Genomic DNA, 72089 nt, shown 5'->3' on the forward strand with positions numbered 1-72089 from the left:
GCCCACTGGGTAGATGTATGGACTCCCGCCGCAAGAACAGCAGCGGCGGCACCAGTAGCAGCATCTCGCAAACGCCAACTCTTTCCTAGGCAGGCTACGCTTTGTATCACCGCTTTCCAGAATACGCACACAGCTGAAAACCTCTTACGGCAACTGAGGAAGATCATCGCGGAATGGCTTACCCCAATTGGACTCTCCTGTGGATTTGTGGCATCGGACAACGCCAGCAATATTGTGTGTGCATTAAATATGGGCAAATTCCAGCACGTCCCATGTTTTGCACATACCTTGAATTTGGTGGTGCAGAATTTTTTAAAAAACGACAGGGGCGTGCAAGAGATGCTGTCGGTGGCCAGAAAAATTGCGGGACACTTTCGGCGTACAGGCACCACGTACAGAAGACTGGAGCACCACCAAAAACTACTGAACCTGCCCCGCCATCATCTGAAGCAAGAAGTGGTAACGAGGTGGAATTCAACCCTCTATATGCTTCAGAGGTTGGAGGAGCAGCAAAAGGCCATTCAAGCCTATACAATTGAGCACGATATAGTAGGTGGAATGCACCTGTCTCAAGTGCAGTGGAGAATGATTTCAACGTTGTGCAAGGTTCTGATGCCCTTTGAACTTGCCACACGTGAAGTCAGTTCAGACACTGCCAGCCTGAGTCAGGTCATTCCCCTCATCAGGCTTTTGCAGAAGAAGCTGGAGGCATTGAAGAAGGAGCTAAAAGGGAGCGATTCCGCTAGGCATGTGGGACTTGTGGATGCAGCCCTTAATTCGCTTAACAAGGATTCACGGGTGGTCAATCTGTTGAAATCAGAGCACTACATTTTGGCCACCGTGCTCGATCCTAGATTTAAAGCCTACCTTGGATCTCTCTTTCCGGCAGACACAGGTCTGCTGGGGTTGAAAGACCTGCTGGTGACAAAATTGTCAAGTCAAGCGGAACGCGACCTGTCAACATCTCCTCCTTCACATTCTCCCGCAACTGGGGGTGCGAGGAAAAGGCTCAGAATTCCGAGCCCACCCGCTGGCGGTGATGCAGGGCAGTCTGGAGCGACTGCTGATGCTGACATCTGGTCCGGACTGAAGGACCTGACAACGATTACGGACATGTCGTCTACTGTCACTGCATATGATTCTCTCAACATTGATAGAATGGTGGAGGATTATATGAGTGACCGCATCCAAGTAGGCACGTCACACAGTCCGTACTTATACTGGCAGGAAAAAGAGGCAATTTGGAGGCCCTTGCACAAACTGGCTTTATTCTACCTAAGTTGCCCTCCCACAAGTGTGTACTCCGAAAGAGTGTTTAGTGCCGCCGCTCACCTTGTCAGCAATCGGCGTACGAGGTTACATCCAGAAAATGTGGAGAAGATGATGTTCATTAAAATGAATTATAATCAATTCCTCCGCGGAGACATTGACCAGCAGCAATTGCCTCCACAAAGTACACAGGGAGCTGAGATGGTGGATTCCAGTGGGGACGAATTGATAATCTGTGAGGAGGGGGATGTACACGGTGATATATCGGAGGGTGAAGATGAGGTGGACATCTTGCCTCTGTAGAGCCAGTTTGTGCAAGGAGAGATTAATTGCTTCTTTTTTGGGGGGGGTCCAAACCAACCCGTCATATCAGTCACAGTCGTGTGGCAGACCCTGTCACTGAAATGATGGGTTGGTTAAAGTGTGCATGTCCTGTTTTGTTTATACAACATAAGGGTGGGTGGGAGGGCCCAAGGACAATTCCATCTTGCACCTCTTTTTTCTTTTCTTTTTCTTTGCATCATGTGCTGATTGGGGAGGGTTTTTTGGAAGGGACATCCTGCGTGACACTGCAGTGCCACTCCTAGATGGGCCCGGTGTTTGTGTCGGACACTAGGGTCGCTAATCTTACTCACACAGTCAGCTACCTCATTGCGCCTCTTTTTTTCTTTGCGTCATGTGCTGTTTGGGGAGGGTTTTTTGGAAGGGACATCCTGCGTGACACTGCAGTGCCACTCCTAGATGGGCCCGGTGTTTGTGTCGGCCACTAGGGTCGCTAATCTTACTCACACAGTCAGCTACCTCATTGCGCCTCTTTTTTTCTTTGCGTCATGTGCTGTTTGGGGAGGGTTTTTTGGAAGGGACATCCTGCGTGACACTGCAGTGCCACTCCTAGATGGGCCCGGTGTTTGTGTCGGCCACTAGGGTCGCTAATCTTACTCACACAGCTACCTCATTGCGCCTCTTTTTTTCTTTGCGTCATGTGCTGTTTGGGGAGGGTTTTTTGGAAGGGACATCCTGCGTGACACTGCAGTGCCACTCCTAGATGGGCCCGGTGTTTGTGTCGGCCACTAGGGTCGCTAATCTTACTCACACAGTCAGCTACCTCATTGCGCCTCTTTTTTTCTTTGCGTCATGTGCTGTTTGGGGAGGGTTTTTTGGAAGGGCCATCCTGCGTGACACTGCAGTGCCACTCCTAGATGGGCCCGGTGTTTGTGTCGGCCACTAGGGTCGCTAATCTTACTCACACAGCTACCTCATTGCGCCTCTTTTTTTCTTTGCGTCATGTGCTGTTTGGGGGAGGGTTTTTTGGAAGGGCCATCCTGCGTGACACTGCAGTGCCACTCCTAGATGGGCCCGGTGTTTGTGTCGGCCACTAGGGTCGCTAATCTTACTCACACAGCTACCTCATTGCGCCTCTTTTTTTCTTTGCGTCATGTGCTGTTTGGGGAGGGTTTTTTGGAAGGGCCATCCTGCGTGACACTGCAGTGCCACTCCTAGATGGGCCCGGTGTTTGTGTCGGCCACTAGGGTCGCTTATCTTACTCACACAGCGACCTCGGTGCAAATTTTAGGACTAAAAATAATATTGTGAGGTGTGAGGTATTCAGAATAGACTGAAAATGAGTGTAAATTATGGTTTTTGAGGTTAATAATACTTTGGGATCAAAATGACCCCCAAATTCTATGATTTAAGCAGTTTTTTAGTGTTTTTGGAAAAAAACACCCGAATCCAAAACACACCCGAATCCGACAAAAAAAATTCGGTGAGGTTTTGCCAAAACGCGTTCGAACCCAAAACACGGCCGCGGAACCGAACCCAAAACCAAAACACAAAACCCGAAAAATTTCAGGCGCTCATCTCTAGTCTGTACAGTCTATGCGTAGCCCAGGACTTACTCCTACAGTGTTAAAAAAAAACAGGCTGATCGGGCCGGGGCTGATGTCACAAACTCTGCCTGAAAACGATTGGGAACGCCTGCATTTTTCCTGACACTCCCAGAAAACGGGCAGTTACCACCCCCAAACGTCCGCTTCCTGATAATCAATCTGCGTACGCCTAGCAAACAAAAAAGATGCAGGATTTTATTTTGCAGCTTGGCCTCGCGCCTGCGCATTATGATCTGTATGCATGCGCAGTCGTTTGATAATCGTCCGCTTTACGCTTTCGCACAACAGCGATCAATTCTGAATTAGGACCTTACTGCAGTAGATACGGGAGATATCTGCTGCCGCTCCTTCATGGTACTGTACATCCAGGGGATACTTAATATTTGCTTTGCTTTCCGGATCTTGGTAAATGTGACAGCTTCACAGCTCCCAAAGAAACTTATGGGAGCTGTGGCTGCTGTTGTAAATGTAAGAAATGCAACAGAAATCAGAGATACTGTATCTGCTGCGGTTATGCCTTTCTACATTCAGTCGTGGCATCCTTATTATATACAGGTATCCCTGAAAAATTGGTGTTTTGGAGGGAATATCCCACAAAAATTATTTGTTAGTAAAAACTACTTTACTTACTTTTTGAGTTCTCTATCCTCTGATTCTCTCTCCCCTCTCTTCCTCTCTCCACTCCTTCTGCTTTCCATGGCTCCTTTGCTACATGTATGATTCTGTGAGGAACACCATTATTATTGCCACATGTAAGTAGCTGTTTTGTATCCTTTTGGAACTAATAAGATTAGTTTTGAAATTAAAAAGAAAAAATAAGATTTTACTCACCGGTAAATCTATTTCTCGTAGTCCGTAGTGGATGCTGGGACTCCGTAAGGACCATGGGGAATAGCGGCTCCGCAGGAGACTGGGCACAACTAAAGAAAGCTTTAGGACTACCTGGTGTGCACTGGCTCCTCCCACTATGACCCTCCTCCAGACCTCAGTTAGGATACTGTGCCCGGAAGAGCTGACACAATAAGGAAGGATTTTGAATCCCGGGTAAGACTCATACCAGCTACACCAATCACACCGTATAACTCGTGATACTATACCCAGTTAACAGCATGAAATATAACTGAGCCTCTCAACAGATGGCTCAACAATAACCCTTTAGTTAAACAATAACTATATACAAGTATTGCAGGCAATCCGCACTTGGGATGGGCGCCCAGCATCCACTACGGACTACGAGAAATAGATTTAACGGTGAGTAAAATCTTATTTTCTCTGACGTCCTAAGTGGATGCTGGGACTCCGTAAGGACCATGGGGATTATACCAAAGCTCCCAAACGGGCGGGAGAGTGCGGATAACTCTGCAGCACCGAATGGGCAAACTCTAGGTCCTCCCCAGCCAGGGTGTCAAACTTGTAGAATTTAGCAAATGTGTTTGACCCCGACCAAGTAGCTGCTCGGCAAAGTTGTAAAGCCGAGACCCCTCGGGCAGCCGCCCAAGAAGAGCCCACCTTCTTCGTGGAATGGGCTTTCACTGATTTAGGATGCGGCAGTCCAGCCGCAGAATGTGCAAGCTGAATCGTACTACAGATCCAGCGAGCAATAGTCTGCTTTGAAGCAGGAGCACCCAGCTTGTTGGGTGCATACAGGATAAATAGCGAGTCAGTTTTCCTGACACTAGCCGTCCTGGAAACATAAATTTTCAGGGCCCTGACTACGTCCAACAACTTGGAAGCCTCCAAGTCTTTAGTAGCCGCAGGCACCACGATTGGTTGGTTCAAATGAAAGGCTGATACCACCTTAGGGAGAAACTGGGGACGAGTCCTCAATTCTGCCCTATCCATATGGAAAATTAGATAAGGGCTTTTACATGACAAAGCCGCCAATTCTGACACACGCCTGGCCGAAGCCAAGGCCAACAGCATGACCACTTTCCACGTGAGATATTTTAATTCCACGGTTTTAAGTGGCTCAAACCAATGTGACTTTAAGAAATCCAACACCACGTTGAGATCCCAAGGTGCCACTGGAGGCACAAAAGGGGGCTGAATATGCAGCACTCCCTTAACAAAAGTCTGAACTTCAGGTAGTGAAGCCAGTTCTCTCTGGAAGAAAATCGATAGAGCCGAAATCTGGACCTTAATGGAACCCAATTTTAGGCCCATAGTCACCCCTGACTGTAGGAAGTGCAGAAAACGGCCCAGCTGAAATTCCTCCGTTGGGGCCTTCCTGGCCTCACACCACGCAACATATTTTCGCCAAATGCGGTGATAATGGTTTGCGGTAACTTCTTTCCTAGCTTTAATCAGCGTAGGAATGACTTCCTCCGGAATGCCCTTTTCCTTCAGGATCCGGTGTTCAACCGCCATGCCGTCAAACGCAGCCGCGGTAAGTCTTGGAACAGACAGGGCCCCTGCTGCAGCAGTTCCTGTCTGAGCGGCAGAGGCCATGGGTCCTCTGAGATCAATTCTTGAAGTTCCGGGTACCAAGCTCTTCTTGGCCAATCCGGAACAATGAGTATAGTTCTTACTCCTCTTCTCCTTATTATCCTCAGTACCTTGGGTATGAGAGGAAGAGGAGGGAACACATAAACCGACCGGTACACCCACGGTGTCACTAGAGCGTCCACAGCTATCGCCTGAGGGTCTCTTGACCTGGAACAATATCTTTCTAGCTTTTTGTTTAGGCGGGACGCCATCATGTCCACATGTGGCCTTTCCCAATGGTTTACAATCAGTTGGAAGACTTCTGGATGAAGTCCCCACTCTCCCGGGTGGAGATCGTGCCTGCTGAGGAAGTCTGCTTCCCAGTTGTCTATTCCCGAAATGAACACCGCTGACAGTGCTAACACGTGATTTTCCGCCCATCGGAGAATCCTTGTGGCTTCTGCCATCGCCGTCCTGCTTCTTGTGCAGCCCTGTCGGTTTACATGGGCAACTGCTGTGATGTTGTCTGACTGGATCAGTACCGGCTGGTTTTGAAGCAGGGGTTTTGCCTGACTTAGGGCATTGAAAATGGCCCTCAGTTCCAGAATATTTATGTGTAGGGAAGTCTCCTGACTTGACCATAGTCCTTGGAAGTTTCTTCCCTGTGTGACTGCCCCCCAGCCTCGAAGGCTGGCATCTGTGGTCACCAGGACCCAGTCCTGTATGCCGAATCTGCGGCCCTCTTGAAGATGAGCACATTGCAGCCACCACAGCAGAGACACCCTGGTCCTTGGAGACAGGGTTACCAGCCGATGCATCTGAAGATGCGATCCGGACCACTTGTCCAACAGGTCCCACTGAAAAGTTCTTGCATGGAACCTGCCGAATGGAATTGCTTCGTAGGAAGCTACCATTTTTCCCAGGACTCGCGTGCAGTGATGCACCGACACCTGTTTTGGTTTTAGGAGGCCTCTGACTAGAGATGACAGCTCCTTGGCCTTCTCCTCCGGGAGAAACACTTTTTTCTGTTCTGTGTCCAGAACCATCCCCAGGAACAGTAGACGTGTCGTAGGGACCAGCTGTGACTTTGGAATATTTAGAATCCAACCGTGCTGTTGAAGCACCTCCCGAGATAGTGCTACCCCGACCAACAACTGCTCCCTGGACCTCGCCTTTATCAGGAGATCGTCCAAGTACGGGATAATTAAAACTCACTTTTTTCGAAGGAGTATCATCATTTCGGCCATTACCTTGGTAAATACCCTCGGTGCCGTGGATAGACCAAACGGCAACGTCTGGAATTGGTAATGACAATCCTGTACCACAAATCTGAGGTACTCCTGGTGAGGATGGTAAATGGGGACATGCAGGTAAGCATCCTTGATGTCCAGTGATACCATGTAATCCCCCTCGTCCAGGCTTGCAATAACCGCCCTGAGCGATTCCATCTTGAACTTGAATTTTTTTATATATGTGTTCAAGGATTTCAAATTTAAAATGGGTCTCACCGAACCGTCCGGTTTCGGTACCACAAACATTGTGGAATAGTAACCCCGTCCTTGTTGAAGGAGGGGTACCTTGACTATCACCTGCTGGGAATACAGCTTGTGAATTGCCTCTAGCACTGCCTCCCTGCCTGAGGGAGTTGTTGGCAAGGCAGATTTGAGGAAACGGCGGGGGGGAGACGTCTCGAATTCCAGCTTGTACCCCTGAGATACTACTTGAAGGATCCAGGGATCCACCCGTGAGCGAGCCCACTGATTGCTGAAGTTTTTGAGATGGGCCCCCACCGTACCTGGCTCCGCCTGTGGAGCCCCAGCGTCATGCGGTGGACTTGGAGGAAGCGGGGGAGGACTTTTGCTCCTGGGAACTGGCTGTACGCTGCAGCTTTTTCCCTCTACCTCTGCCTCTGGGCAGAAAGGACGCGCCTTTAACCCGCTTGCCCTTATGGGGCCGAAAGGACTGTACCTGATAATACGGTGCTTTCTTTGGTTGTGAGGGAACATGGGGTAAAAATGCTGACTTCCCAGCTGTTGCTGTGGAAACGAGGTCCGAGAGACCATCCCTGAACAACTCCTCACCCTTATAAGGCAAAACTTCCATGTGCCTTTTAGAATCTGCATCACCTGTCCACTGCCGAGTCCATAACCCTCTCCTGGCAGAAATGGACATTGCACTTATTTTAGATGCCAGCCGGCAAATATCCCTCTGTGCATCTCTCATGTATAAGACTGCGTCTTTAATATGCTCTACGGTTAGCAATATAGTGTCCCTGTCTACGGTATCAATATTTTCCGACAGGGAATCTGACCACGCAGCTGCAGCACTGCACATCCATGCTGAAGCAATAGCTGGTCTCAGTATAATACCTGTGTGTGTATATACAGACTTCAGGATAGCCTCCTGCTTCCTATTAGCAGGCTCCTTTAGGGCGGCCGTATCCGGAGACGGTAGTGCCACCTTTTTTGACAAGCGTGTGAGCGCTTTATCCACCCTAGGGGATGTTTCCCAACGTGACCTATCCTCTGGCGGGAAAGGGTACGTCATTAGTAACCTTTTAGAAATTACCAGTTTCTTATCGGGGGAAGCCCAAGCTTCTTCACACACTTCATTTAATTCCTCAGATGGAGGAAAAACTACTGGTAGTTTTTCTCTCCAAACATAATACCCTTTTTTGTGGTTCCTGGGGTAACATCAGAAATGTGCAACACATTTTTCATTGCCTCAATCATGTAACGTGTGGCCCTATTGGAAGTTACATTAGTCTCATCGTCGTCGACACTGGAGTCAGTATCCGTGTCGACATCTGTGTCTGCCATCTGAGGTAGCGGGCGTTTTAGAGCCCCTGATGGCTTTTGAGACGCCTGGGCAGGCACAGGCTGAGAAGCCGGCTGTCCCATATTTGGTATGTCGTCAAACCTTTTATGTAAGGAGTCGACACTGTCGCGTAATTCCTTCCACATAACCATCCACTCAGGTATCGACCCCGCAGGGGGTGACATCACATTTATCGGCATCTGCTCCGCCTCCACATAAGCCTCCTCCTCAAACATGTCGACACAGCCGTACCGACACACCGCACACACACAGGGAATGCTCTGACAGAGGACAGGACCCCACAAAGCCCTTTGGGGAGACAGAGAGAGAGTATGCCAGCACACACCAGAGCGCTATATAACACAGGGATGAACACTATAACTGAGTGATTATCCCTTATAGCTGCTTATATATATACTGCTGCGCCTAAATTTAGTGCCCCCCTCTCTTTTTTACTCTTTGTAGACTTGAAACTGCAGGGGAGAGCCTGGGAGCGATCCTTCCAGCGGAGCTGTGAGGGAAAAATGGCGCCAGTGTGCTGAGGGAGATAGCCCCGCCCCTTTTTCGGCTGACTTTCTCCCGCTTTTTTATGGATCCTGGCAGGGGGATTTTTAACATATATAGCCTCTAGGACTATATATTGTGATTATTTTGCCAGCCAAGGTGTTAATATTGCTGCTCAGGGCGCCCCAGCGCCCTGCACCCATCAGTGACCGGAGTGTGAGGTGTGCATGAGGAGCAATGGCGCACAGCTGCAGTGCTGTGCGCTACCTTGTTGAAGACCGAAGTCTTCTGCCGCCGATTTTCAGGACCATCTTCTTGCTTCTGGTTCTGTAAGGGGGACGGCGGCGCGGCTCCGGGACCGGACGATCGAGGTCGGGCCCTGTGTTAGATCCCTCTGGAGCTAATGGTGTCCAGTAGCCTAAGAAGCCCAAGCTAGCTGCAAGCAGGTAGGTTCGCTTCTTCTCCCCTTAGTCCCTCGTAGCAGTGAGTATGTTGCCAGCAGATCTCACTGAAAATAAAAAACCTAAAATATACTTACTTTTCTAGGAGCTCAGGAGAGCCCCTAGTGTGCATCCAGCTCAGCCGGGCACAAGATTCCAACTGAGGTCTGGAGGAGGGTCATAGTGGGAGGAGCCAGTGCACACCAGGTAGTCCTAAAGCTTTCTTTAGTTGTGCCCAGTCTCCTGCGGAGCCGCTATTCCCCATGGTCCTTACGGAGTCCCAGCATCCACTTAGGACGTCAGAGAAAATAGTGCATAATAAGCAAAAGAAAGCAGCAAATTTGATAAAACACTTACAGTATATTTCAAGGACACAGATATGTAGTTGCAGCCACCTACTGTCAAGCATGATTTTTCCAGAGCACTTTCTAGCTTATAATTGGCCTGATACTCAATCAGATGCATCCGCGGTAGCTTTTCTGTGGCCAGGCCAGCAAAATACAGTATTTCGCCTTATGCAGCAAAATGTCCTGATTTTTTGCTAGATTCAAAACAAGAGAAGACAATAAAATATGCAAGAAAGATTAATTGAGAAAACTGGGATGTTAAGAAGACTGCAATACCATGACATAAACATTGCTGTTTACGTGATACCCCACCAATGGACCTTCTATATAGACTTATGGGACACCGTTAGACATATGAGGGGTATCAAACTAGTCGTCCAGTGCATTTCAGGAGGTCTGTCAGTATGTATATTTGAATAACAGCATGATTTAATATTGGTAATATAGCCAAAGTGTGGGTAATAGAACTGCATCTCTGCGTGCCATCTTTTCAGGGTATCATATCGCATGCAAGAGAAATTCAGGATCCCAAAAGAAAGGTTATAAAATGGGAGGACTCAGTCACTAGTGTGTTGCGGTGTTGTCTGAAGGAGCCAGCGCTCGCTAGGGGAGCCATCTGGTAGAGTAACAACATGAGGAAGAGTGACTAGAGTCTGGCGACTGTGTGCAAGCTTCATCAATGTGCAGGTAGTGTGCCAGGAGACTGGCTACCTGGAGAGGTGGACCATCTTCAGGGGCTATGTCCAGGTAGATCGATGGCTGACAATGCATTGAGGAAGAGCCAGAGGAGGAACTGGAGGTGGATGCAGACAGAGTTGTGAGACAAGCTTCAGTCTCTCTGTGGTACCCTGAATTGGAATGAGGCAGGTCCAAAGCATGGTTCACTTCTGTTGGATAGGCCAGAAGGAGGACCAGTAGGTGTAGCTGCTGGGGAAAGTAGACAGTCCTGAGCTTTCTTTTGTTGGCAAAAGACAGCTCATCAAGCACCAGAGGCGGAGAGCAGCTGAGTGACAGTTGGTACTGAGGGCTTGTGTTGGCTGACCAAAACCTAGCCTAAGACCCACCCTAGTGAGAACTACTGTAGAAGTGACTGGCTTATGAAGAGCTGAACTGCCACTGTGGGAGTACAGCTCTGTATTACTGCATAGTACTCACTACTAAAACTTCATAACATCTGAAATTAGCAGGTTCCATTGGTCCATGTTTTCCAGAACATTGCCAAAACTAGTGATTAAGCCTGGGAATTGCTTGCTAACATAAAGATTCAGGAGAGAATTAAAGAGACAGTGTTATGTTCCTGGTGCTCAGAACAAGGGAGATGTTATGAAGTGAGTCCAGAGCACCAGGACGTAATGCTGGGAAAGGGAAACGGAATGGGAATAGCCCCTGGCACCCTACCTCCGTTGTTTTACCCGTGCTGTCAATTCACTCTTGCGAGACTATGGTTTCTTGGGCCCATGGCAACCGCGTTTGAAGGGCGGATTAAGTCTGCCCAACTCCGATGCCCCCTCAGGTCTTAAGGAGAGACAAAGAGTGAACTGAGACAGGGTAATAACAAGGGGCCCTCTAACTGAAACAACCAAAGCCAGGGGCTACTAACTAGGCTAAAACTAAATGTATGTGCGGCCCGCCGCCAAAGGAAAAGAACAACAAAGGAAATGCTGACCACACGCCGACAATACTTTTGTGTACCGGCGGTGACAGCATAAGCAGAACCCTCTGCAAAACACCAGTGACAGATACAACCAAGGAATACAGCGACCTAGGCCGACGGACGCGACAAAGCCGCTACTCACGGAACCGGTACAAATACTGGCAACCGGACAGGAACCCCCAATGCTGCCGACACAGACTCTCAGAACTGGAGGACAGGCAGAATCCCAAACGACAGGCCGGTGGACACCAAGAAGCCAGAAACTCGACCAGGCATAGGCAAATCCACAGGACTTCTGGACAGGAACGCTTCATGGCAGGACACGGGATCAGACACAGGAATCGACACAGGGACTGACACAGGAATCGACACAGGAAGCAACTAGACTGACACTGCTAGACAGGAGCTCAGGAACTGGCAGGAACAAGCTCAGAACTCAAGCACTCTGGAAGACTGGATACCTAGAAATATCACCAGCGTCTGTGAATTGCACTCAGCCAGAGTGCAGAGAGGCCTAATTAATTATGTCATACAGCTGCCCTGTTACATGACTCCAGACTGACAAGATGCAATTAGTAGCCAGGTGAGGCTGAACACATGGGAACAAGCTGCAATTACACAGACTCACCACCGGCAGCAAACAAGAGTATTCTTAAACAGAGCAACGGGAAATCCTGGCCTGCAAAACAACTTATAAACATAAAATAGGAATGAACCACTACCTGTGGTTCATAACAGTATCCTCTCCTTAAGGGTGAGATCCGAGCAGCCCATGACACCCACGGGGAACATAAACAGAAGTATAACATAAAATACATAACCAAAATGCAAAATGGAAATGAGCCACAGCCGTGGCTCATAACAGACAGTGACTGCTGATAGCTCATAGTCAGTGCAGATCGTCTTAAGCAAACTAATTGCTTAATAAATGCACCAGATTGCCTCCCTAAGTAAGCATCTAAGAAGTTGTCAAACTTTTGATAAGGGACATTCACATAGGAGAATTAAACTTGGTTAATTTATTTATATTTAAGACTGAGAACTTAACAACAACCATAATTGCACACAGAGTGAGTCAAACAGTACATTTTAACTGATGCCTAATCTTTTCTACATAAATTCTGCTGGATAGACATTTCTGGATCACATTCCTTTCTTCAATCCAAAACTATAGAGATTAGGAAGTAAGACTCTGCTAGCAAGGCATGTGTTACAACTGGAGGAACTTCTTCTAGAAGAGTCTGTGTTCTCCGAAAGTCTTCTGGGCAATGACCCCTGTACACTCCTGGTTTGAGACTAGTAGAACTCACCAGCAGGTATTTTAGCCTATAATAGCCGCTTTTCCCTTAAGGGGTGATGTGCCTGTCGGTACTGTGATGCCACCAGTACTTACGCCACTGGCAGTAATACGAGTGAACTGAATCAATGTCGGTGAGGAGGGAGACCCCAAAGAAGAGAGAAGTGACACAAAGGAAAAGATTAGAGAACAAACACTACAAGGTAAAGAATACAAGGAAAAGCCAAAGATGTAAAGATAGGTGGGTCCCAGACGGGGACAAGGCAATTGAATTCAAGAGCTTAGAGTGTTTAGGAAGACAAGTAGTAAATAATACACTGAGGACTCTGAACCTACTGATGAAGCTATAGGTTATAGAGGTACGGAAGGATTACTGCAGGATTAAAGTACAGGGGGGACACGTAACTACGTAACAGGCTGATGAGACAAAAACAAACAGACATAACTATTATACTCATGACAGATTATAAAGCTGACATAGAGCTGGATACAGGAATGCTCCAACAGACTTAGCAGAAAATCAGGCAAAGAATCACAGGCTAGGATAGTAACAAGAGACAATGGCTACCGCTGCAGCCAAGAAACTACTGTGTGACCAGCAAAGTGTGAGAGACAGCCTTGTCAGATAAAGGGAGCTTGAGCCATTCAACAAACAAGCTTCCCTTAAATTACAATTACCAACAGCTGCCCTACCACACGACGTCCCGCTGCCCTGTGAGAGCTTGGTGTCTGTGTAGCCAGGCAACTCAGTCCAGACGACGAGCAGAAGCTCCCCCTGGCCACCGTACTGGCTCAGTGCTCTGGTTGCTAAGGAGCTGGCACCCGGGAATGGAAGGAAGAAAAAACACGGGGAAATCACATGAAGCCCCGCATGTGCTCACGCTGCAGCACTCCACTGACGGGAACCAGCGGATAACATAAGCCACGGGTGAGAACAGTGCCTTCATCTAATAAGCTTATTTCTATCTACCTCAAAAACTTTGGCATTGTTTCTATAGTCCACTTCAGCTATATATACTTTGGACGATTTCAGCATTATGTCATTCTAATAATAGACTGCAGTACTGCATATAAAACAAGCTATCTCAGCTGAATCTATTTATATATATATCATCATTGCTACAAAATACTGCATTGTGGTTGTATTATATCTATGATCTATCATTTTAATTGTTTTTATTGTTTTACTCTAAGTAATAAAATACCTTTTTACATATATGATATTAGCGCTCCTTAAATGTTTCTATGGAAACACAATTAATTATGTTTATTGTTGTTTAAGGCATCCAGTTGCCCCATAGGAGCTGCTATCAAATTTAAACTAATATATTAGGTGCTTTCTAAACTTATTTAACATTGTGATAGCGGTTACTATACCTCCTGCACTTTTTCTGTACTAATTGTTTGGATCTGGCCAAACCATTCAGGCAGCTTTTTTAATTCTTTTCTAATTCTTGCTGTGTTATTTAATATTTTGCTGTAGAGTTATGGCATCCCATAGGAGGTTTATTGAGAGGATTGAGAGACAGAATGTGTTATTACAGGAACGTATAGCTGCGGAATCTCTTTCCACTGAGGCAAATCCATTAGACATGAATCACTTATTTAATAGACTAGAAAGCCTTTTAAAAGCGGAAACCAGACACTGGCTCGACAAAATGACCTTATCTAAATATATTAAAGAAAAAATGATTCCTAAAGGTCTAAGGATACATAAGACTTGTTCTTTTAAGGATGATGCTGACCTCACTTAAAAGTGGAACGAGATTCTGGACAGCTGTTCCTTCTCCTTGATGGAGCTTCTGTTACATATCGTGATACTAAAGTTACCAATATTTGTGTAGAAATAGAAAAGGTACAAAATATGTTAAAACCTTTTGACATAAGGGCGGATTTTAACAATTGTCACTATGTTCTGAACCAAAAGGTAGAGGAATTTGAAAAGGAGATTATCTCCAATAAAAATAAAAAACTAGACAGAGATAGATATGATTACTCTAATAACATAGTGCATACCTATAATAGGGGTGGGAGAAGAACCATGGATATGTACAAACAACCTAACTATCAAAAGTCATCTCCAGACTCCTCTAACTATAAAAACAAAAATACTAAATTCAACCATGGTCAAAAAACTAATCCCCCTCCTACAGATGAAGTCCAAAAGTGGATTATAGAAATGAGAGAAGACCACTGCCACTACCCCCCCCCCCCCCCCTGACCTATGCTACAACCCCTGCACATACGAGGGAATACGCTCAAAAGGGAGCTAGACCAAAAAATCCACATCAAATGTCCACGAGATATGAGGAGACAAGAAATACTACCGGTTCTTGACATTTTTTACAATGGGAACTTTACCCTATTTGGAAGAATCGAAACAGATTCAGCCATTTAGAATCAAAGTCACCAAAGAGAGGAAGATAACTAAATTTAGAGGATGCAGAGGAGGAAGAAATGAATCCCGCAAAAAACTCAAAACAAAACTGAGAAATAAAGGGATATTTAACCTATCCTCCAGATTTCTATCTGAGAGCAAAAAAGCTATTTTAGCCAAAGGGTTAAAGTTTGCACCAGCAAAAGATCCCCAATTCTTCGACCTCTACATCGAACTAAATAGATACACACGTGATCTTTGTAGAAAGAGATACTTTCTTAACAAAACTCTAAGATACAAGGGAATCATAGGGACCCCTATAATACTGGACTCAAGTGATCAACTTGCTCTAGATACCTTGACGGATCAACAATCTGAGGGAAATGCATCACAAACTGTTCCCATCTATGATGTAAAAAGCACCAATAATGTTAAATTGTTTCATAACAAAAGTGAGTTTTACCCTACATACTATAAAAGTGGTTATATAGAAACTTTCTATACCACCACCCTACAGGATTTTAAGAATCTCTGTGAAAATGTAGGAAAAAGGAGAAAGGGACAGCATCTCAAAAAAGGCAGAAATAGTAAACCTAGAGATAATTTACACATTAACGAGAGATGTGCTTGAAGAACACTTCAAAGGGGTAATAATATCATAATTAAGGCTTCTGACAAGGGGGAGGGACTGTTATTCAAAATACCTGATTATTTACAGGAGGCATGCCGTCAACTCAACAATACAAAATGTTATTCTATGCTCCACAGAGACCCCACCCTGGGCTTCATGAATGAGCTAAAAGGGTTACTTGTGAGAGCCTTGGCGTGTGGTGCAATATCCAGAACTGAATATCACTTTTTGCTTAATGCCCACCCCATCACACCCACTTATTACCACCTTCCCATAATACATAAGTCCCTCATGTCACCACCTGGTCGCCCTATTATTTCGGGTGTGGGATCACTTACCTCTAACCTTTCAGCTTTTGTAGACTCATTTTTGCAACCCCTTGTTAAAAACCTCAAATCTTATATCAGAGACACTACCCATTTTTTTACACTTGATCAAGAATATTAGATAGCAGGAGAACTATTTATTAGTTACCTGCGACGTTGAGTCACTCTACACAAACATTCCCAATAACAATGGATTGCAAATAATTAAACACTACTTAGATTTTGACACATCCATCTCTGTTAATCTAAACCAATTTATAGAATAGATGCTATTCACTTTATATTAACACGTAATTACTTCACGTTCAATGGTGATTATTATTTACAGACACACGGTACTGCCATGGGCACCGGGTTTGCCCCAAGTTTTGCCATTCTGTACATGGGACGTCTCGAGGATCAGTATATCTGGGACGGTCCCTTTATGGCAGATACATAGATTAACTTTTTATTATTTGGAATGGGGACACGTCTTCAACAACTATGGTCTTACCTTCACTAGCACAATTCACTGCACTGAGATCACTTTTCTGGATATTGCACTACACGCCGAGCTTGCAACTGGAAGAATATCAACAAAAACTTTTAAGAAAATGGTGGACTGTAGTGCCTTTTTAAATTATTCAAGTTGCCACTACCAACCCTGGTTAATTAATATTCCAAAAAGTCAATATCTAAGGCTGAAGAAAAATTACTCGAGCGATACTGACTTTGTAATACAGAGTAACAAATTAACACAGTTATTTAGAGATCAAGGGTACCCCCAAGAGGTTTTGGATAAAGCCCTTGCTGAAACCTTGAAAAAAGACAGAGAAGATCTCCTGTCAATGAAAGCTCTCGATGCTCCCCCTTCGACAGCGCCAATTAATCATGAACCAGTTTTCTTTTCTAAATTCAATAATGCCTCAAATTCAATTAGGAAAATTATTAAGAAGAACTTTTTAACACTAAAAATGGATAGAATCCTCGCAGGCTCTCTAGAAAAAGAAGCCAAATTTTTTTTTAAGAAGACCAAGAATCTTCAAACTATCTATCTCCTAGCCATTTTGCTGTACCTAATGATCTGGGATTCTTAAGTTCTAATACAAGTGTCCCGAGAATAGGTTGCTACAAATGCAATAAGTCAAAATGTATCACCTGTAGATTTATTAATGAAAGCAAACAATTTTCATCATTTAGAGCCAAGGAATCTTTCGACATAGTGGGCAATATAAACTGTCAAGCCACATTTGTAATTTATGTAATTACTTGCAATTGTGGGAGTCAATATGTGGGCAGGACCACCTGCCCACTAAATACCAGGTTCTTAGAACACAGAAGACTAATTCTCAAGAAATCCTCGAACCACAGTGTATTGAGGCATGTTAACTCACTTCATGGAGGTGATTGTGGGGTTCTATCTATACAGGGGATGGAACATATAAAACAGACCTTTTCGAGGTGGGGCTAGATATAACTATATTTTTAGTAGAGAAGCCTATTGGATTTGTATTCTAGATACCTTGTTCCCCTTAGGTCTCAACAAAAACATTGAGTTGAATAATATCTAAACCAGTTCCCCTCTTTTAGTTGTTTCCAACCTGTGGTTCTCTTTCCTTTCTCTACTTTCTGCATTATTTTGTTAATCAAAGATTTGGAGCATATGCAATCTTATGGTTCGTACACAGCAGAGACGAGTCTATACACTAATGGATATGAGACCAGTCTGCTCTGTGCCAACCTTGGTTCAATAATGATTTTTTTGAGCATATGCATATGTATGTATATGTACGCTTAATTAAATATCTTTGTGGCTAAATGTCTTAATGCTCAACTACTTGGGTCTTTTCCTAATATTGGACTATATATATATATATATATATATATATATATGGATACAGGTGCAATCTTTGGAAAGCAGGCACGGCACTCCCGGATTAATAAATAAAGCAGCAGTTTACTTCAACGTTTCGAGGACTATATCCCCGTCTTCAGGAAGCAGTATAAACAGAATAATGAAAAAGACAAACCTTATATTTCGGTGAAAACCCCCACCGCGGGCGTCAGAGACGGGTCGCGTGGTCCGGGATAGCGTGCGGCGCATCAGAATGACGTCCGTCGCACTCATTACCCGGCGTTGTCATGCCAATGCTAGACGCTCTCCCGCTCCGATCGTCAGCGTGGGAGCTGAAAAAAACAACACCACAATAACAGTAGTACAAGGAGACATAAACATAATAGTGACAATTTTAAACAACTCACGTATAATAAAGTTACTGTACATTAGCAGCAATGAAATTACCAAAAAGGAACAGACACTAAAAGCAAAAAGTGCTTTTAAAGTGCGCATAGTAATTATGGACAACGTGCAGATGAAAAAATTCATTCACATTAAAGAAGCATTTTCAGACAGAGGTTATATATAAATTATATGAACGCATTCCAAGTGATGCGCTCATTAAGACCCATGGGTGACACAGTACCAAGTCTGAAAATCCAAGAAGCTTCTTTTTAAAGGAGAATACCCTGACGGTCACCACCACGTATAAGTGGAGGGACATGGTCAATAATCTTATAACGTAGCGAAGCCAGAGTGTGTCCTCTATTTCTGAAATGAGCCGCTACAGGCTGTTCCATAGGTTTTCCCTCCAGAGCAGCCTTAATAGCGGACCGATGGAGGGCCATCCGTTCTTTAAAAGTTCTCGTTGTCATGCCCACGTAATAAAGCCCGCAAGGACAAATAATAACGTACACTACATATCGTGTAGTGCAAGTTACCACATGTCTAATGTCAAATTCTTTACCAGAGTGAGGATGTTTGATACTGGAACCTGTTACCATGTAACTACAAGTGACACATGAGGGACAGCGGTAGCAGCCCAGTTTTTTTGTAGAATAATTAAACAAATCATGGCCCTCATTCCGAGTTGATCGGTCGCAAGGCGAATTTAGCAGAGTTACACACGCTAAGCCTACGCCTACTGGGAGTGTATCTTAGCATCCTAAAATTGCAACCGATGTATTCGCATTATTGCGATCAAAAACTACTTAGCAGTTTTAGAGTAGCTCCACACTTACTCTGCCTGTGCGATCAGTTCAGTGCTTGTCGTTCCTGGATTGACGTCAGAAACACACCCAGCGTTCGCTCAGACACTCCCCCATTTCTCCGGCCACTCCTGCGTTTTTTCCGGAAACGGTAGCGTTTTTATCCACACGCCCCAAAAACGCTGTGTTTCCGCCCAGTAACACCCATTTCCTGTCAATCACACTACGATCGCCGGAGCGAAGAAAAAGCCGTGAGTAAAAAAACTATCTTCATAGCAAAGTTACTTGGCGCAGTCGCAGTGCGACTATTGCGCATGCGCACTAAGCGAAATTTCACTGCGATGCAATGAAAAATAACGAGCGATCAACTCGGAATGAGGGCCCATGATCAGTGATATCCGTGTGGACTAGGTAATCTCGGAGATTACGACCTCATTGATAGCCAGTCATAGGACGAAGTTTATGAAAAGCAGGTAAGTCCTTATCACTGGAGATAATTGGCCATAAGGCACGGCTTGCTACAGGCAAAACAGCACTCGATGTATCAAAGGTGGTAACCCATGTAAACGTGTCACTGTTAGATGGTTTAGTTCTAGATTTTAATAAGTCACTTCTGGGTAACTTCAGTACTTTTATTTGGTTTGTAACAGACTTGATAGACTGTAACCTCTGCTACGGAATTTATTGACAATAATGTCAAGTTGTGATGGCAAATCAGCCAAACTACTGGTAATCCGGGCAGCTCTGAGCATTTGTGAATATGGTAAACCACGTTTAAGTGGTGGTGGATGATGACTTTCTGATTGTAGCAACGTGTTTCTGTCTGTTGGTTTGTAAAAAATGGACGTCTGGATTGTACCATTGATCAAAGATACTGACACGTCTAGAAAGTCAATATTAGTATAGCTCCATTTATATGTGAATTTCACTGGTGAAGTGGATTGGTTAATTGTAATCATAAGCTCTTCAAAAGCGGATGGACCCCCATGCCAAATCATAAATAAATCGTCTATATATCTAGTAAATAGACCAACATTATTAGCAAAGTCTGCCAGACTTTGCTAATAATAATAGTCTGAAGAGCTTATGATTACAATTAACCAATCCACTTCACCAGTGAAATTCACATATAAATGGAGCTATACTAATATTGACTTTCTACCATATTCACAAATGCTCAGAGCTGCCCGGATTACCAGTAGTTTGGCTGATTTGCCATCACAACTTGACATTATTGTCAATAAATTCCGTAGCAGAGGTTACAGTCTATCAAGTCTGTTACAAACCAAAGAAAAAGTACTGAAGTTACCCAGAAGTGACTTATTAAAATCTAGAACTAAACCATCTAACAGTGACACGTTTACATGGGTTACCACCTTTGATACATCGAGTGCTGTTTTGCCTGTAGCAAGCCGTGCATTATGGCCAATTATCTCCAGTGATAAGGACTTACCTGCTTTTCATAAACTTCGTCCTATGACTGGCTATCGACGAGGTCGTAATCTCCGAGATTACCTCGTCCACACGGATATCACTGATCATGATTTGTTTAATTATTCTACAAAAAAAAACGGGCTGCTACCGCTGTCCCTCATGTGTCACTTGTAGTTACATGGTAACAGGTTCCAGTATCAAACATCCTCACTCTGGTAAAGAATTTGACATTAGACATGTGGTAACTTGCACTACACGATATGTAGTGTACGTTATTATTTGTCCTTGCGGGCTTTATTACGTGGGCATGACAACGAGAACTTTTAAAGAACGGATGGCCCTCCATCGGTCCGCTATTAAGGCTGCTCTGGAGGGAAAACCTATGGAACAGCCTGTAGCGGCTCATTTCAGAAATAGAGGACACACTCTGGCTTCGCTACGTTATAAGATTATTGACCATGTCCCTCCACTTATACGTGGTGGTGACCATCAGGGTATTCTCCTTAAAAAAGAAGCTTCTTGGATTTTCAGACTTGGTACTGTGTCACCCATGGGTCTTAATGAGCGCATCACTTGGAATGCGTTCATATAATTTATATATAACCTCTGTCTGAAAATGCTTCTTTAATGTGAATGATTTTTTTCATCTGCACGTTGTCCATAATTACTATGCGCACTTTAAAAGCACTTTTAGTGTCTGTTCCTTGTTGGTAATTTCATTGCTGCTAATGTACAGTAACTTTATTATACGTGAGTTGTTTGAAATTGTCACTATTATGTTTATGTCTCCTTGTACTACTGTTATTGTGTTGTTTTTTTCAGCTCCCACGCTGGCGATCGGAGCGGGAGAGCGTCTAGCGTTTGTCAGGTCCGGGTGTTTTTGTGAATCCGTTAACCCGGAACCAACCACAGGTGTAGGTGCTGGGGTATGAAGAAAGCAAGGAGGACGAAGAAAGTTCCATTTCATATATTTATTGAAAATAACAATTCAGTAAAGTGGTAAATGGCAAGTTATTAATCACCATAATATACTGACGTATTGCATGAATAATATAAATAATATGCAGGATATATCTTAAAGAAAAAATAAAAGAAATGTTCATGGAATTGCGTTTAAGACAGGCTGGAGAATAAATGTTGAATTGTCCAAATATAAACAAGCTTTGATGCTGAACTGTAGAATGTGTTTAACTGGGTAATGCAGACATGAAGAAATAACTGTGAGGATTTGCAATGAAGTTTTGAGAGGTAACTGAGAGACTGTGAAGAATTATCCTTGTAATGGCAACATAGAAAGTAAAAGTACTAAATTGGGTTACTTGCGAGTTCCGGAGATCACTGTGAGACTGTAGCAGATGATATAAGTGATGAACGGGTTAAATGCAGAGCAGAACAAACGAACAGCTGAAGTTAGTGGAATCCTCCAAACTCTGTATGGTTGAAAGCAGGCAGACAGGGTTTCCTCATGCAAGACTCTGGGAATCCAATTGTTACCAGTAGGTGCGTGATTAACTGACAGCACAGCGGGGAGCCGGTGGATCTTTTAGCAGTGAAGGCTGCAGACGGGCCTCTGGGAATGGAGGCGATATCTGGACCACGGGAATCACACAGGAATGCACGGAGAGAGCTCAGAGCTAGAGCACAGCATTGATACAACAAAGCACTGGCCCAGAGTAACATAATCCCAGCCTACTCAAAGGCAGCACAAGCACGGAATTGGCTTACACCTGCCCACAGGTGCTTTCACAAGTGCTCTGTATTACCTATTTGGTCTCCAACATGGCCACCTCCTATACAGCAGACACACCGCAGTGCCTTAGGCCATTTGGTCCCCGCACTCACAGTTCCCAGACTCTGCATTACCTGTGCCACTGATCACGCCGCGTCCCCACACGGGCGCACAGCACCGCGAGCAACCGCACTGGCAACGGATGAACCCCAGAACCCGCAAAGGTAAGAGACCGGTTCGTGACAGTACCCCCTCTTCTACGGGTGGTCTCCGAACACCTTTGAACCTTGTCAGGATTTTTGGAGAAGTATTTCTGTACCAGTCTTGGAGCATGAACATCTTCAGAGAAAACCCAGGATCTCTCCTCTGGACCGTAACCCTTCCAGTCGACCAGAAACTGTAAACGTCCATATCGGGAACGTGAGTCCACAATCTCTTTAACTTCAAATTCCTCATTCTGCAAAGAGTGAACTTTAGGAGATTTGGACTGGGTAGTACGGAATTTATTGAGAATCAAAGGCTTCAGTAAAGATGTATGAAAGGCGTTAGGAATTCTCAAAGACGGTGGCAACTTGACTTTGTATGACACAGGGTTGAGTACCTTTACAATGGGAAATGGACCAATAAACTTGGGAGCAAATTTCTTAGAAGGAACTTTGAACCTGAGATTGCGTGTAGAAATCCAAACTTGGTCTCCCACTTTGTAATTCGGTACAGCTTTACGTTTTCTATCTGCAAAAGATTTATAACGAGCGGAAGTTTTGACCAAGGACTTACGTACACAACTCCAGATTCTAGATAGACGTTGAAGCTCTTGATCTGCCGCTGGAACCTCTAGGGCTGGCAATGGATGGAACTCTGGCACACGAGGATGAAAGCCGAAGTTAATATAAAAGGGCGTAGATTCTGAAGATGAATGGAAGAGATTATTATGAGCAAATTCTGCCAATGGAAGGTAGTCAACCCAGTCATCCTGTGAGGACGATATATATAGCCGGGGAAATGTTTCAAGGTCTTGGTTGACTCTCTCAGTTTGTCCATCTGTCTGAGGATGATATGCAGAAGAAAAATTCAACTTGACATTTAAAGATGAACAAAGCGACCTCCAAAACTTGGCCACAAACTGTGTTCCCCGATCAGAGATAATCTCTCGAGGAAGGCCATGCAACTTGAAGATTTCAGAAATGAACAATCTGGCTAGTAAAGGGGCTGATGGTAACCCAGTTAATGGAATGAAATGTGCCATCTTTGAAAATCGATCCACTATCACCCAAATGGTATTTCGCCCTTTTGATGGAGGCAGATCGGTCACGAAATCCATTGAGATATGAGTCCATGGTTGTTTGGGTATGGATAATGGATTTAATAAACCTGGTGGAGAACTTCTTGGACTCTTATGTTGGGCACATTTAGGACATGCTGCTATAAACTCTTGGACATCGGCTTTGAGACGTGGCCACCAATAAGACTGTTGAATAAATTTGAGAGTCTTTAGAACCCCAGGATGACCCATGAAGGAAGAGGAGTGAGCCCAGGTAAGCAGCCGTTTTTGAAGACTTGTGGCGACAAAGGTCTTGCCAGGCGGAGGAACTGGAGAGGTTCGAGTCATTAAAAAGGACGTAGGATTCACAATGGCTTGATTCGTGGTAGCATCATTTAATTCAGAAGAAGCAAAGGACCGGGAAAGGGCATCTGCCTTTTTGTTCTGAGACCCTGGACGATAGGTGAGCTTGAAATTAATTTGTGTGAAGAAAAGCGCCCATCTAGCTTGTCGTGGATTCAAGCACTGAGCTGACTGCAGATATAGAAGATTCTTATGATCAGTATAAACTGTAATGCGATGCTGTGCTCCTTCTAAAAGGTATCTCCACTCCTCAAATGCCAACTTGATGGCAAGTAATTCTTGCTCACCGATTGCATAATTACGTTCTGCCGGGAGGAATTTACGGGAGAAATATCCGCAGGGATGGACCTTTTTATCTTCAAAGACTTGTGACAACACAGCTCCTACTGCTTCTGTAGATGCATCCACCTCTAGTAGAAAGGGACGATTCAAATCAGGCTGTCGAAGAATGGGTGCTGACCCAAAGGCTTGCTTTAAATCAGAGAAGGCTTTGATTGCTTCAGAAGACCAGTTCGTAGGATTTGCTCCCTTGCGAGTTAGGGCTGTGATGGGAGCAGCTAACGAAGAATAATTCTTAATGAATCTCCTATAGAAATTAGCAAAGCCAAGAAATCGCTGAATCCCCTTGAGAGTTGTAGGAGTGGACCAATCTCGGATAGCTTGTACCTTACCGGGATCCATACATAGCTCTGATCCAGAAATGATGTAACCAAGGAACGGTATGGAAGATACTTCAAAGGTGCACTTCTCTAACTTACAATAAAGTTGATTTTTCCTCAAACGTGTCAGTACCTCTTTAACTTGGTGACGATGAGACTTTAGATCTTTAGAGAATATTAGGATATCATCCAGGTACACTACTAGACACTTGTAGAGAAGATCACGAAAAAGTTCATTCACATAGCTTTGAAAAACTACAGGTGCATTACAAAGACCAAAAGGCATTACAAGGTATTCGTAATGCCCATCCCGGGTATTAAAAGCAGTCTTCCACTCGTCCCCTGCCCGGATGCGGATTAAATTGTAGGCCCCTCGGGGGGGCGTGGCCTAGCTGCTGTGGAGGGTAGATGTGTATCTCCCCAGCTCCTGAAAGCATCGCTAATATTTTATCTATTATACCCTCACAACTGCTGCCTGACTGTTCCCAACACCCCACAGTGGCTTCCACTACCCTGCTGCTGCTGTCTGGGGGGACCAGCGGAGTCGGGGAGCACTTTTAAGTGCTCCTGCGGATTGCGGCCTTCCCCCTGAAGTGAAGCCGGGGCCTAGAGTTGGGAGGCGGCCCGGACCGGACGCTGAGAAGTGGACTGGCCCCCAGAGGTTCCCCTGATCGCGCTGCCGCCCTGCTTGGAGATCCTGTGCCCTCTCCGGTGGCCGGAGAATCGGGGCCCGACGCGCGGGTGAGTCTGCTCCGTGCTCGGAGCTTCCCTGCAGCCGTCGCGTCCGCTGTCCTCGGGACCCGCTGAGGCCGCCGGGCAGTCGGACGCGCCTCTACTCCCCTGCCTCTTACGTCCCCTCTATACTCTGGGTCTAGGGGGGCTTTACAGCTGGACGCTTGGGCTCCACGGGCTGCCGCACTGTGGCCCGTTCTTCACCTGCTCCCCTGGGCTGCAGCTCCGAGAGGCCTACTGACGGCCGCCGGACAGGGGACTAGATTATACCCCCAGGCCGGTGCACACTTCCGGGGCCGCGGGGGGGACCTTGCGCACCTCTCCCCTGCCCGACGCATAAAGGAACCAGCTGGGGGAGTGTCTCCTGTGGCTGACGACTCCTGCGGGTGCCCGAGATCGCTGGGGCCGCCGGAGATTGGTGGGGCTGCGGAGGGCCCGGTGACTATCTTGGAGGGGGCCCTCAGCCGACGCTGAGACCCGAGGACGAACGGTGGGGGCTGTGGGAACACCCCGGAGCAACATCCCCAACAGGGGGTAAGTGAGCTACTGCCATAAGACCGCAGTGGCACCCCCCCACCTTATACTGCGGATCAGCCTCTACACCCCCCACCCTTGTCGGGACATCACTGCTGGTCCCCTGCCTCTGCATGCACCGGCTTCATAAGTCAGGCTGATCGCTTACAGGGGGTTTGCGGAGCCCCCATTGGCTCAAGATATCACACGCCGGTCGCTGGGTACTCCGTCCGGCTCCGCCCTGACCCCAGTGACAACGGCTATCGATCCCGGCGGGACTCCACAGGCACCTGAGTTGCCCTGACGACCCCATTGCCCGGCCTGCTTTATTACCCGGGACTCTTACTCCTCAATCCGCAACGGCGGAGGTGCCCGTGACCAGGTGACTCCCTCCTACCCCTGACGTGGTGTCCTCACTCCCGGCATCTCCGCAATACCAGCCCCCGGCACTATGACCACCTAGCAGTGAGGAGCGTGGTCCCTCCCTGGGTGTCCCCCTCCCCCTTTTTTTTTTTTTTGGCTCTCCATCTCCCCTGACGGATCATATTTCATAGTATAACACCCTACACTGGTCCGGTCCACATGCAGAAATCTTCGTCCAAGACTCCTAAACAAGGGGGTGCTGATATCTCTCAACATTTCACCAGAGGCACCAAGAATACCCAACATAGGGGTCTCCCCTCCCCTTCTCACGATTCTATGGATAACCCCGTTACACCGCCTTCTGCTCCGTCCACTAAAGATGATATCTTAGCTCTCCGTTCCCTCATTACGGACTTTAAGGACTCCCTGGAGTCCAAACTGGACAAGGCGGTGGCCTCCATTAAGACGGACATCTCATCCCTCGCTTCCAGAGCCTCTAAAATGGAATCTCGCCAGGACCATTTCCAGAAAGCTCTAAACGACACGGGTCGTGACTTGGACCACATTGTCTCAGAACTGTCTGAACTTCGCACTAAAAACGAGGATCTTGAGAACCGCGAACGCAGATCCAATCTGCGCATTCGCAACATCCCCGAATCCGTCAGTGTGGATAACCTCGAATCCTACCTTCACAATCTCTTCTCCTTTCTGATACCGGACCTGGGGGCTGTACAGTTTCCTCTGGAGAGGGCTCATCGGGCCCTCCGCCCTAAGCCTAGGGATGGTGAGCCTCCTCGCGATGTGGTCCTCCGCTTTCTCAAGTTTAAAGATAAAGAAAGGGTCCTCAATTCTACCCGTGGAAAGCCTCATGTACTCTTCAACTCTTCTAAACTACAGTTCTTCCAAGACCTGGCCCCTTTAACCATAGCCAAACGGAGAGAACTCCGGGATCTAACAAAGGCACATCCGATACCGATGGGGTTTCCCCTTCAAGCTAATTGTTGACCTTCAGGGAAAGACAGTCATCATCAGAGACCCCCGTGAGGGCAAGGACTTGCTTTCGCATATAGAAGAAGCCGGACCACCCGTTGGGGCAGACCACTTGACTTAAAATTTGATTATGCATTGGGATGGATGTTTTCCTACGAGCCCTTTTCCCTTTCCGCTGATAAGTACTTTAGCCCCTGAATAATCTGCGCCATTATGCTTACTTCCTCCCTCAGACGTTTGTATAACTAATCATTGACTGTTTGTTGTTGAGGGATCACCCCCTGTTATACGACCGTAAGGATTTCAATGTTATGTTTACGTATCGCATATGTCCACCCCTCCCCTTACCCTACCCCCTTTTATTTTATTTTTATTTATTTATTTTTTATTTTTATTTTTTTTATTATTTTTTTTCTTTCTCTCTCTCTCTCTCTCCAACCCCCCCCCCCCCTCCCTCTCCCATGATGCCTTTTATTTATTTATTTTTTTTTTTTTTTTCTGGAATTGTTTTGAGGTAATTCTTTGTAGCAGCTCAAATTCACTAAACACAATATGTTTACTGTAGCCTAGGTGGCCAAGTTTCGGATTCTAGTATTCACACCTAACCCTGCGTGCTACCTCTAACCACGGTTTGATTTCATCGCCCCCCCAATGCCACATTTTACCTCCCGATGTTAGTTTCCGTCCCAGTTCAGGGAATTAATGTTTCTCTTAGATGCTCACAGTAATATTGACAGCTTCAAGCATTGGGTGGTCTTTTTCCTCCCGCTGTTCTAACGTTTTCAGGTTGTTTTGGGACGTGGCGTGGGCCACGGGCGCGGGGGTCTCACATATCCAGCCAGCTTCATCGTTGGCTTTCTCTTAGACTCCAGATGCCGCACTGTGGGCCCCCGGTACCCATCGCCCCTCGCCCCTACTGGTACTAATAAGTGTATATCCTTGTATTCCATAAAGTTTCTGGTATTTACAGATGATAATTACCCAATGTATTTTTCAGCGATGATTGTTCCCCATCCCCACTTGGTTTTTTTTTTTTTCTTTCCCCTTTCTTTCTCTCTCCCTCCCCCTTGTCTCTCTCCCTTTATCCCCCTCACCCAGGGGACACCGATCCACCTCTTGCCTCCTACACACTAGTGCCCGTTTTGTTTAACGCATTATCCCTTCTCTTCTTGGGTTGGGCGTACACTTCCTGTTCTCCTCCCTGCATGTGATATCTCTATACTCACTTAAATTTCCACCCCCCCAAATTTTATTTCTTTTTTAATCCCTTTTGACGACTTGGAACTTTGGTTCCCTCGCCTTTTTGGACCGCTAAGTCCTACTTACAGGAGTACCAATCTCTGAAATTGGTACTCTACTCCTTTAACACCCACCCTACCTCCTTTTTTTTTTCCCTCCCCTCTCTTCTTTCTCTTTCTATTCCTCTTTTCTAAATTCTCCCTCCTGAGCGAGTCGGCCCTTTTCAAGACTTCATCCACACTCTCCCCGCTCTCAGCACCATGCCTTTCACCATTGCCTCTATGAATGTCCGGGGCCTTAACACGCCCCATAAGCGCTCTCACTTGTTCCGTACAATCCGCACCCTTCGCGCAGACATAGTTCTACTTCAAGAAACACATTTTAAGCGAAACAGCCACCCCACTTTGTCTTCCAGACGATTCTCCACTGTGTTGTACTCCTCAATGGAATCTAAGCATAACGGAGTCGCTATCCTGATAAGCAACAAACTCCCCTTCACTCAAAGCTCGGTTCATGTTGACACAGAGGGGAGGTATATAATTTTGGTTGGCAGGCTGGGGCACCTGGAAGTGACTATAGCCAATCTCTATGCACCCAACACGGGCCAACAACGGTTTTTGGGATCCTTTTTCAAGGCTCTCCAGAAACACAGAGCGGGTTATGTTTTCTTGGGAGGGGATTTCAACGCAGTTCTAGACCCTCTATTAGATAAGTCCACTCCCCGGAAACACTCCCGCACCTGTCATATATCCGATACTTTCTCTAAACTTGTTAAGGAAGCATCTCTCTTTGATACTTGGCGTGCTCTTAACCCTTCCTCCAAGGACTACACTTTTTTTTCCAACCCCCATCAGTCTTATTCCAGACTTGACTATCTTTTTTGCAGCCCCCCGGCCTCTAACCACATTTTGTCCTCTTCGATTATCCCCAATGTCTGGTCGGATCACTCCGCCGTCGCATCCGCATTTGATCTGTTGGATGCCCCAGTTTCCCGCCCATCTTGGCGTCTGAATGAGACACTTCTTAAAATTCCCTCCTTCAAATCCAAGATAGCTGGCCTGCTCACGGAATACTTTTCTTTTAATAATCCTGATTCAGGATGTTCTCCATTAGTCTAGGAAGCTCACAAAGCTGTCCTTAGAGGCCATGTCATTAGCTATGCATCTCATCACAATAGGGAACACAAAGCAATACTTAGAAATCTCACTGACCAGGTCCAAAACCTAGACTCTCTTCATAAACGCAGCCCCACGGACTCGAACTACAAACAGCTTATGGCAGCTAGGGCATCTCTCAATGCACTAATCACGGAAAAGATAGATAAATCCCTACGTTGGCTGAACCAGCGATACTATGAGAAAAGCAACAAGGCAGATGCCCTCTTGGCAAATAGATTAAAAGCACGAAAAGCCCTCTCTTCTATAGTCTCGCTCAAGGACTCTAAAGGTAATATACACTATAATCCCTCAAACATCAACTCTATCTTTAAGGAATACTACACCCGTTTGTATAACTCCCCAGACAGTACATCTTCCCAACCTGACTCAAACACGCGCATCTCTGACTTCCTGACCTCATGCTCCCTCCCGCAGTTGGATACACCCTCAGCCACTGCATTCTGTAAGCCTATTTCTGACGAGGAAGTATCGGCTGCTCTTAAACTACAGAAACCCTCAAAGGCTCCAGGACCGGACGGCCTACCTTTTGCGTACTATAAAACATTCGAGTGTTCTCTTGTCCCTCACTTGACGTCTACTTTTAATAAAATCCTTAACGGGGAACTCTTTCACAGCGAAACAACTAAAGCACTAATTACTGTTATTCCCAAACCTGGCAAGGATCACCAACAGGTCTCTAATTACCGCCCTATTTCCCTTCTCAACACCGACTTGAAACTTTTGCAAAAATTCTTGCCCTACGCCTGAACCCCCTTCTTCCGTCTCTTATACATCCCGACCAAGTCGGTTTTGTCCCTACACGCCAAGCTCTAGATAATACCAGATGCACCATCAACCTGATACACCACGCTAACTCAGTTAAACTCCCCTCTCTCCTATTGGCATTAGACGTGGAGAAAGCCTTCGATAGGGTTTCGTGGGCTTTTCTCGATCAAACACTCCGTAGCTTTGGTGTTTGCGGGGAATTTCTCCAAGCCATTTCGGCACTCTATCACAATCCCTCCACTTCTGTTCTAGCGAACAGAATTCTCTCAGACTCCTTCGCCGTCACCAATGGTACGCGTCAGTGATGCCCCCTGTCGCCTCTCATCTTCGCTTTGATAATTGAACCTCTCGCTTGCCGCATCCGTCTTAATCCGGACATTACGGGCTTCTCTATCAAAGACTCACAATACAAACTGTCCCTTTTTGCGGATGACGTCCTCCTCACCCTCACTAGCCCATTAATTTCCCTACCCAACCTTTTCAAAGAGTTAACTCTCTATGGGGAACTCTCTGGTTATAAGGTGAATAATGACAAGTCTGAGGCCCTCCCATTACACATCCCACTTAACACGTTAAATCTTCTGAAAGCCAACTTCCCTTTTGCATGGCGTCATACCTCCATTAAATATCTGGGGGTGCATATCACCAAATCTTACCATTCTCTCTATGAAGCAAACTTCCCCCCCCCTATTTAAGGAAATATCTCAAAACATCTTGGGATGGAAAAAACACTTCATTTCTTGGATTGGCAGGATCAATGCCATTAAGATGAACGCCATCCCCAAGATTTTATATCTCTTCCAGACTCTTCCTGTCCCAATCCCTCCCCGGATTATATCCTCCCTCCAGGCCCAATATGGCAAATTCATTTGGAATGATAAGAAGTCGAGATTGCGTAGGGAGACTCTCCAGCAGAGCCCTCCTTGTGGTGGTCTAGGCCTTCCTTCACTATCAAGATACTATTACGCCACGGCACTCAGTCAGCTAGTTGCCTGGCATTCTCCACGGCACACAAGGAGATGGGTGGACTTGGGGAGTGACCTGGCTCAGGTTGATTCAGTTTCTCATCTCCCATGGCTCCCCCGTCCGCACAGACCTAAAACCATTCTGCCAGTGCCAACAATATCCCTAACTTTATCGGTGTGGGACTCACTAAAATCTAAACTCTCACTCCACACACTCCCCTCTCCACTAACCCCCATCTGGAATAACCCCTCCTTCTCCCCGGGCCGATCCCATCATTTTGCTTCCAACTGGGCCAGAGCAGGCGTCTCTTGCTTCCATCACCTACTTCACAACAATGTACCGTACTCATTCGCAGATCTGCAAACAAAGCACTCTCTCCCATCTTCATATTTTTATCAATACCTTCAAATTCGAAATTTTGTGATGTCCTCAAATAGGACAACGCCTCTTCCTAATATCCCGACACCGATGGAGCGCCTTTGCATGTACCGACCCACGGACCGAGGCACTATTTCTAATCTATATCATTCTATTTTGTCTCCAGCTGCGCCCCCCCGCACACCACATGAACTTGCCTGGGAAAGTGACTTGGGGACTCCCCTGGAAGATGAAGTATGGGAATCTGTCCGATTGAATATTTCCAAATGCTCTATTAGCGTCTCCATCAAGGAGAACTCCTACAAAGTCTACACGCGCTGGTATTTGGTTCCCGAACGCCTACACCAAATATACCCGAACACTTCTAACCTCTGTTGGCGTCAATGTGGTCAAGTAGGCTCATATTTTCATATCTGGTGGATCTGCCCGAAGATAGCCTCTTTCTGGTCATTGGTCCGTATCCTTATTCAGTCGCTTATCCCAGACTGCCCCCCCCCCCTCCCCCTGAGACGCTGCTCATGTGTGCCCCAGCCTGTCAGCTATCCAAGCCGGAAAACAAACTGGCTATGCATATAGCCTGTGCAGCTTAACTCCAGATTGCTAAATCATGGAAACTCCCTTCCCCTCCAACCCGCCCTCAACTTATGAACCGCGTTTGGTTTGTAGCAAAGATGGAATATCTTTCCTCCTTGATGAACAACACAGTGGATAAATTCCACGGCGTCTGGACACCTTGGTACACTAAATTTCAAGTAGCTCTCCCAGGTCTCTCCTAGTTCTCCTTACCCTTTTTCCCCACACCACTTTTTTCCTGACTCGCTTTTCCACCATCTGTGATCTCTCCTTGTTTTTGTTTTTTTTTTTGTTTTTTTACGCTCTCTAGTTCTATCCACTCTCTTCTCTCCTCAAGTTTTTATTACCACTCTTGCTTCTTTTCCCCTCTGAATCTCTCGGTAACCTCCTACAAGCCCTCCCAAGGGATCCACTGGTTGGCCCTTCGGAATATTCTACATTATTCTCTACTTTTGTTCCTAACTCCTGACTGTTTTTGGGTTTGTTTAAATGAAGAGAAAAAAAAATAAAAAAAAAAGAGAAGAGGGATGACGGGTAGCGTAGAAACAGACTCTGCACTTACTTTTCTAGCCTATGTATTATTCTACTCTCCTTGTGCTATGAGTGTGTCAACTGCTTACATTTGTCATTGTTTTTCTCTTGTCAATAAACTTATGTGATTTAAAAAAAAAAAAAATTTGTAGGCCCCTCGGAGATCCAATTTTGTAAACACAGTAGCTCCCTTTACCCGATCAAATAATTCTGGAATTAAGGGTAATGGGTACTTGTTTTTCACAGTGATCTCATTGAGTCCGCGGTAATCTATGCATGGTCGTAACCCACCATCCTTCTTCTTAACGAAGAAGAATCCGGCTCCTGCAGGTGAAGAAGATGGTCTGATAAATCCTTTGGTTAGATTTTCCTGTTTATAATCAGACATAGCTTGCGTCTCTGGGATGGATAGCGGATAAATTCGTCCCCTAGGAGGTGTTTTACCCGGAACCAGGACGATTGGGCAGTCCCATTCGCGATGAGGAGGTAGAGAGTCTGCTGCTTGTTTACTGAAAACATCCGCAAAAGATTGATACACCGGAGGTAGGTCGGGAAGGCTAATTGACCGGAGAGGTACAATTGAGGCTAAACAGTCCTTGGTACAAGATTTACCCCACGAAAGGACTTCCATGGTTTGCCAATTAAGTTGAGGATTATGCTTCTGCAGCCAAGGTAAACCAAGTATCACATCTTGAGAGGCTTTGGGAATCACGTAGAAGGAGACGTATTCGGAATGGAGCACACCAACTTTCATCTTGAGACATACGGTTCGATGAGTAATTATACCATCTGGAATTCAACTTCCATCCACTGCTGTAACAGCAACTGCTGCTTCCAGAGGCATGGTTTGAACTTTAAACCGTAAGACAAAGGCTGAGGAGATGAAGTTCTCGGCTGCCCCGGAATCTAGGAGAGCTGAAACTTTCACTGTAGAACTTGGAACTTCTAATTGAATAGACAAGGTCGGCTCTTTCCCAGAACGTGATTCTAAAGTAACTCCTAGCTTAACCTCTCTTGAATAAGCTAGGAGCGAGAGTTTCCCGGTCGGAGTTTGCAGAATTTAACTAAGTGTTCGGAGGACCCACAGTACATGCAGAGGTTACCCTGTCGACGACGAAGTCGTTCCTCCTCTGTGAGGCGAGAGCGCCCAATCTGCATAGGTTCTTCTGTCGTTACCTGAGACTGTGATGAAGAATCTTGTCGAGGCCTAGGATGATAACGTGGACTGGATCGCTCTGCCCTGGATTTCTCTAAACGTCGCTCCCTGTAGCGTAGGTCAAGTTTGTTACAGAGAGAAATCAATTCATCCAGTTTAGTTGGCACATCCCGGATAGTTAAATCATCCTTGATTCTCTCTGAAAGTCCATTCCAAAATGCGGCGATCAGGGCCTCCTCGTTCCAGTTTAACTCTGAAGACAACGTGCGAAACTGAATAATATATTGACTGACAGGACGTAAACCTTGACGTAGACGGAGAATCTCCAAAGATGCTGAGGTGGTCCTGCCTGGTTCGTCAAAGATTCTCCGGAAGGATGGTACGAACTCCTTGTAATTAGAGAGGATAGGATCACCTCTTTCCCATAATGGTGATGCCCACTCCAGAGCCTGACCAGAGAGGAGGGCAATAATATATGCAACCTTAGAACGAGCTGATGGGAAACTGGCGGACAACAGTTCGAACTGGATCTCGCATTGATTCAGGAATCCTCTGCAAAGTTTTGGAGTTCCGTCAAACTTACTCGGAGAGGGTAACTGCAAGCGGGACGTAGGCAGCGTCACAGGAGAAGCTGTAGTGGTAACTGGGACAACCGGAGTTGGAATCTGGACTTGAGACGTTTTAATAGCCGTACGAAGAGTCTCTAAACGGTCTGTATAGACTCCTGGTTTTCCAGACGGGAAAGGATATCTGACGTAGCACCGCCTCCTGCGAATTGGTCACTTGACGGATCCATGTGGCCAGTGCTTACTGTCAGGTCCGGGTGTTTTTGTGAATCCGTTAACCCGGAACCAACCACAGGTGTAGGTGCTGGGGTATGAAGAAAGCAAGGAGGACGAAGAAAGTTCAGTTTCATATATTTATTGAAAATAACAATTCAGTAAAGTGGTAAATGGCAAGTTATTAATCACCATAATATACTGACGTATTGCATGAATAATAGAAATAATATGCAGGATATATCTTAAAGAAAAAATAAAAGAAATGTTCATGGAATTGCGTTTAAAACAGGCTGGAGAATAAATGTTGAATTGTCCAAATATAAACAAGCTTTGATGCTGAACTGTAGAATGTGTTTAACTGGGTAATGCAGACATGAAGAAATAACTGTGAGGATTTGCAATGAAGTTTTGAGAGGTAACTGAGAGACTGTGAAGAATTATCCTTGTAATGGCAACATAGAAAGTAAAAGTACTAAATTGGGTTACTTGCGAGTTCCGGAGATCACTGTGAGACTGTAGCAGATGATATAAGTGATGAACGGGTTAAATGCAGAGCAGAACAAACGAACAGCTGAAGTTAGTGGAATCCTCCAAACTCTGTATGGTTGAAAGCAGGCAGACAGGGTTTCCTCATGCAAGACTCTGGGAATCCAATTGTTACCAGTAGGTGCGTGATTAACTGACAGCACAGCGGGGAGCCGGTGGATCTTTTAGCAGTGAAGGCTGCAGACGGGCCTCTGGGAACGGAGGCGATATCTGGACCACGGGAATCACACAGGAATGCACGGAGAGAGCTCAGAGCTAGAGCACAGCGTTGATACAACAAAGCACTGGCCCAGAGTAACATAATCCCAGCCTACTCAAAGGCAGCACAAGCACGGGATTGGCTTACACCTGCCCACAGGTGCTTTCACAAGTGCTCTGTATTACCTATTTGGTCTCCAACATGGCCACCTCCTATACAGCAGACACACCGCAGTGCCTTAGGCCATTTGGTCCCCGCACTCACAGTTCCCAGACTCTGCATTACCTGTGCCACTGATTACGCTGCGTCCCCACACGGGCGCACAGCACCGCGAGCAACCGCACTGGCAACGGATGAACCCCTGAACCCGCAAAGGTAAGAGACCGGTTCGTGACAGCGTTGGCATGACAATGCCGGGTAATGAGTGCGACGGACGTCATTCTGATGCGCTGCACGCTATCCCGGACCACGCGACCCGTCTCTGACGCCCGCGGTGGGGGTTTTCACCGGGATATAAGGTTTGTCTTTTTCATTATTCTGTTTATACTGCTTCCTGAAGACGGGGATATAGTCCTCGAAACGTTGAAGTAAACTGCTGCTTTATTTATTAATCCGGGAGTGCCGTGCCTGCTTTCCAAAGATTGCACCTGTATCCATATACACCGTTGGTAAAGGCACACCGGTGGCTGTTATTGATGTATGGAGTGCCAGACCTACTTGGGACATTATATATATATATATATAAAGAAATGCTCCCATTTCCTGTTGACTATGAATACAGCATTGTCTATAAAACATTGTGACACATTTAAGGAATACAGATGTTTTCGGTATGACTACCACTGATCTTGAAAAAACTCCCTTGAAATATTATCTCTTTACACCCCCCCCCCCCCCCCCCAATACTCTCTTTGTCTCTCTCCCACATATCTTCGGAATAAGTCACATCCATAGAACTGTTTAGTTTGGTGAAACATAGGAGGATTATAGCCTAACAATGGATGACGGGGAAAAATCCCCATGATTGTAGGCTATATATACTCCAAATGAGGTATATGAAATGGTATATTCCTCAAGTTTTATATATGTACCTAAAGACTAAGCAATATCTTTACCTTCTAAATTTATTTTTTTATACTATTTATCTATGTATGCTCTCCCTAAAAAATAAAAACTGAATGTCTCTCAGCTAGCTTCAAACTGGTGACCTCTCTCACTATAGTCCAATTGTTTATCCACTGAGCCACTGCAGATATATAGCTAATCTAGTTTTCTTGAATATATATGTCCTTTAGAGCTGCAGTGTATAATGTCATGTGCAGGGTGTAATATGGAGGGGGGGGGGCTGTGTATAATGTCATGTGCTGGGTGTAATATGGGGGGCTATGTATAATGTCATGTGCTGGGTGTAATGTCATGTGCTGGGTGTAATATGGGGGGGCTATGTATAATGTCATGTGCTGAGTGTAATGTCATGTGCTGGGTGTAATATAGGGGGGCTATGTATAATGTCATGTGCTGGGTGTAATGTTGTGTGCTGGGTGTAATATGGGGGGCTATGTATAATGTCATGTGCTGGGTGTAATGTGGTGTACTGGGTGTAATATGGGGAGGCTATGTATAATGTCATGTGCTGTGTATAATGTCGTGTGCTGGGTGTAATATGGGGGGGCTGTGTATAATGTCATGTGCTGAGTGTAATATCATGTGCTGGGTATAATATGGGGGGGTTGGGATCGGATGACCGGCGGTTGGGATCCCACTGGTCAGCATAATGATGCTGGGATCCCAGACGCCAGATTGCCGGCGATGGGGACGAGTGCAACAAAGCCCCTTGCTGGCTCGCTGCACTCGCCATGCTGCAAGCTCGCTGCGCTCACTACAGGTTCTTTTCCCACTCTATGGGTGTCGTGGACACCCACGAGTGGGAATAGTCCCTTTTAGTCGGAATGCTGACTGTTGGGATTTCTAGCGGTCGTGATCCTGACCGCCGGTAACATGATTACATCCCATATGTGTATGCTGGTACTGGGTGTAATAAGGGGGCTGTGTATGCTGTGTGTAATGTGGTACTGGGTGTAATATGGGGGGCTGTGTATGCTGTGTGTAATGTGGTACTGGGTTTAATATGGGGGGCTGTGTATGCTGTGTGTAATCTGGTACTGGGTGTAATATGGGGGCTGTGTATGCTGTGTGTAATCTGGTACTGGGTGTAATGTGGGGGGCTGTGTATGCTGTGTGTAATCTGGTACTGGGTGTAATATGGGGGGCTGTGTATGCTGTGTGTAATCTGGTACTGGGTGTAATATGGGGGGCTGTGTATGCTGTGTGTAATCTGGTACTGGGTGTAACATGGGGGGCTGTGTATGCTGTGTGTAATCTGGTACTGGGTGTAATATGGGGGGCTGTGTATGCTGTGTGTAATCTGGTACTGGGTGTAATATGGGGGGCTGTGTATGCTGTGTGTAATCTGGTACTGGGTGTAACATGGGGGGCTGTGTATGCTGTGTGTAATCTGGTACTGGGTGTAATATGGGGGGCTGTGTATGCTGTGTGTAATCTGGTACTGGGTGTAATATGGGGGGCTGTGTATGCTGTGTGTAATCTGGTACTGGGTGTAATATGGGGGGCTGTGTATGCTGTGTGTAATCTGGTACTGGGTGTAATATGGGGGGCTGTGTATGCTGTGTGTAATGTGGTACTGGGTTTAATATGGGGGCTGTGTATGCTGTGTGTAATCTGGTACTGGGTGTAATATGGGGGGCTGTGTATGCAGTGTGTAATCTGGTACTGGGTGTAATATGGGGGGCTGTGTATGCTGTGTGTAATCTGGTACTGGGTGTAATATGGGGGGCTGTGTATGCTGTGTGTAATCTGGTACTGGGTGTAATATGGGGGGGCTGTGTATGTATGCTGTGTGTAATCTGGTACTGGGTGTAATATGGGGGGCTGTGTATGCTGTGTGTAATCTGGTACTGGGTGTAATATGGGGGGCTGTGTATGCTGTGTGTAATCTGGTACTGGGTGTAATATGGGGGGCTGTGTATGCTGTGTGTAATCTGGTACTGGGTGTAATATGGGGGGCTGTGTATGCTGTGTGTAATCTGGTACTGGGTGTAATATGGGGGGCTGTGTATGCTGTGTGTAATCTGGTACTGGGTGTAATATGGGGGGCTGTGTATGCTGTGTGTAATCTGGTACTGGGTGTAATATGGGGGGCTGTGTATAATCTGGTACTGGGTGTAATATGGGGGGCTGTGTATACTGTGTGTAATCTGGTACTGGGTGTAATATGGGGGGCTGTGTATGCTGTGTGTAATGTGGTACTGGGTTTAATATGGGGGGCTGTGTATGCTGTGTGTAATCTGGTACTGGGTGTAATATGGGGGGCTGTGTATGCTGTGTGTAATCTGGTACTGGGTGTAATATGGGTGCTGTGTATGCTGTGTGTAATCTGGTACTGGGTGTGATATGGGGGGCTGTGTATGCTGTGTGTAATCTGGTACTGGGTGTAATATGGGGGGCTGTGTATGCTGTGTGTAATCTGGTACTGGGTGTAATATGGGGGGCTGTGTATGCTGTGTGTAATCTGGTACTGGGTGTAATATGGGGGGCTGTGTATGCTGTGTGTAATCTGGTACTGGGTGTAAAATGGGGGGCTGTGTATGCAGTGTGTAATCTGGTACTGGGTGTAATATGGGGGGCTGTGTATGCTGTGTGTAATCTGGTACTGGGTGTAATATGGGGGGCTGTGTATGCTGTGTGTAATCTGGTACTGGGTGTAATATGGGGGGCTGTGTATAATCTGGTACTGGGTGTAATATGGGGGGCTGTGTATGCTGTGTGTAATCTGGTACTGGGTGTAATATGGGGGGCTGTGTATGCTGTGTGTAATCTGGTACTGGGTGTAATATGGGGGGCTGTGTATGCTGTGTGTAATCTGGTACTGGGTGTAATATGGGGGGCTGTGTATGCTGTGTGTAATCTGGTACTGGGTGTAATATGGGGGGCTGTGTATGCTGTGTGTAATCTGGTACTGGGTGTAATATGGGGGGCTGTGTATAATCTGGTACTGGGTGTAATATGGGGGGCTGTGTATGCTGTGTGTAATCTGGTACTGGGTGTAATATGGGGGGCTGTGTATGCTGTGTGTAATCTGGTACTGGGTGTTATATGGGGGGCTGTGTATGCTGTGTGTAATCTGGTACTGGGTGTAATATGGGGGGGCTGTGTACTTGGTGTAATATGGGCGAGGGGCGCTGTGTATGTTATTTATGTCATACCTCCCAGCTGTCCTAATTTTGGCAGGACAGTCCCATTTTTCACTGACTGCACCATTGTCCCACCCGTGGGCATCAGTGTCCTGCAGTTGGGGGAGGGGCAGTTGGCAGACCTTAGCAGAGCAGCAGTGTATAGACACTGAGCACATGCGCACATGCTCTATTCATCGGCAGAGAGGACACAGGGTGTGGCCAGCTGCTCACAGAGAACTGTTCATGCCCCCATAGTAACAAAAACAGGCATGGCTCATAATCGCACTTCCTGTGAGGCCACACCCTTATCAACGAGGCCATGCCCCTAATTCCGCGCGCACAGATGTCGCTCCTGGAGGATTCAACAAGTTTGGTGGAATGTTAGAATGTAAAGTGCTGGGTATAATGCTGCCTTTTGCTGCTTTTAGTACTATAGTTTTCACCTGCAATTACAGGACACACCCGATTGCAATAAACACGCCCATGGGTGGAGTTAGACACACACCCTGGGCGGAGCTAGAGACGCCCCTCAACGGCACATTCCACTGCCGCCTGGAATCTCCCTAAAACTAGTTTTCAAAAGTAGGCTAGTATGGGTTGGATACAGTGCAGGATACAGTGCAGGTCGAATACAATTCAGGTTGGATATAGTGCAGGTTGGATACAGTACTGGATACATTGCTAGTCGGATACAGTGCATGTTGGATATAGTGCGGGATACAGTGTTGGTCGGATACAATGCAGGACACAGTGCAGGGCGGATACACAAATTGTGCACTTACTGTGACAGGGGATGTCGGTGGTTTCCTCAGTGCGAGAATGCCGGCAGTGCAGGGGTGTCGGCAGTGCAGGGGTGCTGGCAGAGTCCTCATTGTGGGGTTGCCGGCGGTGTAAGTACTGTTGGAGTACTGGCAGTGTCAGCTGTAACGGTGGTGTCCTCAGTACAGAGTTGCTTGTAGTGTCGGTACTGCTGGTTGTGTCAGCAGTGTCGGGGTGCAAGGGGTAGCCTTACCTCAGGGGTGTCGGCAGTGCTGGCAATGTCCTCAGTGTGGGGTTGCCGGTGGTGTCCGTACTGCTAGGGTGCTGGTGGTGTCATCAGTGATGGTGGTGTCCTCAGTGCGGGGTGTCAGCAGTGTCCTCGTGCGGAGTTGCTGGTGGAGTTGCTACTGCTGACTGCATCAGAAGTGTGGGGGTGCTAGGGGTGTCCTCACTCCAGGGATGCAGGCAGTGTCGGCAGTGCTGGCAGTAACCTCAGTGTGGGGTTGCAGGTGGTGTTAGCACTGCTGGGATGCTGGTGGTGTTGGCAGTGCAGGAGTGTTGTTGGTGTCCTAAGTACAGGGGTGCCAGTTGTATCAGCAGTGCAGGAGTGCTGGCGGTGTCTTCAGTGTGGGGGTGTCAGCAGTGCAGGAGTGCCAGCGTTATCCTCAGTGCGGGGGTGGCGGCAGTCAGGGCCGGCCCAATGCATACGCGGGCTACGCAGCTGCGTTGAGCGCCAGGCAGTAGAGGGCGCTGCTGCAGACAGTGAGTCACAGTGACTCACTCTCTACAGCAGCGGTGGCCAGCAAGCGGCTCGATCCTCTCCCAGCCACCGATGCCCGGTGCGCACTGATGTCTCCAACGGCGGTGTCTATCTTAAATTCGGTGCCAGCCATGAGCCAATCAGAGCTCGCGGACCGGCAGCTGAGGCTCCTGATTGGCTGCCGGACCGCGAGCTCTAATTGGCTCGCGGACTGGTGGCGAATTGAAGATAGACACCGCTGCTGGAGACAGAGGGGTAGGAGAGGCGCACGCTACGCTCTCCTCCCCTCACAGCAGCAGATGTATCAGAACTGGGGGCATATCTGTTGCTGTGGGAGGCACTGTGGGGGCATGTGTATCAGCAATGAGGGCATATCTGGCACTGTAGGAGGTACTATGGGGGCATGTGTATTAGCATTGGGGGCATATCTGGCACTGTAGGAGGCAATGTGGGGGCATGTGTATCAGCACTGGGGGCATATCTGGCACTGTGGGAGGCACTGTGGGGGCATGTGTCTCAGCACTGGGGGCATATCTGGCACTGTGGGGGCATGTGTAGCAGCACTGGGGGCATATCTGGCACTGTAGGAAGCACTGTGGAGGCATGTGTACAGTAGCAGCACTGGGGACATATCTGGCGCTGTGGGAGGCACTGTGGGGGCATGTGTAGCAGCACTGGGGGCATATCTGGCACTGGGGGCATGTGTAGCAGCACTGGGGGCATATCTGGCACTGTGGGAGGCACTGTGGGGGCATGTGTATCTGCACTGGGGGCATATCGGGCACTGTGGCGGCATGTGTATCTGCACTGGGAGCATGTCTGGCACTGTGGGGATATATGTATCTGCACTGGGGGCATAGCTGGCACTGTGGGGATATGTGTATCGGCACTGGGGGGCATATCTGGCACCGTGGGGATATGTGTATCTGCACTGGGGGCATATCTGGCACTGTGGGGATATGTGTATCTGCACTGGGGGCATATCTGGCACTGTGGGGATTAGTGATGAGCGGATTCGGTTTTACTCGGTTTTACTCGGTTCTCAAAACCGAATCTTATTGGCTATCCAAAACACGTGACATCAGTGAGCCAATAAGATTCGGTTTTGAGAACCGAGTAAAACAGAGTAAAACCGAATCCGCTCATCACTAGTGGGGATATATGTATCTGCAGTGAGGGCATAGCTGGCACTGTGGGGCTATGTGTATCTGTACTGGGGGCATATCTGGCACTGTGGGGATGTGTATCTGCACTGAGGGCATATCTGGCACTGTGGGGATATGGGTCTCTGCACTGGGGGTATATCTGGCGCTGTGGGGACATGTGTATCTGGCACTGGGTGTTCTGTTCATATGTTTGTAAATCCAGTCATAAGGACACAGAGACATGTGAGTTCACTGCTGTACTGTTTTATTCCATCACCAACTCCAGGCACACTGCACACTGGACCACCCACTTCCCAGCATCCCTCTGGTCCCAGGGACCATCACTGAAGGTTCAGGCTTACACATATTACTAATGGAGTGTATACAAATATTAAGCATTCTAATATACTAACATCATATCCTCTTTTCTTTAAAGATAAGCCCTGTACGTTTCAATGCAACAATTAACAACGTCATATTAAGAACATCATCTAACACGTTTCAATGAGTCTCTCAGGTCTGCGTATTTCCCTTTTGGGACTTTCATACACAGTCTGTGTTTCATCTACCATGTTGGACCTTTCTAGAATCGTGGTCTGTTCACCATTATGAGGATCATCATACATGTCAGATGAAGGGTATTCTTCAGTCATGTTGTCTTCATTATGTTTAGGTTGAGATCTTAAATCCACCCGATTTCTTCTTACTTCCGTTCCACGCTCTGTACGTATAGTATAAAATCTTGGTGCTACTTGTGCTTGCACAATACCTTTCTGCACCCAAATACCTTACTCGTGATCTCTGAGACGGACTTGGTCACCCGATTTTAGATCAGATAAGCATTTTGCTCGCCTGTCATGGAACAGTTTCTGTTTCGCCTGTTGACATTCCTTACTCAGTCTGACCAATGCAAAGTTATGTGTATTAAGCAGTTCATCATGTATCGGGAGATTTGCTCTAATTCTCCTTCCCATCAGCATTTGTGCAGGAGAAAGTCCAATCTGTAAAGGTGTACTGCGGTAGATTAAAAGACTTTTGTAGAAATCTTCTTTACCTTCTTGAGCTTTTTTCATGAGACTCTTTACAGTTTTTACTGAACTTTCCACCAACCCATTTGAGCGTGGATAGTGGGGACGTGACGTAGTATGGACAAATTCCCACTCATCAGCAAATTGTCTAAATTCAGCACTGGAAAACTGAGGACCATTGTCAGTGAACACTTCCATAGGAACACCTTGCCTTGCAAAGATTGACTTCATGCAATTGATTACGGCTTTACTAGTAGTTGTATGTAGTGTCTTCACCTCAGGGTAGTTAGAGTAATAATCAGTCACAACAATGTATGTTTTCCCATTACAATCAAACAAATCTGCGCCAACTTTCTGGTACGGTCTCTCTGGCACTGCGTGAGGACTCAGTGGCTCGACCTGTTGTTTCGGTCTATACCTAAGACATAATTCACATGTAGCTGTAGTCTGTGCTATGTCTTAGTTCATTCTTGGCCAATACATAACTTCACGCGCTCTCCGCTTACATTTTTCTTCTCCTAAGTGGCCTTCATGTATCTTGCACAGCATAGTTTTTCTTAGTCGTACAGGTATGACAAACCTATTGCCTTTGTAAATAATACCATCGACAACTGTAAGGTCACTGTGGTACATCCAATAATCATGGATAGACAGTGGGCACGCATGTTTTTCTGCTGGCAAACCTTTCAGAATGATATCTTTCAACACTTTCATTGTGTCATCTGTCTCAGTTTCTTTCCTAATCTGTTCTTGTCTTGCAAGAGACACTGGTAGAGAAGCTACGATCAAATTAACATAGGCTTCTATCTCTTCATCCATCAGACTTTTGTAACCTTCATTTTTGTCCACAGCACGAGAAAGTGTATCAGCAATGTACATGTATTTGCCGGGACAGTACAGCAAGTGTACATCATATTTCTGTAGTCTGATAAGCATTCGTTGAATTCTCATGGGACAGTCATGTAATGATTTAGTCATGATAGCTACCAGTGGCTTGTGGTCAGTTTCCACTGTAAATGTTTCACCATACACAAACTGATGAAATCGCTCAAATGCATATGTGATCGCTAGAAGTTCTTTTCTATCTGAGCATACCTTGTTTCAGCACTTGTCAGTGCTCTCGATGCATAGATTACTGGTTGCCATGTATCCTCATGTTCTTGTATCAGCACTGAGCCTAGGCCAAATTGCGAAGCATCTGCTGAAATTCTTATTCTTTTCGCAGGATCAAAGAATTTTAGCACTGGTTGCTCTCTAATGATCTGTTTCAAGTTTTGCCAACTTTCTTCTTGTTTATGTGACCACATCCACTCGTTATCTTTGTCCAACAACCATCTAAGAGAGGCTGTTCATTCAGAGAGTTGAGAAATAAACTTTCCTAAGTAAGTAATCATTCCTAGGAATCTTCTGACGTCGTCTTTGTTGTTAGGAAGTTCCATGTTCACTATGGCTGATATTTTCCTTGGGACTGGTTTTACACCTTGATCCGAGACCACGTCGCCCATAAAGGTAAGTGTATTCACGCCAAATTCACATTTGTCCTTGTTTAGCTTTAGATTCACTTTCTTGACAAGTTCCATTACTTGTCTCAATCTAGAATCATGTTCTTCCTTTGTAGATCCCCAGACAATAATGTCAACCATCATTGTTTCAACACCTGGAATATGTTCAAAAATCATGTGTATCTTTTTGTGATATACTTCTGGAGCAGACAATATTCCATATGGTAGTCGAAGAAATCTGTATCGACCTTCTGGTGTATTAAATGTACATAGCTTTGAGCTGGTCTCATCTAGCTTCATTTGCCAGAATCCTGATGATGCGTCCAATTTACTGAACCATTTTGCTCCTGCAAATTGCGACATGATTTCATCTCTGGTTGGTAGTTTGAAATGTTCTCGCTTAATAGCTTTGTTTAAATCTCTGGGGTCTAGACATATTCTGAGTTGTCCATTTTTCTTTTCAACAATTACTAAGGAGCTTACCCATTCAGTAGGCTCATCAACATTCTGTATCACACCCAAGGTTTCCATACGATTTAACTCTTGTTTCAGTGTTTCTTTCAGCGCAAACGGCACTTTTCTACAGTGGTGTATCACTGAAGAAACTTGCGTGTCTATATTTATTTTATGCTCTCAAGGCAAACAACCTAGACCTTCAAACAAGTCTCTGTATTCTGTAAACATCGATTTGCAGTCATCTTCTACTTGTGATGTCACCATAAAAACTTTCTTTAGCAAGCTTAGTTTCTCACAGGAACTTAATCCTAGAATCGGTTGCACATTTTTATCCACATTCAGTAGAGATGTTTTAAACTGTTGTCCCTTATATTTCTGTGTCACTAAGCATGTACTGTACCTTTCACAGGAATTTTCTCCCGAGTGTACCCTGTAACTTTCACTTTGGCTGGATGAATTTTAGGTTTTACTCTAAAATTCTTATAGTCTTGAAACGATATTTAATTCACCTGCGCGCCAGTATCAAGCTTAAAGGGAATGACAATCTCGTTCACAGTTAAAGGGACAATCCATTCTTTCTTATCTGCACTGCAAAGTTCAATGCAATCCACAAAGAATTCCTCTGTTTGTTTAATAGCATGCACTTTGGTTGTTTCACTTTTTCATTTTACAGCATTTGGCAAAGTGATTAAGTCTACCACATTTCATGCAGGGCACATTTTAGGATTGTGAGCATTTCCACATCTACTACACATTTCCTTGTTAGACTGTGGCTTAGACTGCTTCATTCTTGAGAATGGAGGTTTGCTTGGCTGTTTTCTGCACCACATGTACGTGCTGTACATCAGCTTCCTTGTGTAACATTTTGGCTTGAAATCTAGTTATTTCTGCAGATCTGCACATAGTCACTGCCTTTTCTAGTGTTAGGTCTTGCTCTCTCAGCAATCTCTCTCTGAGTCCATTATCAGGTATTCCACAGACATTATTATCTCTAATCAGTGAATCCTTTAAATCACCAAACTCACAGGTTATACTGAGTGATTGCAGCTCTGTAACATACTGATCAAATCCATATCCAGACTTCTGATCACATGTGAAAAACTTATATCTTTCATATGTCACATTTTTCCTTGGCACAAAGTAATCTTCAACCTTTTGCACTATAGAAGATAGTTTTCAGTTTGATGAGGGGCAGAATATGGTGCTATTATAAATGTCCAGCACATCCTCTCCTATCGCATGGAGGAAAATGGATGCCTTAGTTTTGTCAGCCTCTGTATCAGCTCCACATGCAGCAAAATATATATTAAACCTTTGCTTAAATCTTTTCCAGTTTTCAGACAAGTTACCAGACATCAACATGCCAGTTGGAGGAGCCAGTTTATCCATGGTTACTCACTGTTTGAAGAGAGGAGCACACGGCAGGCTTTGCAGACACTGAGTATCACAGCCTTATAGACTGCTGCAGGATTCTTTCACACTCTGAGAGCACTAGCAGTCCAAGTTAAAGTTCTTCTGACACCATGTTTTGTTCATATGTTTGTAAATCCAGTCATAAGGACACAAAGACATGTGAGTTCACTGCTGTGCCGTTTTATTCCATCACCAACTCCAGGCACACTGCATATTGGACCACCCACTTCCCAGCATCCCTCTGGTCCCAGGGACCATCACTGAAGATTCAGCCTTACACATATTACTAATGGAGTGTCTACAAATATTAAGCATTCTAATACACTAACATCACACTGGGGACATCAGTCATCCACTATATCAATGTCACCCTGCCTCAGTCACCCATTATCTCCCTGTCACACCTGCCTCAGTCACCCATTATCTCCCTGTCACCCCTGCCTCACCAGTAACCTATTATCTCCCTGTCACCCACTGTCACCCTGTACCACGGGGAGTACAATTGTGAAGCCACACCCCTTTCTTGTAAGACCACACCACTTTTATCCCATCAAGCGGTGCCAAAATAGATTTTGGCTTACTAAATAAAATAAGCTTGGGCCGGCCCTGTTTGCAGTGCAGGTGGCAGTGTCGGGAGTGCGGGTGGCTGTGGCAGCAGTGCGGGCAGTGGTGTCAGAGTGGTGCATGCCACCATCTTTCCCCCATTAAAGGCTATTGGGACAAGCTTATTGGCTGAGAGCCGTGACAGACAGCGGTAAGCCCTATTGACTTGAAATTTGCGCCCAAGGCAAACACACGAGATCTGACAGCGGGATCTCCAATGTTCGGCTCGGGCCGGGTTCAAGGCAGTCGGGACAGATCTGAGCCCCAGGCTCGACTGCCCCTGATAGAGGAATTTCTGTGCGGGTTGGATTTCTCAAAATCCGAACCACTCACCTCTAATTTGAAGCTTTTCATTTTCAGACGATAAAGAGTATGAAATTGAGATTTTTGATTGACGGTCATTATCGTGGTATCCAAATAGAGGCCCATTTTTATCAGCCATAAATGGACCCATGAGAATACAATAACAAATGGTTCCTGGGATAAGTTCCCTATCCCATGTGTTATCACGCCACCAGTGGCTGCTTATCGTGGATCATGCTTCAGGTACAGGAGACACCCGAAGGCACCCGAAACATAATCCCCTGGATAAGTGGCAGCATGGGGGGGGGGGGGGGGCACGCTGTATCGGGGCTATTGGATACCCCCTTAGTTACCTTATATATGTATACATGTAGCCATGTTCATCTTTGATGTGATGCAGCATGTTGTGTCGCGGCTTGCTGCATGGTGAGCATGGCTGCAGAGACCATTCACAGCTGTCCATCACTCCATTAATTCCTAAGGATGCGCATGTCAGTCACGGTCACACTAGTTATGCCATCTATGCCATGATGCATACGCATAGAGCAAAGTTGAGCATGGCTTAGGGTTGCCGCCTCATCCCTTTAATTCTGGACACATTTTAATTATACAGGTCTTGTGGCTGATTAAAACCAGGTGAAATGGAGTCTTGAAGTTAGCCAGCCACAGAACCTGTGTAATTAATAGGTGTAGATCATCAAGTCGACAATGTTTAGGTCGACCACTATAGGTCGACAGTCACTAGGTAGACAGGGTTTCTAGGTCGACAGGGTTTCTAGGTCGACATGTGCTAGGTCGACATGTCAAAAGGTCAACATAAGGTGTGTTTTTTTGTGCCGTTTTCTTCGTAGAGTGACCGGGAACCCCAATTAGTGCACCGTGTCCCCTCGCATGACTCGCTTCACTTGCCATGCTTCGGGTATGATTACCGTTCCAATCGTAGTCCACGTGGATCGTAAAGTATGAAAAAGTTTAAAAAAAAAAAGAAATTTTGTTTAAAAACTCATGTCGACCTAGCACATGTCGACCTTCCAACCCTGTCAACCTAGGGACTGTCGACCTATAGTGGTCGACCTAAACATTTTCACGCTAGACAGTGTCGATCTTCAGACCGGATCCCGTAATTAATATGTGTACAGAATTAAAGGGATGAGGTGGCAACCCTAGCATAGCTACATCTGTGCAAAAATGTTACACGTTACAAATATATTACATGCAAAACATGTCTGTACGCTGCTATGTATTACAAACTTGATTTAATGTATTATGCAAATACATCCACAGACCTGAGCAATATAGGAGTGGAGAGAATGTTCCTCATCATCTTCAGTATCTGGATTCAGCTCATAGCTTTACTACATAGAAATGGATGTTCTCATACTGCTCTTTGTGTTTTTGCCAATATGTGAGGACTGGAATTAATATCATATTTATAGTATAAATATAAATACAGATTTTTCTCAGACAGACTGTATCTAATAACTGTTCTCTGCTTTACAGGCGTCCTCTCTCAGACAATACAGGAGACAGGGCCAGGGATTGTGAGACCTTCACAGCAACTTAAAGTAACCTGTACATGCTCAGGGTTTGAGTTAACCAGCTATCACATTAGCTGGATCAGACAGTCACCTGGGCAAGGTCTAGAATGGATTGGACGAATACTCACCGGTGGTAGCACATATTATGCTGATTTACTCAAAAGCAGAACCACAATCACAAAAGACAACGCCAAGAAACAGGTCTTTCTCCAAATAAATACAGTGGAACCTAAAGACACAGGAATGTATTTCTGTGCAAGGGAGCACATAAACACAAAGCAATGAGAAGCTCATACAATATCCTATCCTGCTTCTCTGTGAATGGAAATATAAAACCACAAGATGTTACTGGACTGAAACAAAAAACAATGTTAAACTAGTAGAATTCAGTAAACCACAATGCAAGTGTCATGTCTTTGTTTCTTAATATATTTAGCTAGTAGTTATAGACCAGGCAACTGTCAGATCAACCTTAGTGCACACTTGCCTACTTTTGAAAAAGCATTTCAGGGAGAATGTGAAAGTAAAGAGCACCATACACTAGAACAGTGGTTCTCAAACTCGGTCCTCAGGACCCCACACAGTGCATGTTTTGCAGGTAACCCAGCAGGTGCACAGGTGTATTAATTACTCACTGACACATTTTAAAAGGTCCGCAGGTGGAGCTAATTATTTAACTTGTGATTCTGTGAGGTGACCTGCAAAATATGCACTGTGTGGGGTCCTGAGGACCGAGTTTGAGAACCTGTGCACTAGAACGATATGTCTAGAGTAGAGATGAGCGGGTTCGGTTTCTCTGAATCCGAACCCGCACGAACTTCATGTTTTTTTTCACGGGTCCGAGCGACTCGGATCTTCCCGCCTTGCTCGGTTAACCCGAGCGCGCCCGAACGTCATCATGACGCTGTCGGATTCTCGCGAGACTCGGATTCTATATAAGGAGCCGCGCGTCGCCGCCATTTTCACACGTGCATTGAGATTGATAGGGAGAGGACGTGGCTGGCGTCCTCTCCATTTAGATTAGGAGAGAGAGAGAGAGATTGACCTGAGGCTGATACTGTAGAAGAGAGTGCAGAGTTTAGTGACTGACCACAGTGACCACCAGCAGTGCAGTTGTTTTATTTAATATATCCGTTCTCTGCCTGAAAAAAACGGTACACACAGTGACTCAGTCACATACCATATCTGTGTGCACTGCTCAGCCCAGTGTGCTGCATGCCTGCATCATCTATGTATATATTATATATCTGACTGTGCTCAGCTCACACAGCTTATAATTGTGGGGGAGACTGGGGAGCACTGCAGTGCCAGTTATAGGTTATAGCAGGAGCCAGGAGTACAAGACAGTCACATACCATATCTGTGTGCACTGCTCAGCCCAGTGTGCTGCATCATCTATGTATATATTATATATCTGACTGTGCTCAGCTCACACAGCTTATAATTGTGGGGGAGACTGGGGAGCACTGCAGTGCCAGTTATAGGTTATAGCAGGAGCCAGGAGTACATATTATATTAAAATTAAACAGTGCACACTTTTGCTGCAGGAGTGCCACTGCCAGTGTGACTGACCAGTGACCTGACCACACTGACCACCAGTATAGTTAGTAGTATACTATATTGTGATTGCCTGAAAAAGTTAAACACTCGTCGTGTGACTTCACTTGTGTGGTGTTTTTTTTTTTTATTCTATAAAAAACTCATTCTGCTGACAGACAGTGTCCAGCAGGTCCGTCATTATATAATATATATACCTGTCCGGCTGCAGTAGTGATATATATATATTTTTTATATCATTATTTATCATCCAGTCGCAGCAGACACAGTACGGTAGTTCACGGCTGTAGCTACCTCTGTGTCGGCACTCGGCAGTCCATCCATAATTGTATACCACCTACCCGTGGTTTTTTTTTCTTTCTTCTTTATACATACATACTACTACATCTCTTTATCAACCAGTCTATATTAGCAGCAGACACAGTACAGTACGGTAGTTCACGGCTGTGGCTACCTCTGTGTCGGCACTCGGCAGTCCGTCCATAATTGTATACCACCTAACCGTGGTTTTTTTTTTCTTTCTTCTTTATACATACATACTACGACATCTCTTTATCAACCAGTCTATATTAGCAGCAGACACAGTACAGTACGGTAGTTCACGGCTGTGGCTACCTCTGTGTCGGCACTCGGCAGTCCGTCCATAATTGTATACCACCTAACCGTGGTTTTTTTTTCTTTCTTCTTCATACATACATACTACGACATCTCTTTATCAACCAGTCTATATTAGCAGCAGACACAGTACAGTACGGTAGTTCACGGCTGTGGCTACCTCTGTGTCGGCACTCGGCAGTCCGTCCATAATTGTATACCACCTAACCGTGGTTTTTTTTTCTTTCTTCTTTATACATACATACTACGACATCTCTTTATCAACCAGTCTATATTAGCAGCAGACACAGTACAGTACGGTAGTTCACGGCTGTGGCTACCTCTGTGTCGGCACTCGGCAGTCCGTCCATAATTGTATACCACCTAACCGTGGTTTTTTTTTCTTTCTTCTTCATACATACATACTACGACATCTCTTTATCAACCAGTCTATATTAGCAGCAGACACAGTACAGTACGGTAGTTCACGGCTGTGGCTACCTCTGTGTCGGCACTCGGCAGTCCGTCCATAATTGTATACCACCTACCCGTGGTTTTTTTTTCTTTCTTCTTCATACATACATACTACGACATCTCTTTATCAACCAGTCTATATTAGCAGCAGACACAGTACAGTACGGTAGTTCACGGCTGTGGCTACCTCTGTGTCGGCACTCGGCAGTCCGTCCATAATTGTATACCACCTACCCGTGTTTTTTTTTTCTTTCTTCTTCATACATACATACTACGACATCTCTTTATCAACCAGTCTATATTAGCAGCAGACACAGTACAGTACGGTAGTTCACGGCTGTGGCTACCTCTGTGTCGGCACTCGGCAGTCCGTCCATAATTGTATACCACCTAACCGTGGTTTTTTTTTCTTTCTTCTTCATACATACATACTATGACATCTCTTTATCAACCAGTCTATATTAGCAGCAGACACAGTACGGTAGTTCACGGCTGTAGCTACCTCTGTGTCGGCACTCGGCAGTCCGTCCATAATTGTATACTAGTATCCATCCATCTCCATTGTTTACCTGAGGTGCCTTTTAGTTGTGCCTATTAAAATATGGAGAACAAAAATGTTGAGGTTCCAAAATTAGGGAAAGATCAAGATCCACTTCCACCTCGTGCTGAAGCTGCTGCCACTAGTCATGGCCGAGACGATGAAATGCCAGCAACGTCGTCTGCCAAGGCCGATGCCCAATGTCATAGTACAGAGCATGTCAAATCCAAAACACCAAATATCAGTAAAAAAAGGACTCCAAAACCTAAAATAAAATTGTCGGAGGAGAAGCGTAAACTTGCCAATATGCCATTTACCACACGGAGTGGCAAGGAACGGCTGAGGCCCTGGCCTATGTTCATGGCTAGTGGTTCAGCTTCACATGAGGATGGAGGCACTCAGCCTCTCGCTAGAAAAATGAAAAGACTCAAGCTGGCAAAAGCAGTAGCACCGCAAAGAACTGTGCGTTCTTCGAAATCCCAAATCCACAAGGAGAGTCCAATTGTGTCGGTTGCGATGCCTGACCTTCCCAACACTGGACGTGAAGAGCATGCGCCTTCCACCATTTGCACGCCCCCTGCAAGTGCTGGAAGGAGCACCCGCAGTCCAGTTCCTGATAGTCAGATTGAAGATGTCAGTGTTGAAGTACACCAGGATGAGGAGGATATGGGTGTTGCTGGCGCTGGGGAGGAAATTGACCAGGAGGATTCTGATGGTGAGGTGGTTTGTTTAAGTCAGGCACCCAGGGAGACACCTGTTGTCCGTGGGAGGAATATGGCCGTTGACATGCCTGGTGAAAATACCAAAAAAATCAGCTCTTCGGTGTGGAACTATTTCAACAGAAATGCGGACAACAGGTGTCAAGCCGTGTGTTCCCTTTGTCAAGCTGTAATAAGTAGGGGTAAGGACGTTAACCACCTCGGAACATCCTCCCTTATACGTCACCTGCAGCGCATTCATAATAAGTCAGTGACAAGTTCAAAAACTTTGGGTGACAGCGGAAGCAGTCCACTGACCAGTAAATCCCTTCCTCTTGTAACCAAGCTCACGCAAACCACCCCACCAACTCCCTCAGTGTCAATTTCCTCCTTCCCCAGTAATGCCAATAGTCCTGCAGGCAATGTCACTGGCAATTCTGACGAGTCCTCTCCTGCCTGGGATTCCTCCGATGCATCCTTGCGTGTAACGCCTACTGCTGCTGGCGCTGCTGTTGTTGCTGCTGGGAGTCGATGGTCATCCCAGAGGGGAAGTCGTAAGCCCACTTGTACTACTTCCAGTAAGCAATTGACTGTTCAACAGTCCTTTGCGAGGAAGATGAAATATCACAGCAGTCATCCTGCTGCAAAGCGGATAACTGAGGCCTTGACAACTATGTTGGTGTTAGACGTGCGTCCGGTATCCGCCGTTAGTTCACAGGGAACTAGACAATTTATTGAGGCAGTGTGCCCCCGTTACCAAATACCATCTAGGTTCCACTTCTCTAGGCAGGCGATACCGAGAATGTACACGGACCTCAGAAAAAGACTCACCAGTGTCCTAAAAAATGCAGTTGTACCCAATGTCCACTTAACCACGGACATGTGGACAAGTGGAGCAGGGCAGGGTCAGGACTATATGACTGTGACAGCCCACTGGGTAGATGTATGGACTCCCGCCGCAAGAACAGCAGCGGCGGCACCAGTAGCAGCATCTCGCAAACGCCAACTCTTTCCTAGGCAGGCTACGCTTTGTATCACCGCTTTCCAGAATACGCACACAGCTGAAAACCTCTTACGGCAACTGAGGAAGATCATCGCGGAATGGCTTACCCCAATTGGACTCTCCTGTGGATTTGTGGCATCGGACAACGCCAGCAATATTGTGTGTGCATTAAATATGGGCAAATTCCAGCACGTCCCATGTTTTGCACATACCTTGAATTTGGTGGTGCAGAATTATTTAAAAAACGACAGGGGCGTGCAAGAGATGCTGTCGGTGGCCAGAAAAATTGCGGGACACTTTCGGCGTACAGGCACCACGTACAGAAGACTGGAGCACCATAAAAACTACTGAACCTGCCCTGCCATCATCTGAAGCAAGAAGTGGTAACGAGGTGGAATTCAACCCTCTATATGCTTCAGAGGTTGGAGGAGCAGCAAAAGGCCATTCAAGCCTATACAATTGAGCACGATATAGGAGGTGGAAGGCACCTGTCTCAAGCGCAGTGGAGAATGATTTCAACGTTGTGCAAGGTTCTGATGCCCTTTGAACTTGCCACACGTGAAGTCAGTTCAGACACTGCCAGCCTGAGTCAGGTCATTCCCCTCATCAGGCTTTTGCAGAAGAAGCTGGAGACATTGAAGGAGGAGCTAACACGGAGCGATTCCGCTAGGCATGTGGGACTTGTGGATGGAGCCCTTAATTCGCTTAACAAGGATTCACGGGTGGTCAATCTGTTGAAATCAGAGCACTACATTTTGGCCACCGTGCTCGATCCTAGATTTAAAGCCTACCTTGGATCTCTCTTTCCGGCAGACACAAGTCTGCTGGGGTTGAAAGACCTGCTGGTGAGAAAATTGTCAAGTCAAGCGGAACGCGACCTGTCAACATCTCCTCCTTCACATTCTCCCGCAACTGGGGGTGCGAGGAAAAGGCTCAGAATTCCGAGCCCACCCGCTGGCGGTGATGCAGGGCAGTCTGGAGCGACTGCTGATGCTGACATCTGGTCCGGACTGAAGGACCTGACAACGATTACGGACATGTCGTCTACTGTCACTGCATATGATTCTCTCACCATTGAAAGAATGGTGGAGGATTATATGAGTGACCGCATCCAAGTAGGCACGTCACACAGTCCATACTTATACTGGCAGGAAAAAGAGGCAATTTGGAGGCCATTGCACAAACTGGCTTTATTCTACCTAAGTTGCCCTCCCACAAGTGTGTACTCCGAAAGAGTGTTTAGTGCCGCCGCTCACCTTGTCAGCAATCGGCGTACGAGGTTACATCCAGAAAATGTGGAGAAGATGATGTTCATTAAAATGAATTATAATCAATTCCTCCGCGGAGACATTGACCAGCAGCAATTGCCTCCACAAAGTACACAGGGAGCTGAGATGGTGGATTCCAGTGGGGACGAATTGATAATCTGTGAGGAGGGGGATGTACACGGTGATATATCGGAGGGTGATGATGAGGTGGACATCTTGCCTCTGTAGAGCCAGTTTGTGCAAGGAGAGATTAATTGCTTCTTTTTTGGGGGGGGTCCAAACCAACCCGTCATATCAGTCACAGTCGTGTGGCAGACCCTGTCACTGAAATGATGGGTTGGTTAAAGTGTGCATGTCCTGTTTTGTTTATACAACATAAGGGTGGGTGGGAGGGCCCAAGGACAATTCCACCTTGCACCTCTTTTTTCTTTTATTTTTCTTTGCGTCATGTGCTGTTTGGGGAGGGTTTTTTGGAAGGGACATCCTGCGTGACACTGCAGTGCCACTCTTAAATGGGCCCGGTGTTTGTGTCGGCCACTAGGGTCGCTAATCTTACTCACACAGTCAGCTACCTCATTGCGCCTCTTTTTTTCTTTGCGTCATGTGCTGATTGGGGAGGGTTTTTTGGAAGGGACATCCTGCGTGACACTGCAGTGCCACTCCTAAATGGGCCCGGTGTTTGTGTCGGCCACTAGGGTCGCTAATCTTACTCACACAGTCAGCTACCTCATTGCGCCTCTTTTTTTCTTTGCGTCATGTGCTGATTGGGGAGGGTTTTTTGGAAGGGACATCCTGCGTGACACTGCAGTGCCACTCCTAAATGGGCCCGGTGTTTGTGTCGGCCACTAGGGTCGCTAATCTTACTCACACAGTCAGCTACCTCATTGCGCCTCTTTTTTTCTTTGCGTCATGTGCTGATTGGGGAGGGTTTTTTGGAAGGGACATCCTGCGTGACACTGCAGTGCCACTCCTAAATGGGCCCGGTGTTTGTGTCGGCCACTAGGGTCGCTTATCTTACTCACACAGTCAGCTACCTCATTGCGCCTCTTTTTTTCTTTGCGTCATGTGCTGATTGGGGAGGGTTTTTTGGAAGGGACATCCTGCGTGACACTGCAGTGCCACTCCTAGATGGGCCAGGTGTTTGTGTCGGCCACTAGTGTCGCTTAGCTTAGTCATCCAGCGACCTTGGTGCAAATTTTAGGACTAAAAATAATATTGTGAGGTGTGAGGTATTCAGAATAGACTGAAAATGAGTGGAAATTATGGTTTTTGAGGTTAATAATAATATGGGATCAAAATGACCCCCAAATTCTATGATTTAAGCTGTCTTTTAGTGTTTTTTAAAAAAAACACCCGAATCCAAAACACACCCGAATCCGACAAAAAAAATTCGGTGAGGTTTTGCCAAAACGCGGTCGAACCCAAAACACGGCTGCGGAACCGAACCCAAAACCAAAACACAAAACCCGAAAAATTTCAGGCGCTCATCTCTAGTCTAGAGCAGTGATTTTCAACCTTTTTTTACTAGCGGCACACCAATCAATATTTTAAAATTGCCAAGGCACACCATCCGTTACCCCACAGAAAAAAAAAACCCCACACATTGGCCCTCACAGTAATAAAAAATCCATACATACATTGGCCCCACATAAATCATGTTGCTCCCTACATAAATCCTATTGCTCCCCACATAAATCAATCACATTGCTTCCCACATAAATCATGTTGCTCACACATAAATCAATCACATTTCTCCCCACATAAATCCTATTGCTCCCCGCATGAATTATTCACATTGTTCCCCCCATAAATTCATAAATCCTATTGCTGCCCACAGGAGAAATAACATAACAAATATTATCCCCTACCAGTTAGTTGTCCTTCTTCCTGTCTCTCAGTGAAGGGGGTTGTTCATAGTGGAGTGCTGCGAATACTGAGCAGTGGGCGGTTGGCAGATGTGGATGTGGGTGGGCAAGGAAAGCTGTGGATGCAGGCGGGAACTGGAAGATATGTATGCAGGCGGGTGGACTGGCTGGGTGGTGAGTTGCGGCGGCCGTGACCTATGATATCACACCGCTGCATCATCAAGGCATAGGTCACGGCCGGAGCATGAGTGATCCTCTAAGAAGAGCCCGGGCCAACAGTTCACTCTGATGGGGCTCTGGCTCTGCGGCACACCTTGCAACTGGTCGCGGCACACTAGTGTGCCACGGTACACTGGTTGAAAAAGCCTGGTCTAGAGGATGAAGTCGGGATGATTTCCCTTGAACTCTCCCGGGAGCTTCCCAGGAGTGTTTACATAAGATTCCAAATGATTTTGTACAATTTGACTTTTTTGAGCATACTATACATCGCATACAATATGTCAAGCGCCTACATATCGCATGGGATGTATAGCATGCATTCACAGGTACCATTAGATACATCCTGAGAATGCCAGTCAAACTTCCTACTATAGATCGCATGTGATATATCGCGAGCACAAAAACCACACTTTTTTTAGTTCGATTCCATTTGATCACGACAAATAACGAGAAATAACGAGTGCAGCACCAACGACCTGGAGGAGGTCGCGCATCGGATCGGATATATAGCAACCTGAATGACCAAATTGAGCTGAAAATGAGTAAAATCGTTCTAGTGTATGTGGTCATTTACACATATCAGCAGATGCGTGTACTGCTACATATGAGAGGCGTGTCATAAACATGACATAATATCCAAATGTAAATGAGCTTCAAAGTTAGTAACATCTATTTGTTGATGAAAAGACACTGATATTTTTCAGGATTTGTTGGTGTATTGGCCCTCATTCCGAGTTGTTCGCTCGCTAGCTGCTTTTAGCAGCCGTGCAAACGCAAAGCCGCCTCCCTCCAGGAGTGTATCTTAGCTTAGCTGAAGTGCGAACGAAAGGATCGCAGAACGGCACCAAAATATTTTCGAGCAGTTTCTAAGTAGCTCCAGACCTACTCCTTGCTTGCGATCACTTCAGACTGTTTAGTTCCTGTTTTGATGTCACAAACAAGCCCTGCATTCGGCCAGCCACGCCCGCGTTTCCACAGGCACGCCTGCGTTTGTATCTGACACGCTTGCGTTTTTCAGCACACTCCCTGAAAACGGTCAGTTACCACCCAGAAACGCCCCATTCCTGTCAATCACTCAGCGGTCAGCAGTGCGACTGAAAAGCATCGCTAGACCTTGTGTGAAACTGCATCGGCTTTTGTGAAAGTACGTTGCGCATTGCGCTGCATATGCATGCGCAGAAGTGCAGATTTTTAGCCTGATCGCTGCGCTGTGAAACAGCGGCAGCTAGCGATCAACTCAGAATGATCCCCATTGTGTATTACAATAAGTTCCATATACTGTAAGTGGTCACGAGAAACCTTATTTAAAATGCATGTAGCTATAGGGATCATTGTGCACTGATGATCCTATTTGAATGTATGTATTTTCCACCGAGAATGTAACAGCTGTATAATGGGGGTAAGGTGCAATCAGGGAGATTGATGTACTATTCAGGGAGTCAGGGAGATTGCTACTATTTCAGGGAGTCTCCTACAGAATGAGGGATGGTAGGCAACTATGCGTTACTGGCTGCTGCCACTGTCTAACACACCCCTTCCCAGCCCTCTTTCCAACCACTTATTTCTGCTCTCTGCCCTCTGCCTACTTCTGTTGTTATGCTACTTGCCCCCTCACGTCACATCCCGCTATTAATAATCTAAACCAACAAAATACTTTCTAATATAATAAATAGAGATGTGCGGCTGGCACTTTTCGTGTTTTGGTTTGGTTCTAATTCCACTTTTGAATTTGGGGTTAATTTAGCTCCCATGGTATTATTAACCTCAATAACATTCATTTCCACTCATTTCCAGTCTATTCTGAACACCTCACAATATTGTTTATAGGCCTAAAAAATGCACAGAGGTGACTGTATGACCAAGCTAAGCAACACAAGGCCCATCTAGTAGTGTCACGCAGTGGCTGAATGTCGAGAGTGGGCCGCAATTGTTTGGTCCACTGACAGCATCTCCAGCACGACCCTGTCAATTTTTAAAAATTCTGCAAATGGTGGACTTATACGGCAGTACCCCTGGACTAATACAGCAGTACCCCTGGACTCATATGTCAGTGTCAGACAGGATGGCACTTTTCAAAAACTAGGCCCCAAACAGCACCTCATGCAAAAATGTCTAAGAGGGGCAATGAGGTAGCTGTATGACTAAGCCAAGAGACACAAACAATTCCAACTGGAATTATATGTACAAATCACGGAATTATACGTCCAAATCACTGGAATTAATTGGCAAAATCACTGTAATAATAATTATACATCCAAATCACTGTAATTATACTGCAAAATCACTGTAATTATGCGTCCAAATCACTGGAATTAATTGGCAAAATCACTGTAATTATACATCCAAATCACTGGAATTAATTGGCAAAATCACTGTAATTATACATCCAAATCACTGGAATTAATTGGCAAAATCACTGGAATTATACATTCAAATCACTGGAATTAATTGGCAAAATCACTGTAATTAATAATTATACGTCGAAATCACTGGAATTAATTGGCAAAATCTCGGTATCGCCTGCCTATCGAAGTGGAGTCTAGATGGGATTTGGTACCGGGGACACAATACCTCCATCAATTGTCTAAATCCCACTGCACTAATGGTGGATTCCGGACGCACGGTATCTGGTTGATAGACAGTGTCTAGTTAGACAGTCAATAGATAGACACCATTTGTTAGACAGACATTAGGTCGACAGGGTCAAAAATTCGCCATGAAAAAGGGTAGACAGTACAAAAGGTCAACAGGGTTAAAAAAAAATCGACAGGGTCAAAAGGTCGACATGAAAATTATAGATTTTTTTTTTAATTTAACATGTTTTTGAACTATTTCATACCTTCTCTATCCATGTCGGCATACAGTTGGTTATAAACCTTGTGGCGATCGCAGTGAGCCACCGAGCCCGAATCGTAGCGAGCGCACCGAGCCCCGCGAGGGTATGCCTTTCTACAATTGGGGGTCCCAGATGACAAAACTATCCCCACAAAAATGCAAAAAACATGGTGTCTACCTTTTGTACGGTCTACCTTTTTCATGTCGACCTTTTGACCCTGTCGACCTTTTGACCCTGTCAAACTAATGTCTGTCTAACATATGGTGTCTATCTATTGACTGTCTAACTAGACATTGTCTATCTTTTATACCACACCCCGGACGCACATCTAACACCAACATAAGTGTCAAGACATCAGTTATGAGGGCTTCCATCATCATGTGAAGCTAAACCACTAGTTATGAACATAGGCCAGGGCCTCAGCCGTTCCTTGCCACTCCGTGTCGTAAATGGCATATTGGCAGTTTACGTTTCTCCTCAGAACATTTACATTTCTTTTTTGGGGTCTTTTTACTGAACTTTGGCTTTTTGGATTTTACATGCCCTCTACTATCACATTGGGCATCGGCCTTGGCAGACGACATTGATGGCATTTCATCGTCTATGTCATGGCTAGTGGCAGCAGCTTCAGCACTAGGAAGAAGTGGTTCTTGATCTTTCCCTATTTTATCCTCCAAATTTTTGTTCTCCATTATGTTTCTGGAGTTACATAACACAATATGCGGCACAGGAATGGCTGATGGCCAGGACACTACCACTGGTCTGATGCAGCACAACACAGCAACACTGTGAGGGACTTGTTGTTGTTATTATTATTATACGTCAGCAGTGGACATCCTCTAAAGAAGGTGGGAGGGGGCTTGGATTTTTTTATTTTTGCGATTCGAACGGACTGCAGTGTAGACGTAGGATAAGATTTCCTGGCCGGTGGTGCTGCTGAGGGGAGAAAGGTTGACTTACCCCCAGTTGCCTTGGAGATCCACACATCCAATGTGTCCCAAAACAGAGCCTGACCTAAAGGGTAGGTTCTCCACACTTCTCTTGGATTCTGCATCCGCAGACCATTGGCGCAGGCCAAGGTACTTAATGGCCTCCACCATGAAATCTACAGAATCCTGTATGTGACGCAAAAACAATTCAATGTCACTCCTATCCATAGTATCTAATTCCTCTAGTAATGTGCTTGACCACTTTACGATGGCTTTAGAAATCCACGTATAAGCAATAGTGGGCCTTAAAGCTACGCCTGTAGCTGTGTATAGTGATTTGAGCGTAGTCTCAATCTTGCGGTCAGCCGGATCTTTTAAAGCGGTTGAACCAGGGACAGGTAAAACCACCTTTTTAGACAACCTAGATACAGAAGTGTCTGCTATAGGCGGGTTTTCCCACTTCTTTCTGTCCTCTTCCGGGAAAGGGAAAGCAATGAGATCCCTTTTTGGGATCTGGAATTTTTTCTCTGGGTTCTCCCAGGATTTTTCAAGGTCTTTGATGAGGTAGCGGGAGCTGAATACTTCAAACCCTCTAGAGATTTCCTCAAAACCTGTGTTTCTTTCTCAGTACGTGACATCATAGTTAAAATTTGGCATATCATTCCCCATAAAGAATCCACCCATGGTGGTTCGGACTCAGAAGGCTGAGAAAGTAAATTGCAGTCCTGAGTACATGGAATAGACTCTTCAGGAGAAGATACACACTCTGCAGCACAGGACACATAGTCCTTAGACATGGTAATGTGGATATACACACTTACACACAGCAAAATGTCAGACACAGTTTCCCCCAGAGTACCTTCAGAGAGTCACAGAGTATAAGGAGCCAGCCACACAACGCCCCAGTAGGCAGTTATTATGATAAAAGCCTGGCGCTGACTAACTAACCTTAATAGGGTAATTAGTACTATAATCACACTCTCCCCCTGTCTATAACACCCTGGTACCGCAGAGGATAGCTGGAGTTATGTGGAGTGCAGCACTCCCTGTCAGTGTTCTGATGTCTGTGATCTGCAGGGAGAAAATGGCGCTGGTGACTGCTGGAACCGCTGTGAGAGGAAGTCCCAGCCCTTGTAAAGGCACGCAGCTTCCCGCACTAATTATTTATACTGGCCTGAGGAATTTGTTTGCTAACAGCGGAATTAGTCCTTGTTAGCCGCTGACCAGTGTAGGGTGAAAACGCGCTGGCTCAGGGTGCCCCTCAAAGCACCTACACAGCTGTGTTGCTGAGCCTTCCTGGAGTGCAGCCTGCCAGAGCTGTGCTCCCACACTTGTGCCGCCATACCCGCCGGCAATCCGCTAACCGGGCTGCCGGTGCTATACTCACCACTCTTCTTACTTCTGGCATAGTTAGGGGGTGGCGGCCGTTCTGCGGGTGTGAGCGGTCGCCTCTTGGGCTAGCGATCAGCACCCAGCAGGAGCTCAATGTCCTGTCAGCGGAATAGAGGACCATTAACTTCAAGAGTTGGTTCCTATTCCCACTCTAAGTCCCATGAAGCAGGTAGGCTGTTGCCAGCAGCCTTCCTGTAACCTAAATTACTCTAGAAAATAATAAAACTAAGAAAACTCCTAGGAGCTCCCCTAGGTGTGACCGGCTCCTCTGAGCACATTTTCTAAACTGAGTCTGGAAGGAGGGGCATAGAGGGAGGAGCCAGCCCACACTATTAAACTCTTAAAGTGCCCATGGCTCCCAAAAGACCCATCTATACCCCATGGTACTAAATGGAACCCTAGCATCCTCTAGGACGTAAGAGAAAGTACTTTAAGCGCCTCCATGGCCACATTGCAGCACAGCACATGGCAGCATGTGCTGGGATAATGAGAAGAGCTGCAGTTTCTGCTGCCAGGTAAGGTGGGGGGACCTGGGCCCACACTGGGCCCCTCCATCAAGTATGGGCTCAGGTAATTAGTACCCTGGCCCCCCTCCCCTCTTGGCACCACTGATTCCTGTCTGCCTTGATTTCTGCTCATACAGTAATACCTGTATTTTCAAGTTACTGTATACAGTCTAGTTATACAGTATAATTGTGATTGGTGTCTCCAGTATTTCTGTTGTTAGCATCTATTTCAGAATTAGCCTCGACAATTGCTTTTAGAAGACCTGAGGACTACTGAGTACTGGTGAACAAATACCGATCTAAATTCTATAGTTGAAGACCATGACTAGTCAGGTTCTATAGGTTATTTTTGTGAATTTGGTATCTGACATCACAAATCTATACTCCAAGTAGAACACAAGAGTGGACATCCAGAACCATATCTGGGGTTTACAGTTTCATTCATCACACTACCAGCTTATTCATCACACTACCAACTACAATTGACAGGTGGCAGTGCACTGTCAACACATTACAATTGCACGCTTAAAGATTAGTTAGAGACCTCAACTATGTCAATTCTTTATAAGGCCCTCAGACCTACCAACCTTTAAATAAAATGGATTGACATTGTTTGTTAGTTCTTCAAAGGGTCAGTTTATTCTACTTTAATTTCATACTCCACTATTCTACTATAACTCATCTAACCCTTTAACTTAGGTTTCATCCCTAATGTGCCTCTGATAGTCAGTCAAGTGGTTCTCTAAGGGCAACCAGAACTGTGACCATGCTGGAGGTAGAGCTACAGTGTGATGCTTTACAATACCACTCAAAGACCTGCAATAAGTTGTAGGTCTATGACCTGAATCACCTCCTGTAATGAAAAAATCAGATTTTTGCCTTGAGCCAAAAAATGAAGTTGACAACTTTTGACCAAGAGCTTATATTGTATTACGCTTGCATATCAATGACAATCTGGAAGAGAGGGGCTCATAACCTGGATTTTTCTGCAGTTCATTTTACAAGCTTCAACATTCCTCAGAGAGAGAATCAAAGTGGAACTTGTCAACTTTCTTATGACTGACTACTACTGTACATGAGAATGATCAGCTCAGGTGTTCACGCTTGACTCGGATCCCAAAACGAGGCAAAATGTCATCCTCCCGAAGTTGGATTCTTGCCGGTTTTGGAATCTATAAAGGTCCTCGGTGATCACGCCATCTTCACTCCGGCTGTGGAGATTGTATTGAGCAGATGTGTCTGTGCTGTGTCTTTCCAGGGGTGCTATGTTGTTCATCCAGGGTTGCTGTGCTCTGTTGTCCATCAAGGAGCTTCTGTGTCCGTTGTATTACCCTTGGATATCAACGACAATCTGGAAGAGAGGGGTTCATAACCTGGATTTTTCTGCAGTTCATTTTACAAGCTTTAACATTCCTCAGAGAGAGGATCAAAGTGGAACTTGTTATCTCTCTTCTGACTGACTACTACTGTACATGAGAATTATGAATTATGATGGGTAAAAGCTAGAGATGAGTGGGTCTGGTTCTCTGCGAACTAGACCCACCCGAACATAGTGTTCTGAGCTGGTATCCAAGATCAGCACTGGTGTTCACGCTTGACTCGGATCCCAAAACGAGGCAAAATGTCATCCTCCTGCAGTTGGATTCTTACGGGTTTTGGAATGTATAAAGGTCCCCGGTGATCACGCTATCTTCACTCCAGCTGTGGAGATTGATTTGAGCAGACATGTCTGTGCTGTGTCTGTCTAGGGGTGGTGTGTTGTCCATCCAGGGGTGCTGTGCTCTGTTGTTCATCAAGGGGCCTCTGTGTCCATCCAGGGGTGTTCTGTCAATCCATCAAGGGACTGCTGTATCCTCTAAGAGTGCTCTGTCTGTCCATCAAGGGGCTACTGTGTCCTCTAGGGGTACTCTGTCTGTCCATCAAGGGGCTGCTTTGTCCGACAAGGGGCTGCTGTGTCCATCCAGGGGTGCTCTGTCAATCTATGGGTGATCTGTTGGTACATCAAGGGACTGCTGTATCCCCCAGGGGTGCTCTGTATGTCTAGAGGTGCCCTGTCTGTCCATCCAGGGGCTCTGCCACAGTGTAAAAAAAAAAGCTAAACATATAATAATACATTTATAGTTGTTTTTTTTGTGCTATACCCCAGTGCACTATACTATTATTTTTCTGTGACTGCCATTCAAACAATCAATACACAATACACGTATTGTGACACTCTAGGTAGTTCCCCAACTGTAGGTGGTCCGTCCCCAGGAGTGATTTATTGTACATAAAGGGGTGCTGTGTCTGTCCCAGGGGTGCTCTGTTGTACATAAAGGGGTGCTGTGTCTGTCCCCAGGGGTGCTGTGTTGTCCATCAAGGGGCTCCTGTGTCCAACAAGGGTCTGCTGTGTCCATCCAGGTGTGCTCTGTTGGTCCATCAAGGGGCTGCTGTGTCCTCCAGCGGTGCTCTGTCCAGCTAGTGGTTGTCTGTCTATCTATCCAGGGTATCTGCACCAGACTAAAAAAATAAAAGATAAAAATATAATTTAAAAACATATATATTTTTTTTGTGTTATACCCTAGTGTTCTATTATTTTTCTGTGACACTGGCGGTCAGACCACAGTGTAAAAAAAAAAGAATTTACTCACCGGTAATTCTATTTCTCGTAGTCCGTAGTGGATGCTGGGGACTCCGTAAGGACCATGGGGAATAGACGGGCTCCGCAGGAGACTGGGCACACTAAAAGAAAGATTTGGTACTACCTGGTGTGCACTGGCTCCTCCCTCTATGCCCCTCCTCCAGACCTCAGTTAGGATACTGTGCCCGGAAGAGCTGACACAATAAGGAAGGATTTTGAATCCCGGGTAAGACTCATACCAGCCACACCGTATAACTCGTGATATTGAACCCAGTTAACAGTGTGAAATACAACTGAGCCTCTCAACAGATGGCTCAACAATAACCCTTTAGTTAGGCAATAACTATATACAAGTATTGCAGACAATCCGCACTTGGGATGGGCGCCCAGCATCCACTACGGACTACGAGAAATAGAATTACCGGTGAGTAAATTCTTATTTTCTCTGACGTCCTAGTGGATGCTGGGGACTCCGTAAGGACCATGGGGATTATACCAAAGCTCCCAAACGGGCGGGAGAGTGCGGATGACTCTGCAGCACCGAATGAGAGAACTCAAGGTCCTCCTCAGCCAGGGTATCAAATTTGTAGAATTTAGCAAACGTGTTTGCCCCTGACCAAGTAGCAGCTCGGCAAAGTTGTAAAGCCGAGACCCCTCGGGCAGCCGCCCAAGATGAGCCCACCTTCCTCGTGGAATGGGCTTTCACTGATTTAGGATGCGGCAATCCAGCCGCAGAATGCGCCAGCTGAATTGTGGTACAAATCCAGCGAGCAATAGTCTGCTTAGAAGCAGTAGCACCTATTTTATTGGGTGCATACAGGATAAAAAGCGAGTCAGTTTTCCTGACTCCAGCCGTCCTGGAAACATAAATTTTCAAGGCCCTGACCACGTCCAGTAACTTGGAATCCTCCAAGTCCCTAGTAGCCGCAGGCACCACAATAGGTTGGTTCAAGTGAAAAGCTGATACCACCTTAGGGAGAAACTGGGGACGAGTCCTCAATTCTGCCCTATCCATATGGAAAATCAGATAAGGGCTTTTACATGACAAAGCCGCCAATTCTGACACACGCCTGGCTGAAGCCAAGGCCAATAACATGACCACTTTCCACGTGAGATATTTGAGATCCACGGTTTTAAGTGGTTCAAACCAATGTGATTTTAGGAAACTCAACACCACATTGAGATCCCAAGGTGCCACAGGAGGCACAAAAGGGGGCTGAATATGAAGCACTCCCTTTACAAAAGTCTGAACTTCAGGCAGTGAAGCCATTTCTTTCTGGAAGAAAATCGACAGAGCCAAAATCTGGACCTTAATGGAACCCAATTTTAGGCCCATAGTCACTCCTGACTGTAGGAAGTGCAGAAAACGACCCAGCTGAAATTCCTCTGTAGGGGCCTTCCTGGCCTCACACCACGCAACATATTTCCGCCAAATGCGGTGATAATGGTTTGCGGTTACTTCTTTCCTGGCTTTGATCAGCGTAGGAATGACTTCCTCCGGAATGCCCTTTTCCTTTAGGATCCGGAATTCAACCGCCATGCCATCAAACGCAGCCGCGGTAAGTCTTGGAACAGACAGGGCCCCTGCTGTAGCAGATCCTGTCTGAGCGGTAGAGGCCATGGGTCCTCTGATAACATTTCTTGAAGTTCCGGGTACCAAGCTCTTCTTGGCCAATCCGGAACCACGAGTATCGTTCTTACTCCTCGCCTTCTTATTATTCTCAGTACCTTTGGTATGAGGGGCAGAGGAGGGAACACATAAACCGACTGGTACACCCACGGTGTCACTAGAGCGTCCACAGCTATCGCCTGAGGGTCCCTTGACCTGGCGCAATATCTCTTTAGCTTCTTGTTGAGGCAGGACGCCATCATGTCCACCTGTGGCCTTTCCCAGCAGTTTACCAAAAGTAGGAAGACTTCTGGATGAAGTCCCCACTCTCCCGGGTGTAGGTCGTGTCTGCTGAGGAAGTCTGCTTCCCAGTTGTCCACTCCCGGAATGAACCCTGCTGACAGTGCTAGTACGTGATTTTCCGCCCATCGGAGAATCCTTGTGGCTTCTGCCATGGCCACCCTGCTTCTTGTGCCGCCCTGTCGGTTTACATGGGCGACTGCCGTGATGTTGTCTGATTGGATCAGAACCGGCTGGTTTTGAAGCAGGGGCCTTGCCTGACTTAGGGCATTGTAAATGGCCCTCAGTTCCAGAATGTTTATGTGTAGGGACGACTCCTGACTTGACCAAAGTCCCTGGAAATTTCTTCCCTGTGTGACTGCGCCCCAGCCCCGAAGGCTGGCATCCGTGGTCACCAGGACCCAGTCCTGTATGCCGAATCTGCGGCCCACTAGAAGATGAGCACTCTGCAGCCACCACAGTAGAGACACCCTGGTCCTTGGAGACAGGGTTATCAGTTGATGCATCTGAAGATGCGATCCCGACCACTTGTCCAAGAGGTCCCACTGGAAGGTCCTTGCATGGAACCTGCCGAATGGAATTGCTTCGTACGAAGCCACCATTTTTCCCAGGACTCGTGTGCAGTGATGCACCGATACCCGTTTTGGTTTTAGGAGGTCTCTGACTAGAGATGACAGCTCCTTGGCTTTCTCCTGCGGGAGAAACACTTTTTTCTGTTCTGTGTCCAGAATCATCCCCAGGAACAGTAAGCGTGTGGAAGGAACCAGTTGTGACTTTGGAATGTTTAGAATCCAGCCATGCTGTTGTAGCACTTCCCTAGATAGTGCTACTCCGACCAGTAACTGCTCCCTGGACCTCGCCTTTATTAGGAGATCGTCCAAGTACGGGATAATTAAAACTCCCTTTTTTCGAAGGAGTATCATCATTTCTGCCATTACCTTGGTAAACACCCTCGGTGCCGTGGATAGTCCAAACGGTAGTGTCTGGAATTGGTAATGGCAATCCTGTACCACAAATCTGAGGTACTCCTGGTGAGGAAGGTAAATTGAGACATGCAGGTAAGCATCCTTGATGTCCAGGGATACCATGTAATCCCCCTCGTCCAGGCTTGCAATAACCGCCCTGAGCGATTCCATCTTGAACTTGAATCTTTTTATGTATGTGTTCAAGGACTTCAAATTTAAAATGGGTCTCACCGAACCGTCTGGTTTCGGTACCACAAACAGTGTGGAATAGTAACCACGTCTTTGTTGAAGTAGGGGTACTTTGACTATCACCTGCTGGGAATACAGCTTGTGAATTGCCTCTAGTACAGCCTCCCTGCCCGAGGGAGTTGTCGGTAAGGCCGATTTGACGAAACGGCGGGGGGGAGGCGCCTCGAATTCCAGCTTGTACCCCTGAGATACTACTTGAAGGATCCAGGGATCCACCCGTGAGCGAGCCCACTGATCGCTGAAATTTTTGAGGCGGCCCCCCACCGTACCTGGCTCCGCCTGTGGAGCCCCACCGTCATGCGGCGGATTTGGAAGAAGCGGGGGAGGACTTTTGTTCCTGGGAACCTGCTGCGTGGTGCAGCTTTCTTCCCCTTCCTCTGCCTCTAGACAGAAAGGACCCGCCTTTTCCCCGCCTGTTTTTCTGGGGTCGAAAGGACTGTACCTGATTATATGGCGCTTTCTTAGGCTGTGAGGGGACATGGGGTAAAAATGCTGACTTCCCAGCTGTTGCTGTGGAAACAAGGTCTGAGAGACCATCCCCGAATAATTCCTCACCCTTATAAGGCAACACTTCCATGTGCCTTTTAGAATCTGCATCCCCTGTCCACTGCCGAGTCCATAAGCCTCTCCTAGCAGAAATGGACAATGCACTTATTCTAGATGCCAGCCGGCAGATCTCCCTCTGTGCATCTCTCATGTACAAGACTGAGTCTTTTATATGCTCTTGTCAATATTTTCTGACAGGGAATCTGACCAAGCAGCAGCAGCACTGCACATCCACGCTGAAGCAATAGCTGGTCTCAGTATAACACCAGTGTGTGTATATATAGCCTCCTGCTTTCTATCAGCAGGTTCCTTTAGGGCGGCCGTATCCGGAGACGGTAGTGCCACCTTTTTAGACAAACGTGTGAGCGCTTTATCCACCCTAGGGGGAGTTTCCCAACGTGACCTATCCTCTGGCGAGAAAGGGAACGCTATTAGTAATTTTTTTGAAATCACCAATTTCTTATCAGGGAAAGCCCACGCTTCTTCACACACTTCATTTAATTCTTCAGATGGGGGAAAAACTATTGGTAGTTTTTTCTCCCCAAACATAATACCCTTTTTTGAGGTACCTGGGTTTATATCAGAAAGGTGTAAAACCTCTTTCATTGCCTCAATCATGCAACGAATGGCCCTAGTGGACATTAAATTTGACTCATCGTCGTCGACACTGGTATCAGTATCCGTGTCGACATCTGTGTCTGCCATCTGAGGTAGTGGGCGTTTTAGAGCCCCTGATGGCCTTTGAATTGCCTGAGCAGGCACGAGCTGAGAAGCCGGCTGTCCCGCATTTGGCATGTCGTCACATTTTTTATGTAAGGAGTCGACACTTGCACGTAATTCCTTCCATAAGTCCATCCACTCAGGTGTCTGCCCCGCAGGGGGTGACATCACATTTATAGGCATCTTCTCCGCCTCCACATAAGTCTCCTCATCAAACATGTCGACACAGCCGTACCGACACACCGCACACACACACAGGGAATGCTCTTAAAGGAGACAGGACCCCACAAAAGCCCTTTGGGGAGACAGAGAGAGAGTATGCCAGCACACACCAGAGCGCTATATAATGCAGGGACTAACTGAATTATGTCCCCTATAGCTGCTATAATATTTACTGCGCCTCAAATCTGTGCCCCCCCTCTCTTTTTTACCCTTTTCTGTAGTGTAGACTGCAGGGGAGAGTCAGGGAGCTTCCTTCCAGCGGAACTGTGAGGGAGTAATGGCGCCAGTGTGCTGAGGGAGATGGCTCCGCCCCTTTTTCGGCGGACTTTTCTCCCGCTTTTTTCTGTATTCTGGCAGGGGTAATTACCACATATATAGCCTCTGGGGCTATATATTGTGGTTATTTTGCCAGCCAAGGTGATATTATTGCTGCTCAGGGCGCCCCCCCCCCCCAGCGCCCTGCACCCTCAGTGACCGGAGTGTGAAGTGTGTATGAGGAGCAATGGCGCACAGCTGCAGTGCTGTGCGCTACCTTGGTGAAGACTAAAGTCTTCTGCCGCCGATTTTCCGGACCATCTTCTTGCTTCTGGCTCTGTAAGGGGGACGGCGGCGCGGCTCCAGGAACGAACACCAAGGACGGGTCCTGCGGTCTATCCCTCTGGAGCTAATGGTGTCCAGTAGCCTAAGAAGCCCAAGCTAGCTGCAAGCAGGTAGGTTCGCTTCTTCTCCCCTTAGTCCCTCGCTGCAGTGAGCCTGTTGCCAGCAGGTCTCACTGTAAAATAAAAAACCTAATATATACTTTCTTTCTAGGAGCTCAGGAGAGCCCCTAGTGTGCATCCAGCTCGGCCGGGCACAGAAATCTAACTGAAGTCTGGAGGAGGGGCATAGAGGGAGGAGCCAGTGCACACCAGGTAGTACCAAATCTTTCTTTTAGTGTGCCCAGTCTCCTGCGGAGCCCGTCTATTCCCCATGGTCCTTACGGAGTCCCCAGCATCCACTAGGACGTCAGAGAAATTAGAGATGAGCGGATTCGGTTTTACTCGGGTTTACTCTGTTCTCAAAACGGCATCTTATTGGCTCACGCATGTCACGTGTTTTGGATAGCCAATCAGATGCCGTTTTGAGAACCGAGTAAATCCGAGTAAAACCGAATCCACTCATCTCTAGTAAAAATCATGCATGTATTGTGACACTGTAGGTCATATCACAATGTAATTATCATACATGTATTGTGACGCTGTAGGTCATACTGCAGTGAAATGACGCTGTAGGTAATTGTAGTGTAATTTTCTTTTTTTTAAATAATACATTTTTATTGATTGAAGCAGCATTAGAATATAAGTAAGAAACAGTATACAAACAGTGGTGTGATCAAATTTTACAGGGCTATATACACAAAGACATCAATATACTGTCTTGTATAGTGCAAGAAATCAAACCATCCATTAATCAAGTAATTGGTTATGGGGGGAAACAAGAGGGTTAGACAAAGACAAACACGGGTGGACAAGGGAACAAACATAGACAGTACATCGTGCATGTCAATTAAAAATGTACATAAGAATGAGGTTAAGGCCAGTTACGGGACAGAGCTGTCCTCAGGAGAGTGTAAAACTGTCAAATCTACCGGATCACTATATATAGGCGAGTGACCTTTATTCTCTCGTATTCATTCCACTTGAACCACTTCATATATATAGAAGAGGCAGAAGAAGAATATTTACAATTTGCCGTTTCAAACAGATTGTGTTTGTGGACATTATTCACAATATGCCTTATACATGGTACAGAAGCTGATTTCCATAATTGTGCTATAGCAGCCTTAGCAGATATCAGGATATGCCCTAAAAGATAGGTGTCGCC

The 72089-nt window shown here is 46.2% G+C and overlaps 1 long non-coding RNA gene across 2 annotated transcripts; it reads left to right on the plus strand.

Moving 5' to 3' along the window:
- Window positions 1-13083: 13083 nt before the first annotated feature.
- Window positions 13084-49527, plus strand: LOC134899108 (uncharacterized). 2 transcript variants are annotated; one of them, XR_010172893.1, is made up of 2 exons: window positions 13084-13569; window positions 49079-49527. It is a non-coding gene; the product is annotated as an uncharacterized LOC134899108 (long non-coding RNA). The 2 variants fall into 2 exon arrangements; XR_010172842.1 differs by lacking the exon at window positions 13084-13569 and adding an exon at window positions 48881-48983.
- The last annotated feature ends 22562 nt before the right edge of the window (window positions 49528-72089 follow it).

This window comes from Pseudophryne corroboree, chromosome 1 (assembly GCF_028390025.1).
Source record: "Pseudophryne corroboree isolate aPseCor3 chromosome 1, aPseCor3.hap2, whole genome shotgun sequence".
In the NCBI taxonomy this organism is placed as follows: Eukaryota; Metazoa; Chordata; class Amphibia; order Anura; family Myobatrachidae; genus Pseudophryne; species Pseudophryne corroboree.